At 43.5% G+C, this 72,089-nt stretch overlaps 2 protein-coding genes and 1 long non-coding RNA gene across 5 annotated transcripts; 2 read left to right on the forward strand and 1 right to left on the reverse strand.

The window, feature by feature from the left end:
• Nucleotides 1-3,969: 3,969 nt before the first annotated feature.
• Nucleotides 3,970-8,759, reverse strand: tbpl1 (TBP-like 1). Of its 2 annotated transcripts, none has more exons than XM_048986414.1 (7): nt 8,604-8,759; nt 7,039-7,225; nt 6,407-6,489; nt 6,234-6,297; nt 5,988-6,091; nt 5,513-5,607; nt 3,970-4,571 (listed from the first exon to the last, which is right to left on the reverse strand). In XM_048986414.1, exons 2-7 carry the CDS (start codon nt 7,171-7,173, stop codon nt 4,492-4,494), a joined length of 561 nt encoding a protein of 186 aa, XP_048842371.1. In that variant the 5' UTR covers nt 7,174-7,225; nt 8,604-8,759; the 3' UTR covers nt 3,970-4,491. The 2 variants fall into 2 exon arrangements, with proteins under 2 accessions (XP_048842371.1, XP_048842370.1); XM_048986413.1 differs by lacking the exon at nt 8,604-8,759 and adding an exon at nt 8,308-8,491.
• A 28,491-nt stretch (nt 8,760-37,250) lies between these two features.
• Nucleotides 37,251-39,093, forward strand: tcf21 (transcription factor 21). Its single transcript, XM_048985638.1, has 2 exons — nt 37,251-37,812; nt 38,635-39,093. The coding sequence occupies exons 1-2, from the start codon at nt 37,366-37,368 to the stop codon at nt 38,722-38,724; spliced, it is 537 nt and encodes a 178-aa protein (XP_048841595.1). The 5' UTR covers nt 37,251-37,365; the 3' UTR covers nt 38,725-39,093.
• Nucleotides 39,094-46,648: 7,555 nt separating this feature from the next.
• LOC125714820 (uncharacterized) lies at nt 46,649-49,190 on the forward strand. 2 transcript variants are annotated; one of them, XR_007383857.1, is made up of 3 exons: nt 46,649-47,121; nt 48,413-48,575; nt 49,119-49,190. It is a non-coding gene; the product is annotated as an uncharacterized LOC125714820 (long non-coding RNA). The 2 variants fall into 2 exon arrangements; XR_007383856.1 differs by having other exon boundaries at nt 49,090-49,184.
• Nucleotides 49,191-72,089: the final 22,899 nt, after the last annotated feature.

Genomic DNA, 72,089 nt, shown 5'->3' on the forward strand with positions numbered 1-72,089 from the left:
AAGCTATTAATGTATGTCAGGATGTTAAGTGTACTGCCTATGAATGCATTATGAAGGTGCACTGAATGTTCTATGAATGCATTATGAAGGTGCAGTCAAAGTGTTACCAGATATTTATGTTGATAATGCATGCTTTTTGTACCGGGGAATATTAATGATAAAAAAAATCCTAAATTTGGTCAAACATGTTAAATATAACATGCTAAATGTAAAAACTGTAAAACTGTTCCTCAGCTTCAGGCTTACTATCCCATGAGAACCCAAACAGTTCCATAACACGCCTGTAATCCCATGAGGACTCCAGCTGTTCCCTGGAACACAATACCTTCCCAAACAGTAACATCCACAATCAACAGTATCACACCTATTGTAGTGCTACATAGTCCATCCATGAAGAGTTCTATACTGCCTTCTGTAAGTGGCTCTGACATATTTTAATAAAGCATGCAGGTTTTGGAGATGGTCTTCAAGATGTGCACATTGTTAACTGGGTGGCTTTTCCCATGAACTCATCGGCCAAGAATTATTTTTTATTCTTTGTGACAGTTCAAATCCTGTAGTTAGCAGAGTGATGCCCCCATTGGGCCCTTGAGCGAGGCCCCTTAACCCTAGTTGCTCCAGAGACTGGTTGACCCTAATTTCTTCTCTGTACCAATTTTATCTCCTGGAATGCTGTTTCAGCTGCCCTGAAGGAGTTCCTGCATATATGCAGAGCACTCATTGGCCACTTTTCCTTCACTCTCTAGTCAAAGTCCTCAAAAACCATCTCTACTGTGTTTACATCAGGTAGCCAGGTCATATAATAATATTTTATTGATCCCCGTTGTCCTTATGCCTTCCTCAACTTGCTCGTTTTGTGTAAAGTAAGCTGTCCACAAAGGGCCATCCATAGCAGTGCCCAAAGAGCTGGGGGTTTGCTCAAGGGTCCGCAGATGTGCTGAGACTGGGTTTGAACCGGCGACCTTTTGATTGCAGGCACACAGCTTTAGCCCACCGAACCACACACTGCCCTCAATTATACAACACTACCACTCTCCTTTGTAGGCAGCTTGGTGTGTCCTGGTACGGTATCAATCCGATATTTGGGGCATTTAACTGCATTTTTATACATATTGTAACAAGAATCACAGACCGTTAGACAGAACCTTAGGTTAAGAATAAACCGTTTTAAACCACTCACTTCTAAGCTCAAATGTCCCATGACCCATTCACGGTACCCATTGGAGTCATGTGACCTGGTTTACATGAAGGCATGTAAAGTGAAGGGTGCAACATATGGGGACTCAAACGCAAACAGCAGTCCTGTTACAGCTGAGCTGGCAGAAATAGGTTCAGGATCAGCTCTCATTCTGCTCCTCTCCCAGGGCATCATGGGTAATGAGAATGAAGTGATCAGTGTTAACACACCACAGTACACAGTGTGCAACAACGAAATGTGCTCTCTGCATTTAACCCATAAGTGATTTTTTTCGTGACATAGCAGGGGGCAGCTAATTCAACACCTGGGGAGCAGTGCTTAGGGACGGTACCTTGCTCAGGGCACCTCAGCGGTGCCTTGATGGTCGGGGATTCAAACCAGAAATCTTTCAATTACAAGAGCGCTTCCCTACCCATCAAGCCACCACTGCCCAATAGTGCATATGTACACTGAAATCCTGCTGTCCCACTTTAAATCTTATCTGTTCTCTTATTTTTACCAACTGATGACACAAAAATTGCTATAACTAAGGATAATCAAACATATGGTCCACATACGCCATGTGTGGCACGGTCTCCGATAGCACCAGCAACCACCGGCACCAGATACTACCAGAGATCTTGGGTTGATTATGGGCACAGGGTTAGTTGAGGTGACAGACAACAGGAATGTAGACAACATGGCCTAACAAGTGAGACCGGCAGTCATGGACGCGACCCAAGATGTTGAATTTTTCATGCCTAGGTTTTGAAGCACAATGTGGATCAGGAGACGTTTAAAACTTAATCACTAAGCACAGGTTAGGAGGTCTAACCCCAGACTTAAAAACAACTCATTGTTTGCTACGCATGTGAATTTACTAGTTCTTTGGTTTGGGCCAACTGATTTTAATATTATTTTAAAGAGAAAATAAACAGTTCAGCCACAACATTAAAATTACTGGCAGGCATTTTCTTGATTCAATGGCACACCTGGAAAGGGTGTCATTGTATATTTGGCATTGGCGCCTACAATGGGTACATCAGCGTGAGAACTGACCCATTGACCAATGGAAGAAGGTGGCCTGATCTGATGAGTCACAATGCCTGTTATAGCATGTGGACGGCTGAAACCATGTGCATTGTTTCCCTGGGGAAACACCAGGATGCACTATGGGAAAAGGGCAAGCTGGCGGAGGCAGTGTGACGCTCTGGGCAACGTTCTTCTAGGAAACCTTGGGACCTGGCATTCATGTGGATGTAACTTTGACACATATGGTATGACCTACATAAACATTGCTGCAGACCAAATATACCCCTTCATGGCAATGGTTAGGGTCAAAGTTGGGGTCAAGCATCTGTGGATGTGCCGGACAAACAAGTCCAATCCATGGAGGCTCCACCTAACACCTTTCAGGATACCACAGGACACCTCCAGAGGTCTAGTGGAGTCCATGCCTCGATGGATCAGAGCTGTTTTGCAGACTTGAGCGCTACACAATATTAGGCAGGTGGCTTTAAAGCTGACTGGTGTACATTTGTTTCTCCTTTGATACCTTTTTAACTCTTGTGATATTTCTATAGCTGCCAATAGAATAAGAAATCATTATAGTAGAAGTGCCATGGGGGTCTTTCTTGCCATCAAAACCTCCCACTCTGACATGTTTTTCACACAACTCTAATGCACAAGAACAGTTTTTCAACAGGTGAAAATATTACACTTTACAGAGGAAGAAACACTCATATAACTACTAGTCAAAGAATCTGTGAAAAGTTACGTATGATGGAAGCGAGTTTCATTCCAGGGATTTAGAGCAGGTCACCACTACAGTGCATAAAATGGCTCAATGAAACGATTATCAGCACGGTTCTTACAGACACATCAACTTTTCAGAATGTAGTACCCACAATGAACAGAAGAGGCCACACTTTAACCAAGCAAATAAAGACAGGCTACTAACAGGAAACAATTTATATTACTGTGCATAGAATTGGATGGGGTAGAGGAGAGGGCAGCAGACAGTCAGAGCAAAAACCGACTGTTACAGACTCAACATCACTATTCAAAGAAGGAAAGAAGACTATAATGATAAAAAAAAGCTGTGGCATCTTTTGTATATATACACATTAAACCAAGACCATAATTTCTATTGTCACATGAAGTTTTAACCGTCTTTGAAATGCTAAATCATTATTCAGAAACTCAATCACAGAACTGAACAGAATGTAACAAATTCACAACAATGCACATCAATGCTAGCATGACTTCATAAATCCTTCATTGCACAGGCAACGCTTGATTATGTTACGATCCTACTTCACGTTAGTTCACTATTATCATGCCCTTCTGCACATTTCACACCTGTACTACTGCTTTCTTGCGCCTGATTCGGTGTGACCCGTGCCTGGAGGGACATTCAGTGGTCTTTTCTATGAGAAATGCATTTGACAGTTACCTTACACAAACAGTTTTAATGCAGTCATCGCAAAAACAGAACTTGCAATGTTACAAACGAGGAAACTCGTTTATCTACGGCCAGCTGTCAGCATGAAAAATGAATGCAGATAACATACTAACAGAGACATCAATCAGGCATTCAGGATAAAAAAAAAACATTTGATGCTTAAAAAGACAACTACACTCCTTCTGAGGCCTGGTGTTAATGCAATCTGAAAGGTTCCTATAACGTATAATACTGATCATACAACCAAAACTCAATCTGCCTTAGCCCAAAGGCATTGTACTTCAGAGTTATTCTAAACTACTGATGGGCTTAAGGAATATGACTATGCTTGTTTCAATGTTTTTTTTATTGTACAAAATACAAAAGTAAACATATTACATATACACCTGGAAAATCATTGCCTCCAATGTGAAACAGTCAAGTGGATTCTAGAACATCACTCACCAAACACACAAATCTCACTTGCAGGTTGTTCCAACTTCCACAGATACAGCATACTGGAGTAATTTTGACTGTCGTATGTGGTGTTTGCAAGTGTGTGGATTTTAAGTTATCTGAACAGATTATGCTTCGACCTGGTGAAATACTGTCTTACGGTCATCTTTGGTGTTCATGCATTAAAACATAGTGACATCACAAATCAAAATCCACATGCCTGCACTTAAAAGCACATCATACATGAACTAGCAGTGAGGACCGCAGAACGGTGACCTATCAGCTTCCACTCGGCACATCACCTGACCATCCACACATGTGCATTGCCTCTGTCACAACCTAACAATGTAAAAGCCTATAAAATATATATCCACTTGAAGGTCGCTGTCATGTTAAAAATGGCAGTGGCTCTCTTTTATCTCGGAGTCGATTTGCACTCGAACAACAGCGGGTAAATCTGTTCAACCGCCATGGCAACATGTCGGACGTTTGGACCTATTGGAGGGAAAAACAGCATTTTGAAAAATACTTACACAAAATAATATCATCATGATGCTCAATTAACTGCAAGACCAGTATTTTCTATAAGTCTATAGATTTCTTGGAAGAGTAAAATTTTAATATAAAAATACAGTACAAAGACACAGACATACCTATATATGCATACAATTATATTACATTGTGGTCATTTTTTTAGATTAAACCGTAAATTTCTTTTCCCCACAATACAGCTCTGGTCTCCTAATCGCAGTTCTAATCCCACCTCCTGAAAATGTCAATTTAGCCCTTTCCATATGCCTGAGATTAAGGACCCCTCGTTCCACTCTGACATCAATCATGGCCTTCTCAGGCATCCAGATTTAATAAAACATGTCTTAAGGATGGCATGAATATTTTTACATTAAATCATAAGGTGTCAGCAACACAGAAGAGAATATTTCCTACACATATAAAAAAATAATATAGAACTACTCTTAAATACTATGAACACTAAGAGTTTTACAACATAATAAAGGTTAATGTCATAGAATTTAGTGAATGTTCTAGAATGGAATGTACTGAAATGGAGTGGGATGACAGCCCAAACAATGCAGTGGAAATAAAAGCCACAAGAGACTGGTGGGTGAGTGGATTCTTATCCATACGTCTGGAAAGACTGGTGGCAGCTCTCCACGGTAACTGGCAGAAATGAGTGGGTGTGCAGAACAAATTACAAGCGTCAAATGAGCTCAAAACCCTTTTTTGAATTTAATTTTTTTTTTTACATAAAGCCCAGCTTTATCGAGGCAGTCACAGAACCACTGCTGGTATAGTTATCTGCAAAGGGAAGAGACTACAGAGGAAAAACTTGCAAACAGCTTGAATTGAAAGCACCGAAACAGGATCAACTTCCTGCTGATAAAGACACTACTAAACAGAGGTCACACATGCGTTACCTGTTACTGTGATGCTACCGGTAGAGAAGACTTGTACCGTAGCCTTCAGGTTTTTTATCCTGTAAGATGCAGCAGGGTGTAGCTCTGGCTCATAACTGAAAGGAAAAACACGCACACTAGGTAACCGAAACAGCTGTCACCAGTGAATGCTCCCGCAACCTGTGAATGCTCCCGCAACCTGTGAATGCTCCCGCAACCTGTGAATGCTCCCGCAACCTGTGAATGCTCCCGCAACCTGTGAATGCTCACGCAACCTGTGAATGCTCCCGCAACCTGTGAATGCTCCCGCAACCTGTGAATGCTCCCGCAACCTGTGAATGCTCCCGCAACCTGTGAATGCTCACGCAACCTGTGAATGCTCACGCAACCTGTGAATGCTCACGCAACCTGTGAATGCTCACGCAACCTGTGAATGCTCACGCGGCCAAATGGCTGTAGCTAAAGCGGAAAATCGGCTGCAGGGGCGGCAGGTCACCTGGCAATGGGTCTGTTGTTCTTGGTGAACTTGATCAGGTGGATCTGGAAGGGCATGGTGCACACAGCTAGCACGTTCACCACCTTGAAGGCTGTGAATTTCACCTATCAGGAGACGACAGACGTCAGCCCATTCACAAGCACGCATTTTCAACCACTGCAAATACTGAACCAGATTTTATTAAATAAGACAATATTACACCCTTAGTTATGATTAATTAGTTCAATAACCTATGGATATACAAACCTTAAATCCTAGTTTTTGCAGACAACGGGCTAATCGGCGGGCACCGAGTTTTGCTTCTTCTTCGCTGAACAAATGGGCATGATTAACACAATACTATCAGCAAGGGGTCTTAAAAATGATCCAGTGAGAGATATAAATCACAAAAAATCTCAAAGTCAAGCACAGTGTCTTACCTAGTAGCACCGGTACAGATTATTTTTCCCGAGGACCATATTGAAGCAGTAATTCTGGGCTTCCTTAGTTTCATCAGAACTTTCTGTGAGGGTAAGAATAATTGTGCAATAATTTGGCATCTCAGAAACATCCACTAACTGACTGCATTTATGTGTATGTCGACTAGTGAATACCATAACTACAATAACCACCAGTGGTCCTGCTTAGTATATAAACATCTATGAGTTAAACCGTATTAAGGCAATAAAGCATGCACCTAACACACTCCTTCATAATGAACTCGCACAGGCCTGGCAGCAACTCAATAGCTTGTTATAAAGAATTACTAATTACTGAGATCTCTTCAAGGGGTTAGACTACAGGGCTTTGGAAATTAACATGACACGTTATCCCTATGAGAGGCGGGTTTGCTCTAAGTACTCTGGTTTCAACCTCACTGTCAAAAAACATGCAGTTAGACAAACTGGCGTCTGAGTCTGGGAACTGGCATCCTATCCAGGGCGCTTATCTGCCTTGTGTTCAGTGTTGTCTGGGATATGCTCTAGGATTCCCACGACCCAGAGCAGAATATGAGGTTAGAAGATGGATGGATGGATATTACACTGGTACAAGAAAAGACGGATAAACTTACCCCGACTTCTGGTTTGTATATGACATTGGACCCTTCGAGTGCGATGGTACGGAGGTTTAGATGACACCTCGTCCTAAAAACCGAGACCACGTTGGTGATGATGATGTCCAGGGCGACGTCATTATTCGCTTCCATTACGGAATCGGGTCTTAAGGTCCTCACAGATGCATACCAAGAGGTGCACACACTACAAGGAAAACGCATATGGTGCATTACATTACACGTCCTTTATCTAGCAGACGCTTTTGTAAAAAGAAATGCACCAGTGAGTCACCTTCCTACTGGATGTGCGGCTAAACCCAGGAGCGCATGCGCTACTCATTTATGTATATGTTTCAGGCAAATTATATTAACGATCAACAGCAATTTTAGATTTTTCTAGACTGGGAGGGGGTATTCCTTTACTACGTTTGAGCGAAAGGCCCGTCCAAGCATCCGCAGTGATGTCTGGTTTAAGAGCTGAGCCACAGACGTTGGTCTCCGGCCCGGCTATGTTTTCCATAAACCTGGCTCGAAAGCCGCTGGACCATCGATGATGGTGAGCTTCACAGGCAACAGAAAACAGTTTTACGGACTCGGATCTTAGGTAGGGGGAGATGCTACCAGACAGGGGGTTCCCAGTACCTTCGGATTGGTGAAAAAAACACCAATATGTTTCACAAATCCCAACGCTTTAGTAAGAGTACTAAATACATAAGACCGTTTCCTGCATTGTATGTCTACATGTTCTGCGAATAACCCCCACATTGAGGTAGATGTTATACTCCTCGATTCGTAAAAATGCAAAAGAAATAAGATAAAACAACGATTAGCTAGACGCATAAGAAGCACGTACTCGCATAAGGTAGTGGATTAGCTAGCCACGTTTGGATAATGCGACGGGACACAACGTAACTTTCAGCGATTCTGATTCAAGTGCCTGCTTTGCACTTAATTATTACTCACATATATTATCAGTATTTAAGAAAAGAAACCGAGTAACTCTCTGATTATTAGTCTTTTTCACAGTTGCTTATACAGCTATGACTCTAAGGACAAATTGCGCGTGTTGCGAGTCCCCGAAAGATAGCTATACGATTATGTACACATCATAGAAATAAACTGGCAAGGAGCATCGCCAGTCATTTTTCATCCTTCATCCGATGCATTTATCAAACATAAGCTAGCCGGTCGTTGCCATTTTATTTGCACGGTAAACAGCAATGAATATATTTCTAGTAGAAATCACATTAGGAGCCCTTCGCAGCTAAACACCGGCGACACACGTACCGGACACTTTTTTAATTCTTTTTAAAACTCTTGAAGCGACTGACACATACGTTTATTGTGTTAAAACATCTCGCTCAAACAAAACAAAACAAAACAAAAAAAAACAAAAAGACATCCCCTAACACAACAATCAAGCCGGCTACCGAGCAACAGTCAACTTCCTGTTTTGGGTAAGATCATTCTGGGAAAATGGGCGAGATTGACGCGCCGGTGGACGGGATTCGCATTACTGCCTCCTATGGGCAAGGAGGACTCCCCATATAAAGAAACATCAAGTCCGTAAATTATTTTCAAACCTGTTTTGGGAAAAACACAATATATTGTAGGACTTGACATTAAAATGTCAAAATTAAACTTGGACATCCGAAGCAAAGTCAGTACTGTACAGGTGGCATGTATATATACAGAGAACGCCGTAGTCAGGGTATTAAATTCTCGTAGATGACTTTCCCTTTCTAAGCGCTAGATGGAAGCCGCGTCAAAATGACTAAATCGTAGATCCTATTTCCAAAAATATTAACCGTTAAAATCAAGACGAGTGTTTAATTGTAAAACCAAGAGCCCTTACGTCACGCTGATTTGTAACAGTTAAATTGGGTATGTGGCGTTTGCAAAGAAAATACCAGCTGTAATGCGGCTCATGCTAGATTTGCAGTTAAAGTCTCTTTCTGGCAGTATTGCAGGGGGGAAGGAGCTACAAGCGACCACCAGCTGTGGAGTCTTTGTGTATTGTAAGGACTGACTGCTCAAATTGACTGCCTAGAATTGTTTTTATATATTGGCAATTTCATACCTACTTGACAAAGTATTAGGTCACATTGCACATTTGCTAGATAGACTGCAATTCAACACAATTCCAAATGTATGTAGAGGTTTGTTCCATAAAACTCTTGTGAATACTTTAGCACATCTGGGGGATGTGTGTAACTTTCAGTTTGGAACTCTGGCCATGTTCAGTCATCAGTTTTAATCCCTTAACCCCAGTTCGTTCGGGGTGCTGGATACTGGCTAAACCCCAAATTTATTCTCACCTGTACATGTGAATGTGTGCCTCATAGACAGCAAGATGGGATGGTTTAAAACACAATTTCCCCACAGGGATGTGGGACGTATAACCTTTTTTATCTCCAGATGAAGCCATATCTCTTGAACACAATATGCTTTGCATGTATTTTATTATTTAATATAAGATTCTTCAATGAGGAAAATCGGTGATGTTCAGATTCAGGTTTTGAGATTTTATCAGCGCAGCCTGATATACCTAGACAGCACTGAGGAGACACAAGGTGTGGCGGAGGAAACGAATGAGGTAGAAAGCCAGGGAACCTGCCAAAATCCTCATGTGTCACGGCTGCTTTCCAACGTTCCTCTTAAAAGGATTTATCATTAAGACCATTTTCCAAAAGTCCGTCGGTGAAATGATACATCTCTGTGTACATTTTACAGTTTACATTAAGCTCAATTTGGATTTATGCTCCTTGCCATGATGACAGTTGTTCAGATTAACATCTTTGTTCTGTATTGACGCATCTGTTCTGAGTACATTGTTTGTGCTTTCTGGATAAGTAATGGTGCAATCCAAGAAATATGAGTTATGGTCTGGTCGTTGTCCAGGAGTGTTTACAGCAGCTCATAGTGCCAGTGAATTAGCTGAACTGTACAAAAAATTTGACACATTTTTTTAGAGGATATCATTGCAGCTTTTAGTTAAATTTCATATCTCCAGATAGATCAAGGCTTCTGATTACCTACCAGGTCTGCCTCTCTGTGTACTATGAGCTGGACCCTCAGGTCCATAGGGTCACAAAGCTGGGTCTGTGGCCAAAACTGGCTTTGTGATTCTGTGCTATTTATAAATGGAAGAGAGGATATGGAAACATCGGACCCCGAGTCTGATTGGCCAAACCAACAGTGGACAAGTATCACTGTACAAGTAGTCTTTCACTTTGGCTTGAGAAAGAGGCCCGTCTCTCTGCACAACAATAGTTTACTATAACTATAAACCTTACATGTCTGGGCTTAATGTGGAACGAAAGCTACAACAGATGTATTAAAGATTGAAAATCCAAACAAAAATTATTTTGCAGTAAGTAGCTGTGAAACATTGTGGCGCGGACTACAAGCCTGCCATTTCACGACATGTCTTGTACAAGTACAGACACAATGCATTGTGGGAGTGTTATGCAACTGTACCTCACTTTAAACCAATGCTTTGCTCCTAAATGACCTGCAGTTGATCCCTGTTTGTAGCTAAACCAGTTAGATACAGCTCCAACAGTCTGACTTGCGCAGCTGTTATGGGTCCATTCCAATACTTTTTTTTTTTCTATCGGAGGCTGCAGTTATTGTAAGCAGAGTTTTTGGAAGGGAAAACGGAAGAGAAATTTGTCTGTAACTGATGCCCCTCAAGTGCCTTTTGCCCCTGGGTTTCTCCTCGCGATGGCCTGCACTGTCTCATGGCTCAGTCCCCTCCTCACACTGGCCACTTCCCAAACAAAACAGCAACGTAACTTGATTATGAATCACTGTTGTTGTTTAGGCTTCCTTGGTTACAGGAATTGTCTTCTCAAGAGCTTATCACCGTGAAATATATTTCTGTAAATAAAATAAATTTACTACTGAGAACCCTTTGGAAATGTCCTTCGGTGTTTACTATAAAGGCTGAGTCTTAAAGTGGGTTACACAACGCCAGACGATCGCGTGGAGCTTGGATCTCGCTTGAGTGTCTCAAAGTTTAGTAAACGCATCTAAGAGCTGCAGGTGGGTGTGGATATCAGAGGTACAGTAATGTTTTTTTGTGAAATCCTTAAATAAATATTTTACCAACACATATTCCGCCATAAGATGTAGAAGTTAATGCCGTAAACATCATCAGATGTAAGTCGTATCGAGTTTGTAAAAATGAAGTCACAAGTTTGCATATGATTGATGTATATGACAGGACTGAGATACATCTCTTATGCTGTTTATCATTGAATAATAAGCTATTATGCTGAGCTAGATAGGAAAAAGTGCTGACTGGAATTTTTAAAAGCTTTTTTATGGTAGGTTGACTGTCGTGCATGATATTCCTGCTTCTTAAGCCAAAATGAAACAATCAAATGTCCAAGCAAGGAAGTGACTTTCAGCAACCCTGGCTTGTACTGACATGTTAAAAAGTTGATTGTGAAACAACTGCTTTTGAAAACGAAAACTCGGTGAGTTGGGGTCACCAAGGATTTTCAATAAAAATAACTGCTTGACTTTTACTTGACAGATGAAAAGGGTTCTAGACCTTCCTAGAACAGAAGGATACAGTTTAGGATACAGGATACAGAAGTCTCTATCTGTTATACTGAAGTGCAGGTTCAAGACGCTATTTTGCATCTGCCTGTTCCCCTGTGCTGGGTGCTCCACCACATTGGTCGCGCACCCCCCCCCCCCCATCCTCACTGGCCTAGTGACCCCTACTTCCCTTCTAAACTGGGCGGGCAAATCAGAACCTGGCTAGACTGTTTATCTTGGGCCTATATTATATGTCCCATTACTTAATTGTTAATGCAGTCAACGTTGATTTGCACTTTTGTTATTTGTGAGTCCTCAGTGACATGAACTTGTGAGGATGTTCCTTCTTAAACTGCATCTCTGCTCTCCACCCAAAGGACAGGGAGTGACCCTTTCGCCCGCCTCCTAGTTGTGGGCTGCATCTTCCCTGTTCTATAAATACGCATTTTATTTGACTGCCTTATTAAAACCAAATCCAGATATTTACTGGACCCCGTGCCATTTAAATGGTTTGTTGTCGGATCATCACACAATCCTCCAAAAGCACGAACCAAATCTCCAAGAGCATTGAACATAGGTTACGCCATACAAAACACAGTCACTTAAACTCTTCAACGGCATAATAAAACCCAAGGGGGAAAAGGGAGTTTCATGCAAATCACACTGGAACTTATCCGAAGCTGGATCTGAACCCACAACCCAAACAGAACTCATGTCACCCTGTTCTCTTCAGAGAAGATACTAAATCCTTTCACATGAAAAGATGTTGACTGCTCTGGTTCTGTCCTGCAAGATCATTGTCTATGTGCTTACAATGATATGAGGATCTCCGTGCAGATGCCGTGGAGGCCAAATTTGTAGGGCCTGTAACTGTTATAGCATCGCTACGAATAATAAATACAACAGGTTTTCAGCATCAATAAAATCAATAAAACAGCTGTAAAGTGCGTTACTGTGACCCTGAGCTGGATGTATGGTCATGGAAGATGGTTGGGTGGGTGTGGTGTCTAATTACCAAAGAACATAAGAAATTTACAAACAAGAGGAGTTCATTCAGCCCATCCAGCTCGCTTGGGGAGAATTAATCTAGTAGCTTAAAGTTCCTTACCTACCAGTAAACATCTTATCTAGCTCTGATTTAAAGCAATGCAAAATGCAAAGTTTTATCTTGCACTACACTAGCACACAAGACTTCTCCATACTCTAACTACACGCTATGTAGCTCATCCTTGGATTCAATCTTGTAGCCTTACGTTGAACCCTTTCTAAGCAAAAAGCAATGTAAGGTGTCTAAACCTGCACACAATATTCTAGGTGGGGTCTTGCCAAGGAATTGTATAATCTTAGCATCACGTCCCTTGACTTCAACTCCACACACCTAGAGATGCAACCCACCATCATATTGGCCTGTTTAATTGCTTCCCCATGCTGGCAGAAGTGGGACATGGAAGCATCAACATGCACACCAAAGATAGCCCTTTAGCATAGCTTTAAATTAGCTAGCCATTAGCACAGTGTTCCACTAGAGAATCATTAGCGTGGCTAGCAAGTTTCTAATTATTAGCACAGCTTCATAACACACGATCAATAAACACCTTTAAAATAGCTACCCCTTACCACAACTCCATGACCACTAACAGCTCCCAGAGCTTTGCGGTAACTTGCACATTTTAGCATCAGCCGGTCCATTCGGGATTCGGGGTAGCACATCTGCAGCCTCTTATTCAGTTTATACGGCAACAATGAATTAAAAGGACAAAGACGTATTGCTGGTGAGCAAGTATTTTGTGGAATCTGGAGATTTCAGGCCTCTGTATAAACAAAGATGTGGGAAACTCGGACTGTTTACTCCAGCCATTCTTAGCGGCCATGTCACACTGCACATTCGCAGTGACATCACCAGCTGGAACGGGTTTCCCGAAGCAGTTTAGTCTAAGTAAACTGCCCTTAATGCTTTTATTCCGGGTGTGGCTCAGCTCCTCACTGTCTCGTTCCTACCATTTGCAGGTGCTTAAAAAAATCTTTGTTTATGCCAGGAATGTTTTCACTGAAAGGAAGAGTGTCACCTTCATTGATCCTTTGATTTATCCATGCACTGCATAAATGCAGTGTGCAGTGAAGGTTGTGAAGGATGGATGACAGGGTCATGGCAAGATATGGTACCTACCCATAAGTCCCTGGGGTGATTGGTATGATTTGTTTTCTTTTTATTCATTGATAAAAAGGTTGAAAACAATGCATGGATTTTTTTCACGTTTCTGGAAATCAGATGCGTAATATGTCGTCCATTTCTCTTACCTGGATACATTTTGGGGGTGTGTTTTTCTGAAGCAAGCATGCATGTGACCACACGCAGGTTTATTGAATATAATCACATAAAGACCATCTTTCAATTCTCCTTTCAGAAAATAGGCCATTACTCCCACAGTGATTTATGTGTAATTTATTGCTAAATAAAAGGGTAGAGGATCCCAGGCTGACAATGGGAGTGCAAATGGATGGACTGGAGCAACAGCACCATGACGCGCTGCACTGCTCTTGGAAGCTTGTTGTTTTTTTCTTTCCCCAGACGAGTGGGAGGAGATGAGGGTGGACCCGAAGCCTTCTGATTTGCTGATCGGGAAGTACCTCAAATCTGACATCCAATTATACGGCTGGTTACCCTCTTAAGACCTTTGTAAATGGGTGTCGGGGTCAGGGTGTTACACTTGGAATGATGTGTCACTGTCAGTGATCATGAGGTATTTGACTGTAGGGGAGGGTTCATATTGTTACACGGTTTGGTATAAAAGCCCCTCTATAATTCAAGTGCAGCCTTATCCAGGACAAGCGGTTATCGTGTTTAAAAGGAAAATAAGAGTCTGATTTAGGTGACTCCTCTGTTATTTCTCTGTGCTATTGTGGTTCCTCCCCCTTCCTACGCAGCAATCCCTGTGGTCTTGTGTTGTTTTGATACCGTTTGCTCCAGAAAGTTGATACAGGGTCACATTACTACCCAAACTAATGTTTGGACTCTTTAGTTTACCTGCCAGGTAATGGGCAGTAAGGCCAGGGATATGGTCATTTTACATAACAGAAATCGGACATCTTCTTGTCTGGCTGATGCTATCAATCCATGCAACTTACACTGTTTATCAGCAGGGTATTTTTATTGGAGAAATGTAGGTTTCATTGTTCAAAAAACAGGTTCTTCTTGGGAAAACTTTATGTTATGAGCCTGGTTTTAGCTCCTGTGATGTTTGCTGGGAGTGCATATCCTGGCTGTCCTGTAAGTTTACGTCTAAATATATAGTGATTCAACATCCCCTCCAAATTGTGCCTTATGCCCTGTGCATCATGGGATAGACCCTAGGCTGATCAAAATTCTTCACAGAAAACAGATGGCTGGATATATTTATAACAATTCATGAGTAATTATGATTAATTTCCATAGCTCCATTAAGTTTTAGCTTTAGCTACACCATTAATATCTACCACGGCAACAGGCAATTTTTTTCACACCTTAGACACCATGTGTTGGTGCATTATCTGGTCGCCATCGGCAACAAGCTTGGCCAATCATTCTTTTCCTTTTTTTTATGCAGTTCTTCGGATAATTACCTTTGCAGCCTTCTGACACATTAGAGTAAATTTGGGAAAGAGTCGCTCACGTCCCTTAAAGGCCGCTTGTAAAGTTCTGGCAAAGACGTCGAGTGGTCGCGTGCGAGGCAGGGGCTGTGGGCCATTCTCGCTTTTTTAAAGGAGCAACTGAAGGTGGTTGTTTAATAGCAGATCCTTTGCAGGGGCCTGGATTGCGGAGGAGGAAAGGGACCTTCTCCCTCTCGCTGCTGAGAGATGTATGAATAAGATGCATTTGTGTTGCCCTTCATTTCAGATGAAACTGACGAACGGAACTCCCTGAGAGTGAGCTCTCAGCGCAGAACTGATCTGAGGGGCATCATTCATTCCTTCCTTCACTATCTGTTTCTTTAACAAGGGAGGGTAAACACTGCCACTTAATCTTTGAATTTTGTCCTCATATGCAGTTTCATTTGCATTTACTGGTGGAAATATGCTGTCCTCCAACTTGAGGATGGTATCCAACATGGCCATTTTTCTTTGGGTGTGTGCAGAGCAATTTTGCGAAGCTGGGGCACAACTTGTCAAGTCACATCTGTAAGATATATTGGTTTTCTTTTCTGCATGTTTAACCATATGGGGTTATAACAACACGTGGCCAGTTCTTCGGTCCTGAAACCTCTTAGGCCTCTAGTCTCAACCTTCTAGTCCCCACCTGTAGCCCTTACATCTGCTTTGAATCCTGCATCCCAGCTTATAAATTTAGCTCCAGTCGCTTAGATCCAACTTTCAACCCTCAGCCTATCACCTTAGTTTGTGCTCTCATTATGGTTGCTACCCTCTGCAATCAACACTTACGTGTGAGTCCCAAACATTCGTGCATGTTCCCAACCCTATCTCTCTATCTAGCCCCTAGCCTCAGCCTGTAGTTCCTTCTCTCTTCCACTGTCCTTGTACCCTAGTTCCCCCAAAGCCAGGGCACATGCAAAGACAATATCCTATTTAGACTGATGCTGCACCAGCCATGGAAAGTTCATAAGTGAGATGCTATATTTGTTTCCCTTTACTCTGTTCCCTCTGTATTTCGGGGGAGTTCACTGTGGAGGTTATTCGCTTCTTGAAGAACGATGTTCTGCTGACTTCTTAACATTTCGGACTGCATCTCTCAGTGGGATTGATAGTCCCCTTGGGAGTCAGCCAAAGGTCACAGGCCTTTAGCAAAATATTCTAGGAAACCAGTCTCATCACCAGAGCTTAAGGCTTCTCTCATTAGTATCCACAGATGGGGTGGACGCTTAACTAGAAAAGATTAACTCTTCAGAGAAGTTTGGTGCCAAAATGTAATATTGCAGGAAGTTATTAAACCTTTAACCCGTAAGCCGCTGTCAGCTCGGTGTTCGACCTAACCCTGACAGGGCCGTGATGAATCTCAAATTAAAGTGAAATCCCATTCGTCTTTATTAAAGTGCTCCTTTGTTTTTCAGTCTGGGTGCATTGTGGTCTTTTGGGGTTAATTATTTTTAACTTACAGTAAAATTACTGCTAAGGAAGTGCTAATTATGTACAATTTAAAAATTAAACATTTCTCACTGCTACTGAAAAAGGCAAGGATAGTACATTATTCAAAATAAATCTTTATTGTTTTAAACGAACCCACGTGATTAACGACTACAACACATGCAATCCCATAAATAATTCGATATTGAATGTTTCCCTTTTTTGTATTCCAATACTTAAACAGAAGTGAAATGTACACCATTCACATTAATAGAGTATATATTGGAACACTGTGCGTATGCTTGCTGTTTTGGAGTGGAAAAACACATAAAGTATATTTCGGTCAACAAGTGACATTCAGAATGACACTGACATTAACAATGAGGCCACCTTTGCTGTTCCAGCGCCACCCCGCCGTCAGGTTTGCGTCAGTGCACCGCGGCGGGTCCGACTTCACTGTTCACCGGATCCAGGACGGACATCGCTTCGTGAATCAACGTCCCGGAAACCCGGGAATAGCTTCCCTCAGATACTTAGCAAATGTCCTCGGTGCCACTGATCAAAGCCTTACTGCAGGGACGCCCGCCCAGGCGTGGGGAGCGATCAAGGAACTAAAAACCGGACGGACATGTTGTCTGCAGGTCCAAAAGGAGCAGGTCGCCACGCCGGCCGTATGGTGCCAGCACATACCTGCAAGAAAACCAAGTAAATCTGATAAATATACGGTTATTTCCTTCTTAAATTTCCTTTTCATTTGTATGTGTAAATGTAATTTAGATTCTTGGTGAATTTACAGGACGTATTTACCTTTTTTCTACTAGCCCAATACTAGATGACCATAACCGTAAATGTATGAAAAGCAGTCCAACGGATGCACCTGTATTTCGCTGTAAATGTCGATGCTATATGTATTTTTTCTTTGATACTTTACTGATTCCCCGGGGAAATTCTCTTTACACCACCCCACCTCGCTCTCTGTAGGTGAGAGTAAGCTGGCCACCTGTTACGGTACCCAGGGAGCTGGGGGTTAAGGGCATTGCTGAAGGACCTGCTGATATGCCGAGGGCGGGCTTGAACCCACTGAGCCACATGCACACCCTCCTTCAACAGCAATAATAATAATAATAATCATCATCCTAATCAGATGAAGAACATGGCTGGTTAGATCTATAGGCAGCCGTCCGGGGCGCCAAATTCTTAAATGGTGCGGACTTAATTGCCAGTCAATTTCGATTTGCCTCACACGTGGGGCACCAGCGGTGATGCTCGCCTAGGGCGCCACATCGGCTAGGATCAGTACTGTCGAAGAAGATCGCATGAAGATTTGCATGAATGATATAAAACAAAAAGTTAATGTAATTCTAAGTTTACTTGTACATTTGTATGTGGGATTAAAACCTTACACTAGGTCGCTAAAAGGTCAAGAAAGTTTATACGGAAGGGTTTAGGTCGTGATTTTTGCGCATTGTACAAGTAACAGTATAAAAAAAGGCTATTTTTTTCTCGCAGAAAGGTTGGGAATGCTTCGTCTGCTACTCCACTCGCCAAAATAGCCAACACGTGCAATAATGACTATAACGCATTATATTTATTAATATTAGACATAGTACTTCGATCGTGTGTTTTCGAACCCCCTACCTAGTTTACCACTAACCTGGGAAAATGCGAGATTCGGTTATATGAGAGCGTATATATGCCTATGCGCATAAGCCTGCCTTGATTGTTCATTTCCCCTGCAATGTGACGAACACACATTATCAACAGATCCCTTTCCTGCCCCCCGTACTCTTGGTCCGCCGGCATAAGGCAGCAGTGGGGACCAGCGCGATGCAGCCGTATCTGCAAGCAGCGAAGACGCTAATAAAATCAGCCTCCCGTAATGCCAGTTTTACGAGCGCGGGTTGCCCATTATCCTGTTTTCTATATAGCCTTTGTTATTGTGAAAGATAAATAATGTTCTGCAAATGGCAGCGCTCGTCCTAAATCCTAAAAAGAAATAGGGTCAATAGTTTATTTCATTTACCGCATAATGGGAATGTTTTATATTAAGACATCTGCCATGACGTAACTTACGTACAAAGCATTAACGCGGGACTTTATTATATAATAAAACCTTCACCGGCATTTGTATCACCTCATGAAGGAAACACTATGCCAATGCTCAGAGAAATATCAAATATCCCTAACAACAAAATACGCACGTGTACCAAAGAATCACTGAACAACCGGAACTGTGCCGTAGCCTAAAGGTGCTTCACTTGGAGTTAAGAGGGCTACAGCTATTATTGAAAATTTATTAAAAATTTAGTTTAACAATGTAAGATTTTAAAATGTATATTAATTTCAGTTTAATTTATCATATAGATTTAAAGAGTGTTACAGATTTATTTTGCATAGTAAAGCCAAGGACGATCCACGTAGCAGTTCCAGTAAACCGGGGTTTATTTAACTGAACAAGCATCAAGAAATAACCATAAAACAAAGAGACCGCCAGGGGCCAAAAAAAAACCCGGGAAAAATAGAAATTAAGGCAGGAAGCAACACCAGGTACCGCAATACTAAAGGTAAGGATGGGCACAGGATCAATAATTGACAGGGAATACAGTGATTAGAATCAACAAACATATGACTGCACTGGGAAACAGCCTCAGTGAACCAACATGGAACTAAAGAAGAACAGGCACTTAAATACACTGCTAATAAGTCTAGATAGGGGACAGGTGAGAACCATAACAAAGCAACTAATTATTAAGGGGAAGGGGCAACAAGAAACTGGTAGGTTAGTCAATGAAGAGGCACAGAGAGGTCAATTAACAGATAGGAAAAGGGGCCAAACACTAAAGAAAACCAAAACCGGGACAACAGAATGAATGGGAAACAAGGAGCAAAAATAATGAACTCTAACTGAATACCAATATAAATGTTAAACCAGGAGAACACAAAACCAACAAACATTAAATAACAAGTGGCTGAGATTGGCCTCTGGCCAGCCTTGAACCCACAACCGAAAAAGAGAAGCTAGAAACAGTGGCCAACCCCTTAGCCCATTAAGCCACGCAAGCAGTCCAGGCTGCTAGTAGATACTTTGGAGACTTTGGGCTGCAAGACAGAGAAGGGAACAGGATGACCAGCGATACCTGCTGGCCACATGGGGACAAAACACACCAGACAAGTACCAATCCTGACATTTCTGACCCATTCCTGTACCCCCCCCCCCCTTAAGATATTTAAACACAGATTAATACAAATGTTAGAACTGTAACATGCCTTTTCACTTTCAGGAGATGTTCAAGAGTAATATCATCTCATTGGCTGTTACATGTAACAGTCACTCAACAGCCACTCACAGAACAGCCTGTGACCAGGGCAAACGTTGGTAATTAAGCATGTATGCCGTCACTCAGCACAGCCTGGCAATGTTAGAGCCATCTAAATTACCTTTACACAGATGCATGGTTTAATGTGGATTTACCTTTTTCTAGCATTAGCTTATACATCATATAAACAATAATGGTGTGGTATTAAGAGGAACCAAAGTCTTTGAGATAAGGTTACTTTCAGATCACCAGGCACCTCTGACTAACCATATTTGTTTTGCTTGAGCTCCACGTCACTTAGCACAGAGAGGCACCACCGTTAAAAGATTCTCTTTTCGTTTCAGTGATAACTAGTTTTTGAGGTTTGCTGGGCAAAAGTGTGCCACGTTCTTCTGGAGAAGCTGGAGAGCTGACTGCTTGCCACACAGATGGTTCTAGAAAAGGGTATTTGCTACACAAAATGATTCGTAATGAGTAAGCGCTGCAGTCTGTAATTACTTAGTTTGGGCAGTAGGTGGTGTATTGGTTTTTTTAAGGGTAATGGTAAGTAGCCTGAAGGCTGCCAGTTTGCAGCTGAGGAAGACCCCCGTATTAATAAATCTGAACTGGACTAAAAAATTCAGCTGGATAAAATCATATGCTTACATAAAATCAGGCAACAGGTAAAGCTCAATGATTCAACATAAAACTTTGTATATCTATAATAGTGGTAGGGGTGGCATGCTATTGGGTGTGAGTTCGAATCCCCTCCACTTGCTCAGTACATGGAGTTTCCTTTGGGTATTATGGTGTCTTTCTGCAGTCCAGAGGCATACAGTTTAATGAACTAATGTCTTTGAATTGCTCGAAGTCGGTGTGCCCTGGGATAAATGATCATGCTGTACGGGGTCTGCCGATGCTGCCTTGTATCCCCCCCCCCATGACCCTGTACTGAATAAGTGGTTGGCTGATAAATGGATTAAAATTAAAACTGTTATGGACAATGCAGACACACATTCAGTCTAAACTGAATCTAAATTAGACTCTAAAATAATACCATGAAGATTTTCACATGACAACTTCTGGGCTGTATCTAACTGTATGTTTACTCACAGAGGTCTAATATGACAATAGCAAGCTGCATGAAAGATTACCCCCCCAAAAAAATCACACACTCCAACGCAGAAGACACAATAGAGACAAGAGATACACTGACTGTTTGACCTTGTTAAAATGTGAAAGATTTCAGCAGGAAGATGTGCAACTTAAACAAACAATGCAGCGGACACTGAGCCAGGCGCCCTGCCTCTCAGGCCAGGCCGAAAGCCTTGTTTATCAGACGTGGTACATTGGTTGCAAGTGTGCAGTGGGAGAAACAGCCACAAACACAACGTTACCCGGCTGTGTTGTTTGAACCGCGGCCACAGGGGCTTCTGGCATCATGAGCTTCGCCAAAACAACAACTGTTCAAGGTCACGTCTCAGATTTGTACGTATTCTACACTCAGATTATCTCGCTTCCTTATTTTTTACAAAATATATTCCATTTACAGAACTTGCGAGCACCCAGGTCTCACATCATAACCAAATGGTAATGGATGGACTGACAGTCAAGGTGGCTTCTTCACACTGATTGGCTCTGGGTCACTTGGTGCTCTTTATAAAGGGGAGGTACAGGAATGTCGCTGAACGTTTATGTTGTTGCGGCTGCTTGAAGTGTGGTGCCACGCTCAGCGGGCTAAGTCTCTATGCCCGTGATCATATGATTGTTGGTTCAAGCCCCGGATTGACAGAACAGTCACGGGTACGTGGGCCCTTGAGCAAAGCCCTTAACCCCCAGTTCCTGGGGGTGTCACATGTAGGTTGACCCTGCACTGTGACCCCCCCTCCCCCCAAACAATGGAGAGCAAGATGGGGTAGGTGAAAATAATCCAATGTAGGATTCATCATTTATTGGTGGTCTTGCAATTCTAGAACTCACTTTGCCACCATAAAATTATCAGTAGACTTGAAGCACTTTTTGACTGACAATTTGTATACAGTTCCACTAGTAACAAACCACTAATTGAAATCCAATGTGCACAAATAATATATGTACAGTATGTTAGGGTTAGATTTCTGAGGTTGTTTATGGGTTTTCATTTTCTTGCTGTTCATTTGTGGGGGTGGGAGGGATTTGCATGTATTTTATAGTCGACCTCCCTCCCCCCTACATGTTTTGAGTGCGGTTAAGCTTCTCTTCCACTCTGGGGGACGCCGAGTCTCTGATTTGATTTACGATCCAGAGCAGCTCTCTGTCCATGTTTCTTACCCATCAGTCCCATCTACACCTCCACACTGATGGCCAAAGGAAGAAAGTGGCCATTGCAAAGTGGGGGGGGGGGGCAGCATGGTGGAGGTGGGAGTTGCAGCTTTTCTCTAGAGAGTAATGTCATGATTACCTCAGATGATTCACATTTATTTAGCAGATATGTTTGTCCAAAGCGATGTACGAGCAAGGCAAATGGCACAGTGCACATATACATGCTGCCAATAAACCATCTCGCCGTGAGTCCGGCTATGCTGAGCTTGCAGAGGATGGCCCAGTAGATTACAGAGACTGCTGGTGGTCACTCTTCTTCAGAGGTTACTCTTGCTCGCCTCGTCGCAGAGTTTTGTGGCCTCGTTTTGGTTTTTACGCCACGCAAAATAAGACAGCCCTGTCCTTGTGTGTCGGAGGTTTTGTTTTGAAACAGATGGAAGTCCATAATGGGGCAGTGAGCCATTCTAGGGAAATAGGATGAAGCTTTAGACTCCATTTAAGCCCTGGGTTTTAGATAGCTATAATAGGATTTCTTCTGTTTCAGAGACTGAAACTTACTCATGTTGTTGACACAAAGTAATCATGGGAAATATGGGGAAGGTCTTTTAAGCTGGACCCAAGTAAGCAACAGGGCAAGAAGGACAATTGGGGCGTCACAGCGTAATGAAATATATGGAAAGTATATTTATTTGTAGAAAGATAGCACTAGCACCCTCCCTACCGCCACGACTTGTTTGTGCAGCCATTTCATGTGACTGAGATCAATAAGGCAGAGCGTAGTTCAAAACCACTTTATCTCAATATCAACACATAATAGGTTAAAGTTCGGCGGAGGAATTTCAGACAGGAAATAAAGACAGCATTAAAAAAAAAACTTCTGGGGAGGGGGCCATAGCTGCCAAAAGAGAGAGACGCATTCGGGGTTTCAACAATGGTGGCCATAAAGCAGGGCGATAAGAAACAGGGGAGCCAAAACAAATAGGAAAACAAAAGGGTCGCTTTGCTCTCATACGGTTCAGGATCAGCAGCAGTCGGCCATGTTTAATGTACTGTGTGGAGATGAAGACTCTGATGGTTTTAAGGCTCATCCTCTTCCTCATCCAGCTGCAATGCAGTACTGGGAATCTGCCCCCAATCTGCAATGTTTCCACGGCCTCCACTCTTATTGTGTTCGTTCTGTGTTCACGGTTCCTCGATGAAATATATCCTTTGTTTCTTCAAGTACAAGTTCTGTGTCTTATTGCAGGGAACAGAGAGATTCCCCGAATGAGTCCTTGCATGAGGGCGTGACCTTAGCTATCTAACGCGTGGATCCCGAGTATCATCGTGAGCCATAGGCCTGACTGTGCAGACCTGCCTTTGCTCATGGCTTCACTGACAGTGCATGAACTCTTACAAGACACTTATAAAGGCTGAAACTTCTGCAACTATAGCAGTGTATGGATTGTTTGGGCTGCTCTGTTTCCACACGCAAATAGTCTGTGCTGAGAAACTAAGAGAATATAGAGAAAAACACACACACACACACACACACACCAAGGCCATGCACCTCTATGCACCTTTATTTAATGGAGGAGGTGATCTTACATCAAGTCAACATTCTCCTTCCTGAGAGATAATCTGGGCTGAGACGTGCAGGGGTGGCCGTGTTAATTGCTATGTGGCTGTAAGGACCCGTTCTGGGAGGAGGGCACCCTCCAGGTCAGGGCCCCCCTGATCCCCGCTAAGTGGCCTCGCTCCGGGGCAGCGGTGCCGGCTTGTGTTACAGCACTTGTCCGCTTCCTGCCCCGGGGGCTGAGGCAGTGGTCCCCAAGGGGGGTGCCGGTGGCGGCACAGTCTGATGAATGGGGCTCACCGTCAGCGCTCGTGTCAACACCTTCCCGAGGATCCGCTTGCCGCTTCCTGGGCCTGCTTTTTCTGCGCCCTGACGGAGAACAGCATTATGGGAAAGTTTAGTCCCGTTACTCAGTTCTTTGTACAACCCACATCTCTGGAGTGCTGAACGGTTTGGTGGTCACCCCCCTCCTCCCGAGTTATTTTAACGCAGGGCTGAAATATACTCTATTAATATTAATTAATATTATTTTTCTCCCCGCGACCCAGTAGGATAAGCAGTTTAGAAAATGGATGGATGGATGGATTATTTTTCTAACTCTAACATAGTTAATTCTAGCGAAAGAAAGAAATGCATATATCAATGTATAAGATAAATTTGAAAAACAATATAGCTGTTAACAAGTCAAAGCAGCCTCTAAAATGTCAAGATTATATATAAATAATGACTAGTACATGCAAACTTCAAAGACACAACCTTATCTTCAAATAAAGAATCATTATAATGATCATCAATAATCAATTTTGCATTTGTTGATTTCAACTGCCACAAAAAACGAATACCACCACGTCTAGAGTAGAATTAAAACAACAGTTTCAAAGTGTTTCAACAGTTTCAACAGATTTCGATATAAAATCATATTACATGTGTGTGGAGTTTGCATGTTCTCCCCATGTCGTCGTGGGGTTTCCTCCGGGTACTCCGGTTTCCCCCCACAGTCCGAAAAACATGCTGAGGCTAATTGGAGTTGCTAAATTGCCCGTAGGTGTGCGTGTGTGAGTGAATGGTGTGTGAGTGTGCCCTGCGATGGCCTGGCCCCCCATCCTTGGTTGTTCCCTGCCTCGTGCCCGTTGCTTCTGGGATCGGCTCCGGACCCCCGCGACCCAGAAGGAAATGGATGGATGGATATAAACATAGTTTACCAAATTTATAAGAATGGGACTTTCAGCTTTCCTTCCTGCATCAACTCACAAACCCAAAATGTGGGACTGGAGTATCACCCTGGCGACAGCCCTGAGGTCAGTCGCACACACTGCCCACGCACCAATGAACTTGCCTGCTGCAGATGATGCATGTGCACCAATAAGCTCTAAGGTTTTTTTTTCCTTCCAGCATGCACGGCTGTGCGGTGACTTCTTGAACCCCCGATCTTTCACGTGTTTACGTTAGTACTCACGGGCTTGATTCTTCTCTCCCAACTAGCTTTGTAGCCACGTTTCTGAGAGGCGATGGCCGGGGGATGGGGGACACAGGTCCTTGTGCAAAGGGTTGGGAAGGGGGCAGTTTTCTGCGTCCCTGCCGATGTTCTCTGAGGACGAAGGGGAACTCTAGGGATAAGCTGTGCCCCACCGCGGTTCCTGGGGGCCCCCACCTGTGTAAACAAGCCGTCTGCCTGGCTTCTGTACTTCTAGGTGACGGGGGCAGCCAGTACCAGCCTGAGGTCTGCGTACTACCCCACCTCTTAGGCCGAGGCTAACGATTCTCATTAATGTCTTACGCTTCATGTTCGGTTACAGGACACCCTGCGCTTGGTTCCTGCGCCTCTCTGACTGAGGTGGGACAGACCTCTCAGTCAAGCTCTTAGTTTTATCTTCCTTCCCCCAGATTCTCGGTTGTGCTTTTTCGGCTCAAGTCTCTGTGACTCCTGGGGAAGTGATAAGCAACGTAAAAGTCGCTAAACTCAGGGCCATGGAACGGGATACGGGGAGAGAATTTGGCATTCCGGCCTAGTCACCTCTATCTGGGGCCCGGGGGGGAGGGAACCCCCCTGGGGGTGAGCGGGATGTTGGATTTAGTCTCAGTCTCCTCAATCTCTTCCCCAAACCTCCCGGAGAAGACTGTGGGCGACCGATACTAACAGTCCCCCCTCATAAGTGATACAACTCCCCAGCGGTGTGTGTCTGTGGGGGAGGGGGCTTGTAGGAAAGGGTGGGGTGACATGTTAAATGTCATCCTGCAGGAAGGGGGGATTTTTAGCATTAAACTCCGTCAACACGAGTCGGCTATCAGTCATGCCTGTGCGTTTATCTCATGCAACTTTGAGGTCATAACTGGAAAGACACCAGCACTGTGTCTGGTCGCCGCCACTTTCCGTAACACTTACGCCGGAGCGACGCTGTGATTCCTACTCCTCCGGGCTCCCTGCGGATTCTGTCATTTCCGTTCATCTTGCTCTGACATGCTTACGGCAAGGCGAAATGTCGGAGCGCTTGCGGAGGATATTTCCGATAAATGAATCAGTTGCTTACTGTGGAAGTCTGGAAGTTTCTTTGAGAAATGTGCGAGTCAGCAGACGCACTGAGCATGACCTTTCCGAGAGAATCATACGCGACTACGTGGATGGAAAGGTGGGGGGCAGGAGGGCAGGCGGAGAAGTTTTATACGATTTACAAGAGCAGCAGAGTGGTTAAAAAGTAAAGCTTTCTACATATAAAGAGAAAAGATGCATCCGAATTTCTATGAAAGATACATCAAGAGGCAGTATAAACATATTGCATATTTTTCATGTACAGGTTATAATATAGTACTTTGTTGGAGTGCTATGAAAAAAAAATAGCATAAGCAAGAGACTGAACAGAAAAACCTAATTTAATGAGTAATACTGAGCAATATTATAGAGTAGGTCTTATGAGCGCTGTGACTTCCTATCTACTTTCATGTGATGTAAGGTGATGTGACTCCTGCTGCCTCATTAGAAAAGCATAATGATTTTAAAATGGAAAAAGACAGAAGTTAGACAGTTTAGACATTTTACTTTGGGAGAGAATGGGTATTTGAAGGGATTGTTCTTTCATTTATTAACAAGTCTTCTTTTATTATTGAGATATGCTTGCCCTGGCATTTGTATGGGATAAGTAGTAAGGGAAGATGGATGGATGGATGGATGGATGAATGGACAGACGGATGGATGGATGGATATCACAATTTTGGAAACTAACTTTTGGGCATTAAATTATCCAACTTATATACCCCAAAACACCAGGAACTCTCCCTGTCACTGTTGCTATTTGCTGCATTCGAGGAAAACGATGGTATGTCCTGTGACTGTATATCTGTATCTGGATGGCATAACAATAGCCCACCTTACTTGACAATGCATTTGGCAGAGGGTTTGTAGTGAGGAGGCACCAGCTACATCGATGGTGTAGCATGGCAGCCCAACACATTAGCATATGCATGGATACATGTATCATCAACTAGATCACAACTGAAAGGCAGTTTCCCTTCATCGCTCCGTTTTATTACAGTCATGCTCTAACCCAAAGTGTCGCGTAGCTTTGACGCGCTCTGAGCAGTCCGCCGTATCGTCATGGCCACACTGCGTCCTGCCAGACCCTCAGCAGGACCCGACTCGGCCACTGGCCCAGTGGGCCTCCCAACAGCTGAGCGGCAGACCCAGACAGGAAGTTCAGGCTGCACAAAGGCGATCAAACTAAACACAGCAAGTGACAAGAGTTTGGATCCCGGTATCCAGCTTGCCGGTAAATACGGCGGCGCGCATGCATTCCCATAAATACGTCTGGCAGATCCTCCATAAATATGGTCCGCAAGGCCCCTCCAGCTGACCCTGCAGCTGCCGCTGCAGCTGATGCGCTCCATAAACTGCGCTGCCGCACCGCACTCCTCGCAGGACCAGACGCGGCGCTCCGGGACTCGATGCTCTTTCTCTTTTTTTATTTCATGTCCGCTAGAGTAAACACTGGGCTCTTACTTTTCAAACACCCTTCAGCAGATGGGGAGATAACACAAAGTCTAATCCACGTCTTCCAGGGGCAACTGATGTTGGGAGAAGCTCATCACCAGGCCAGCTCAGGCAGTCGCATGCCCCGCGGGGCTCCGACGGGTGCTGCTGTAATGGTTTAGAGCCTATCAGCTTGGCACATATAGTTTGTTTAGAAGTAATTGGTTACGGCACTGCCTGGTATCAGACCGTTACTAGTTTGAATCCTTAGGTCCACACAGTGATTTTAACTCTTGGACCCTTATCCCCCTTTCTCCAGGGATTATGTGACTCTGCTTTCTCAGCAAACAAAAAAAATGTATGTGGCTTTGGATGGATGCAGCTGGTGAGGTAAATAAAAGTACGACTCATGAACTCCAGTTGGAGCGTGCGAGTGCAGTGGTTAGACGTGGAGGTGATATCCACCTCCGGGATTTTGACAAAGTCCATTCTAAGCTGACAAGAGCTCAGAGGTGAGAACCGGAGGGTTAGGGGTGAGAAACGCAGCAGGACCGGGAAGGACACGTCTGGCGAGTGTCGGGGGTGGGGGGGGGGGGGGGTGCATGTCTGACACAGGTATCACCGAGGAGGCCCCAGGGAGCGATACTCCCACAGACCTGGCTGGAGCTCACAAAGAAGGGCGATAAGGGCAATAATTTTTAAAAAGCTTTCAGTACTGGATGTTGATTTAAAATTGAACTGAAGAACAACCGCATGTGCTTTTTACTTCCATGTTGTTGTCCTGTCTAATTTAAGGTTTTAGCATAACTTTATACATAATTATCACTGGCAAACCTTTCACACTGCAATGCTGAACTCTACCTGCTTCCTACGGTTAATTAATTCAACTCCAATAAATACTAAAACATAACTTTTTAAAAAATAGTTATCTGCACTCATTAGAATGTACGACACATAGATAAGACACATTCCTTAGACATACAAAGTAATACTATCACATTAACGAGGAGTTGGGTAGGGATATAAACAAACAAGTTCAGAGAAAAGTTCGATCTCAAGCAACTGCTTGCTCTGTGATAAATAAAAATGAAAAATAATAAAAAAAACAGTGACGAGACAGGAAGAACAGTACATCGATTTATGGATATTACTGCGCAGAAAGCCTGAGATACGTAAAGCAATTGGACTGATTTCTGTGAGACTGTTGTGTCATTTTGCATTTCAATCCATCCCCGCTCTAGCTGCCTGCTGTGGGGTTTGTTTCAAGTCATTCGATGAACGATACCGAAAGTGCACATCTGATACATAACAGCAGCTAAACGTAATAGTTCTGTTCCACTGGAGGTATTAAACGCAGAATCAGAAACATCTAACCGGCCAAGTATAATAAAAACACAAGACGTTTGTCCGCGTGGATGTGACCTGGTATTGCATATAACATGAAAGATGATTTTAAGACAATTTAAAAGTATGTGAGCCTTGCACATCAGATGTTGCGCAAACTTTTTACACTAGACTGCCCACCCCCCCCCCAGTCAGAAGCAGCATGGGAGGTAGTGAAGGGTGAACAGAATAAATAAACTGTCAAAACAAGTGAGGAGGGGCAATGCTGGGAAGCTGTACCTCACTGGTACTTCATTCAGTTATATCAGGCACAGAGGGTGCCCTGTAAAGGGGGGGGGGGGGGGTGGAGGGGGCGTATTGCTAGTAAGCGATGAGAATGCAGGATTACAGGGGGGTGATGGGAGACTAACTGCATGGGGCTGGGAGCTCATCATCTGAGGGTGATCCTCAAAGAGCAAAAATGCATGTTTATTCTTCAAAATGTGTCTGGAAAAAACTGATAGCGCATCCATCTGAAGAATTTTGGGATAAATACTGAATTCTGTAAAACACAAATGCGTTCAACCCAAAACATGTTGTGTTTATTTGCTGCGTGAGTTTTATTTGTTGAAACAAAGACAGAGTTGTGTGTGTGTTTTGTCACTTATCTCCCCTATATGCCAGCATATTCTAAATATCATTTATTATGGAACACAGATAAACTAAATTTCAGGCCGATGGAATTAAAACAAAGGCTTATGGCTAAACCATTTGCTTGATGCATCGTGGCTGTTTATTTCATAACAATGTCCGGCCAGCATCCCAGCCGTGGTGCTCCCGTTAGCGTCCCGGCCGTCCTAGACGAAATAGGAAGCCACTGCGTATCTGTTTTTCCTCAACTTGCTCGTGACGGATGTTTACAAACACAGGTCCGGAGAGCACAAGCTCCTTTTCGCCGTCCCACTCATCAAATCTGGGTGCTGGGTGCCAATAAAAAAGAGAAATGTCACAGGTTCAACAGTGGACTGGTCCCTGGGATAAACAGGCCCCCCAGGAAGTGATGTCACTGTCTGAAGCGCTACAACTTGGTGACTCGCTAAATGTGTCGCTGCATTTCATTTACCGCAATAAATTCTGAGCCTCTGCAAACATCCAGCTCCACCGACAGCTGGTGGCACGTGAAAACAGGCTCATTTTAATATATCATCAGAAAGAAAAGTTAATCTGCACAAACAGACACTATTCAAATGTTCCAGAGCAATAACATTTAACCTTAATAACACATTTAATAACAGGAACAAGTTACTTATGAAAACAGCTTTATTCCCGTTAACTTCTGTGCACAGTAGAGCAGATGTGGAGCCCTTATGCTTTGGGGGGGGCTTCTTGGCATTCTGCAGCATCCTCTCTGCAAATTCGGGCTCAGGGTTTGCATGCTCACCTGCACCATGGTGCTGCGGGTCACAGTACACTGTAGTTAAGACCAGTGCATATCTCTTACTGTCATATGTGGCCTCCCTCACAAAGACAGGCTGTCCCTTAGACCAGTGTTTCCCAACCTTTTTTGAATTGTGTACCCCCTGAGAGATTTTCTCATACCACAAGTACCCCCTTTGTCAAATGTGTTGATGATTCAATAAAAGTAGAACGTACAACTGATTATCAAATTTAAAACATTTTATTAAATCTCCATAACTTGAACATTTAATTCATTAAGCAACACATCCCAGATAGATTTTCTTTCTATACCAGGGCACAGCTAATGGAATGGCTGATAATATTTACCCATCATCAGGGAAATTAAATATAAAAATTTTTTCCACGTACCCCCTGTAATGTGCTCGCGTACCACTAGGGGTACGCGTACCCCCGGTTGGGAATCACTGCCTTAGACATTGCTGATATGTAGTACGCGCTCTGACATATGGCAACTTTTCTTTCAGGGGTCTATCCGTTAGTGTATCAGTTCCAACCTGCACGCAGAAGTGCGGAAGATTAATTAATTTGTTCATTTAATGTGGCAACACACTGGAGGAAAAGGTTACAAGGAAAAGGCCGATAAGTCAATGCAACGTAATTTCATTCTGATGTGCACTAACCGGTGTATGTTCTGATTGACAATAAAAGTAGCTATTCCGTTCTTATAAGTTTACTTTTTTTTTTTTAATGTTGGCTGGTTGGGATTTGAACCCACAACCACTAGGTTATTAACATCACAGTTAATTTTTGAGCTGCAGAGACAATCATGATGCTAACTGCTTTTTTTCATTGCTGTTCTAGTTGCTTTACATACTTTTCAGCATGACACTTTTTCTAAATTGCTTTAATAAATTCATATAAATACAGACGCTCCTCTACTTGCAAACGAGATACGGTCCGAATGGCCGTTCATAACTTGAAATGTTCATAAGTCGTCATTCAACATCATTTTATGGGTGTCTGCAAGTACAAAGAACTAGGATGCTGGGAGTATGCACGCTACGCTGCTGTGCGGTGGGAGTAGCAGCCAGAAGTCGTACTGGGTGGAACTGGTGCACAGAAAAAAAGAAAATTGATGTTGCGGACAGGAAACAGGAGCCCAATGAACACAATTTGGACTTACAGTCCTCTTTGTTCGTATGTCTGAAAGTTCGTAAGTTGAAAGCTCGTACGTAGAAGAGCGTCTGTATATATCTTATATAACAGCCAACTGACCAAAGCCAACATCTCAAATATATTTGGTAGTATTTATTGTAAAGGTTGAATTCAATATTGTCAGTAGGCACACACACACACACACACACACAAATTGTATTGGTAAGCGAGCCTATTTCTGGAACTTGCGTGTCAGCTACGTGTGACAGACGTGTGTTATGTAAACAGATAGCTGCAAGTTCCATATTAACGTGGGAGATCTCAGGTTTCCATGTCGTGCGTCCTGTTCACACTGCTGCGTGGGTAGAACCCAGTCACTGCCACACTACTGAACTTTACAGGACACCTTACCGCAGAGCATGAGGAGCAATGCCAGGGCCGGACTGCTCATTTACACCTCGTCCCGTTATCACTGACAAAGCGTCATTCTGTAAGATAAGACACAGCAGGTCCCGTGCACAGATAGAGACCCTGACGGAGCCCCTCGCCCTCCAAAACAATCCGCACCTTGGATTCACTCTTGCACACTGGGAGGCCTTTGTAACACTCAGTGATGAACTGCAGAACTTGCGGCCTCATCCACACATAAATGTGTCTTTTCACGGAAAAATACTTTGGTGATTATTTTTCGTTATTTGCGTGATTAGAGCTCATTGAGAATCAATATACAGTGACTCCTGTAGCACTGTAATGTTTTTGGGTATATATTGATATGGTGATAAATAAGTAGAACAGTATTAGCCAGGGGTTTTTTGGTTGGGGGGAGGGGAAAGCATTTGTTCCTGATGCGATGTGTAAATTTCCTTCTTCAGATGAAGTGGTACAAATATATATGCAACTTTACTGTTTCCATGGTGACTAGTTCCTGTGTTATCTATGACCCGTACAAGTAAAGGCAGTTAAAAGATGGATGGATGGATGAATGGATGGATGGATGGATTGTGGTAAGGGAGATTGCAAGGTTAATTCATCTAATTTAAAACTAAACTTACTTTATAATATTGTGCCATTTATCCTGCTTTATAGTTTTCCTATGACTTCATAGTTTTCCTATAACTTGCAAAGAAAATCCCAGCAAATACTTCTCCAAAATTTTATTCAATAGTTTGAACAAATTATGTAATAGCTATAGTTAATTTAGTTTTACATCGATCCTCCACACACAGCAGCACCCTCCTTCAGGTCGTTACAGAAACACCTTCAGTTTCACACCGGATGAAGTATGATGAATTCCCACGGTTCCCCTCAGCATTTTCATCAGTGATTATCCTGTGGCAGGAATCTATCTGTTACCTTCACCTTTGCCAGATAATTGGCATATGGATGGTTTTATCAGGGTTGCTGCACAGACTTTAACATCAAAATTAAGACTTTTTAAGACTTTTCTATGACCTCAAAAAGAAAAAAATAATGCCATTTTCCCGACCAACAAAAAAAAACCCATAACTCTTGCCATTTTAAATGTACTTCATATATACATGAACTGTACAACGATTTTAAAAGATTCGCTTTTGTTACCACCAAGTGACACTGTGCACATTGTGAGAATGGGAGTGTGGTTTTAGACTTAAAATTTAAACTTCAGTTTTAAACTTAAAATATAAATTTAAACCCTAAAGCTCAAATAAATTGTATTCCATGTAAAACAAAAATATGTTTCTAATGCCACACTTAGCAAACTTAAACTGCTTAAACTGTGATCCATAGTAGCGCAATTCCACAAATGTCCCAGACTTAATAGTGGTCCAGTGTTTCAGATGAAGGTCTACTTGTTTTGATTTAATTGATTTGTTTAAACTTTCGTCATAGTTACAAAGCTGTCGTCATTCACCGCTGACCTCAGCTCACGTTGGATGAACGGTGCAGGTCTTATCCCTCCCACATGTGAAGGACTTCACTATGTCTGAAACTCGGAACATTAATTGAAACACTGTGTGTGTTTCACTATTGGATTTGTATGAATGATGTTGGCTCACCGTGTATAGAGACCAAAGCACTTCGGCCTTAAGCATTGCTCTATTAAACCCAGAAAAAGATGTCGAACACGACACTTCCAAAGCTGGAACTTCAGTAGTGGTGTGGACTTCCAAAGTAGCATCTAGCAGACTAGGCCCACACTGAATGTAGTTCTAGATGGGTAGTGAAGGCTTCTTGGAGGACTCATAGTGTTTGTGTTTCCCTGACGCACGATGTGTCTCAACCGCTTGAATACCCATACGACCCAATATATAGGTCTTCTTGCACTACAAGCGTTTAAAACCATGTGGGTCTGTAGAGCATTGCAGCCAACTTGCATATTTGTCATTGTCTGACCAATTCTCATTAAATTTACATTCCCCATGTTGACAACGGATAGTACTGACGTGAACTACAATGCTAACATCAGCATTGTAGGAGGAGGTCATATGATTCCATAAACATTCATGATTTTATTAAATATGAAACCATATGTGATGGGGTTTAATTTAAGACTACATGCCAGAAAAAATACTTTTTAAGACATTTTATTACCTTAAATTCGGCAATTCTAAAATAAGACTTTTTAAGGATCCTTGGGAAACCCTGTTTTATGCACATCAAAACAAATCCATCAGCCAGGTGGCATTAAGGACGACACCCTGTCATGGTAATTTTTTGCTGATAGGACACGCAGAATCTTTTGCATGCTCAGTGTTTGTGGACAGCACTCGTTTACCAGCCCAGGAGGACATGCCAGTCCATGGCCTGTCATCCTGGAGATGGAGATAGAAAGAGGACCACTGGATAGTGTCACCTGACTCCTGAGGACAGAGCAAGCCATGGGAGGGCAGGGGGGAAATTCATTTGACTGGTTCCTTTTGTTCGGGAACTGCAGATTGTCCCTGGGGTTAATATAGGAGTATCTGAGGTCCAGTCAGTACCAAGAACTGCTGCTAACAGGTGAACACTGTTCAGCCATGATGTTCTCACTGTGGTCTGTATTTGCTCCCCCCCCCCTTACTCCTCCAGGTCATTCCCCTTCCCCCAACATACCAAGTAAGCTCACCAAGTTGCCACCCTCCAGCCATCCCCCCCAGGTCATGTGATCACTCTCCCATCTCCATGCTGCTGATGGTGACCTTGTGCTGACGCCCCCACGCCCCCCCACCCCCCCCCCCCAGACACACTCAAGGGGGGCACCATCTGGTCAGCTTCCTTAGGGTTATGTGGCATTTGGGTGCCTTTGACCCCAGCGAGCCAATTAGCACACACCCCCCCCCCCCCCCACGCACTGCACTGCCCAGAGCTCCCAGCAGAGCTGGACTCACATCTTTATGTTTCACCTGTTCACAAACATCGCATCTAAAGTGACTTTTTCCTCTGGGGTTCCTGCCGTGTTCCACTGAAGTGGCTTCGCACTGACATCATCCTGTGTTTCCATATTATTCTGATGACTCAATATGACACAAAAAGTCCTAAACATCAGTATTATACTGAAAGCTTTTAGTGGGCTTTCCTGTCAAGACTTATCATGTGTGGTACGTAAAACTGCAACTTGTTAAAGTCCCAGAAGCAGGAGGGCAGCCCTGTCATCCATTATTAATGTACACCACACGTAGCATGTTGACGCCGGGCTGCGTCACAGGTGGAAAGAACCCTGCACCAATGTCACCTCAAACCGAGACGCAAACCGACTCAGGTGGAACCTTCGCCGGCAGCCCTGTACCTCCCCTGCTTACGCCCCCTGTTTCACACACACCTCAGGTCAGCTGACGGGATTCCCGGCTCACCAAACGCCACACCTGCAGGAACGGATTTCGGAGAAAAAAAAAAACACCTCTGCTTTGGCTGGTTAGTGCGGACGTGCCGCTGTGGATGTGCATGAGTGTATTTGAGCGTGCAGTTGTGCCTTCGTGGGTAACTTTGAGCGTGTGTTCCTTATTTTTTATGAGCGCTCCAGCTGCTATACTCAGGATTATGTAGTTATGTGTGTGACTGTAAATTAGTGTGTTTGCATTGTGTATGAGGGTTTGAAGGTTTCTTAGGGAGAACATGTAAGAACTTCATGTCTGCTCATCTTCCACCTCAGTCCAGCAACATGCTGTCAAAATTATTACATATTACATGCATTAGACTGAATATAGCATATAATAAAATAAATAATAAAAATAACGATAATAATAATAATAATTGTTATTATTATTATTACTGTTATTATTATTATTATTATTACTGTTATTATTATTATTATTACTGTTATTATTATTATTACTGTTATTATTATTATTATTATTATTATTATTATTAGTCTATTATTTAACCCAAAAAATCTTGGAGGATGTATACGTAACTCCGGAGTTTGGAGGCTGTTCCACAGATGCTGTAATGCATGTTTTCTTAAACTCCGTAGTAAACAGCTCTATGATTAGTGGCGTTTGTCTTTCATTAATAACGCGTCCGGTTATCTTTAATAAATAATGGTAGTAGTTTCCTGGAGTACCGGACGGTACTTCTGAGCCGCCCGCTGTTCCTTCTCTTCTATGTCCTCCCTAAAGCTTCGTCTAGCTCAGTGGGGTCTGTATGATAGTTGACCCTTGTCATTTGTTAAACAGGGTCCCAAAAAGCACCTACTCCCAAAGATTCTACCCCCGTGTGAATCCTAGCAATCATCAGCTCGGTTTAAACTCGTCTTAAAATCCCTTTAACTATCCACTCAGGGCTGCCCATAATTCGTGTTGTTTTGGCTGTCCGCTGAGCTGGTTGGTGGAGAAGGAGTGCAGATTGATATTAAAAGCAAAACACGGCGGTGGGGTACACCGGGTATCCCTTACACACAAATTTCCGTAGGCGCCATGGGCCATTTGAAACCTTCGATATCCTATTAGTGAGGCAACTGTGCTGAAAGTCGGGAGCCCCCTGTCACTTCCAGGCAGACGCTGCCCATCTTTGCGGGGCTGCTAAATTACATTGTCACACGCCTTAGTGCCCCAGCGCGGAACATTTATATTCGTAAACAAACAGGTGATAGTACTTCCTACCTTTCCACATTGCTCAAATTTTACTAACGCAATAACTACAGTTTGCAACAGTTTTCAAGCATCAATAAATTATATTTACTTCAAAGCCAGGTGTAAATAAAGTACTGTATAAAAATCGTGCCAAGAGGGCTGCTCTTAATAGAACGAAAAAACATTATTTTGTGTATACAATATTATAAACCAAAAATTCACCTAAGTAAGCAAAAATTAAAAGGACCGTAAAATACGCAAATTAATTTATCAAATATTAATTTAATTAGAGCAAAATAATTTGAAAGGATTTGAATGGATTTAATTTTTTGTTAATTGATGTGGGCCTGTAATAAAGCCTGCCATGCTCCCAAACGTGGCTGGTGGATTCTGAAAATATATTCAAAATACATTATATTTTCTTGACATATTTAGGCACATTAATTCATTGTAATTGTTCAATGAGCTGAAATAAACCTTGTTTAGAAATGAGGGAAATTTGGGAGGACGGTTCCCTCCCCTCATCACTAGTCACGCCCCCCTTAAAAATGAGATAAATTGACATTCCCAAAAGGATAGCAGAACAACTCTGTCTAAAACACAGCAAGCACATGAATACCCGTCAAGTGGCTCCATTCTTTACTTCCAACCCATATCCACATGTTCTGATTCTTTTGCCACTTTCTATTCCTCCTCGCCAAAATGTCCACTGGATCGATCAGTGATGTGGACGACTTCCACGAAGCGGAACTTTTGGATGACATTTTAAAATTGGGGTCTGGCAAGGACTCCGCGACGTCCAACGAAAGCACAGAGGAGAGCTCCAACTGCGAGAGTGGGAGCAGGCGAAAGGAGAGGGGAGCATCGGAAAAAAAGAGAAAAACGTCCTCCAGAAAAAGCGCGTTGAACGGGGTCGCGCACGAGGGCAAGCAGGTACAAAGGAACGCGGCGAACGCCCGCGAGAGAGCGAGGATGCGCGTGCTGAGCAAAGCATTCTCGAGACTGAAGACCACTTTGCCCTGGGTGCCCCCGGATACCAAACTTTCAAAACTGGACACGTTGCGCCTGGCATCCAGTTATATCGCCCACTTAAGACAAATTCTGGCCAACGACAAGTACGAGAATGGGTACATCCACCCCGTTAATCTGGTAAGAAATCGAATGTATCCTTTATATTTTATTGACTATAACTTAATTGTTTAAATAATTATTTGCATTTGAAATGCCATCTTTAAAATTAGCTTTAGGCATTTTTAATTGCGGGGTCAATTTATTTTAGCTACGGAGTAAATTTTCATTTGAATAATATTCTAAGTGTTAAGCTATTAATTTTCCATTATCTAGAATCTTACAGCCACGTTTAATGCACCCCCCAGATGCCGTGCTAACCATAATTTTAATACAAGGAAAATACTCTTTTTTTACCAAATCGACTAAAGCTGAAAATAACAATGTTATGTATCTGTATAATATGAAATTCACCAAATTAACCGGAAGAAGCCTTTTATTATCTTGCATTTTAGGAAATTCTACGTTAAATATAATCTAGCAAGTAGGAATAGCCATTTTGCAATAGAAGACGCGCACATTCCGGAGAAAGATTCCATAACAAAAAGCAAAATCTTGTTTTTACGCAGACTTTCTATCAAACTGTAAATTGGTTTCTTCTCAAGACATCAGGAATTATTATAGCTTACATGGGGACGTAGTAATATATGGAGGCAATATAGAATATAAAATTAAAAACAGAGTGTAACATCCAGAAGACACGAATGAATTATTAGATTTGTTTGGAATAGATGCAACTTCTTGACGTGGAGCCTGTGTTCTGTTTTTAAATGGCGCCTAATTGTACTACTCATCTACACTGATACACGCCTTAAAGCACAAGTAATACTATGCAAGACTTAATAGTTTTTAAACATTATCTTGTTTGAATTGGTATCTATTTCCTTTCCTTTTCCCATATAGACCTGGCCTTTTATGGTGGCTGGCAAGCCGGATAACGAGCTGAAAGAGGTGCTGAACACGACACGATTGTGTGGGACTACAGCTTCCTGAGACTTACGGACACGTTACAGTAACCGGGAACATTGTACATTTAGTACGGAGAAACACGTCTTTCCCACGAGAGACACGAGAGAGGACAATCCGAGGGACCAAACCTTTTTAATAGTTCCTCAACCTGTCTATATTTAAAGTATTCACATTAAGCCTTGCAGGTTCAAGGGTTAATATTTTCTTCTTCCTTTCTTTTTTAATCTTTTTAACATTTTAAATGCTTTATAAACTGTGTGACCTTATGTAGCCGCAAGTTTTTTTAACAGGTGACGTTGACAGTCATCTTTGTAAACAGAAGCACACGCAAAATCTATTGTCCTATTTTATACAGAAATTATGTAAATAAAATGTACGTGTATTAATAATGTCTTTCTTTGCACGTTTTATTTTAATTTGTGTAAACTTATTTCAATTCCAGGTCTTAGTATCATTCCAGTTACTAATAATAATAAGTTCGTTTTTAACTTTCATTTTTTACCTCCAAAAAAAAACTGGAAACCAAACAAAAGATAAGAATATTTATTCTCTTAATTAGAAGAGCTAAGCATGGTGTAGGCCTACTATCTTCACGCGCCCGAACTAAGATAAACAAACAATGCAAAGTGTAGGCACGGATCCATAATCTAGTAGGCCTAATTAGATATAATTTGTTAATACAATTAATATAAAATTAAAAAATCTAGTGTCACGTTCAATTCCATTGGGAAAAATACTTCTAGAAAAGGCGCGTGTTTATTATTATAATCTGCACATTCTTAGGACCAATGAACTGAATAATGGCGGGTTAATTATAGAACTGTTTTCCTAGGAATGTTTTTTAAGGTCAGATATTTTGAAAATTGTAAATCTATACAGCTCTTAATCCTGCGCCAGACTCGTTGTTTAATTCCGAAAGGTTATGACCGCAGTGTTTATACTGAGCAGACAGTTATTTATGCGGTACTCCTCAAAACCCGGGATTACAAGGGAAAGCTGAAGTCACCCTTTTCAAAAGCAGAGCGTCGTGCAGATGGCGCGAGGCGTCGCTTCATCTTGGGCCGAAACATCATCAAATGTTCGCTATGGCAAAAGCGTCGCCGATCAGTACAAGAGCGCAGTCGTCGTCGCCCCCCGCCCCCTCATACGTATATTTATTTTTATTAATTTATTAATGACACTCTGGCCATAAATTTTACCAAAGCGTAAAAGCAAATTCACTGGTTTGAATTTTCATTAATTGGCAGAAAATCGCTGAAGCGTCAATAAATAAGGTTAAGTTTATATTTTAAAGAGGTGCACTGGATTTCGTAAATAAAAACATCTTTGAATTAAAAAATGTTTATTTATGCATAGTTTTTTCTTTCTAATTTTAGAATCATGCAGATGCGAGGCTAAAACGAACGTAGGCCTTATTTCTGTTTCACTATAATTAAATGAACATGTAGAGGACTAAATTTGATCATGGTTACTCCGTTTGTCCGTTCTAAACCTCGATATTTAAAAATATATATCTAAAATCTTTATCTTTGGACAATGGGTACAGGCATTAAAGAGATCCTTTTTCCTAAAACCAATGATTGCATCATTTGAAAAGCTAGATAAAACACAATATTTCAATGACTATGCTATGACAGCTCAGGAAATGTATTTAAGTAGATATCATCCTTTAAATGCGTGGGCTGGCAGGAGAAAACTGTAGATAATCGGAAAATTTTGTAATTTTGTAATTTTTTTTTGTAACTTTGAAGAAAATACTCATCGGCAACGTAGACGTTTCCGGACATGAGAGTGAGTAGCTTACTGTAAGGAATGCTTGATATGTCAGTCTAATTGGTAAATCCTGAAAGAGAATTCATATTTAGTAAACAGAAGGGTTTGTTGCCAATTGTCACACGAAACCTAGAATTAGCTACATAACACGAATGGTCTGAAAGTAAAGCCCAGCTTTTGGATTTCTTGATAAGGTTACAAAAACGGTGAAAGTTTCCCCAGCTCGAAGCAGATCGTCAACCTTTCGACTTCCTTTTAGAAGATCCCTTCTCTATACATCAAGCGGCGATGCGCCGACGCGCTACATCATCCTGGCCAGACCACCAGCGAGAAAATAAACTTGGATGTCTTGGCCCGGGCCAGCTGCAGCTGCTTGGGCCCTGTGGAGGGGTGTGCTGGAGGAGGCGGCCATTAATGAGAGAGGGGCTGACATTCCCATGGAGCGAAGAGATGCTTAATTGTTCCGCTGGACCGCAGCCAAAACGCTTTCAGATCCCGGACTTGGGAGAACACTTATGTGGGGTTGCTCTGAGAGAGATTTAACGTTGCCAGCTTGGTGTCTTTTCATTTTTGGGCTTTGGGATACCGTGGAAAATGTAAGCGCTGGAAAGCTAGCCGGTAAAAACAAGCTATCTGCACTGTGATTTACAGTGGACAGTGTACGAAAAGGCATATGAACATAAACAGGACGTATGTTACACGTCACATAATGGCTTCTATTTATGCATAACTAAACATAAAGTAAACACGCCTTCTTTTTATCACCAGAGATGTGTGATCCGTTCCACTATCAAGTAAGTTATTTGATTAATACAGCATATAAAACACATTTAACAAATGTTTATTTAAACATGCCAATCGGATAACGCGTTCTCATATCTACAAAGACTAGCATCAAATAACGTGGTATTTGATAATTCGAAGTTGATAATTCACATTTTTTCTATTTCTGGTAATTTTCTTTTATTCTAAACCCTATGTTGTAAGTTCTCGATCAGTCATCATTAACAGATTATTCATAACATCTCCCGCTCCGTTTATGACATCATTTCGGCTGTGACGCACGTTCACGCCTCACCAGATTATCAGCGATTCCCAACCCATGGGTCGCGACCCAAATTTGGGTCGCGGCAAGTTGTGAACGGGTCGCGAGGCACAGTTGAGGATGCAAGCAATTTAAAACCAGCAAGCCCCTATGCTGATCAAAGATAAGAATTCCCAACCCGGATCTTAAAATTGCCCTATATAGCCCTAGGCCTGCAAATGCTTTGCGACGAACTAGTGAAAACTCAAGCAATCCAAGAAGCCAAACCACATATGCTTAATTTAAAATTCACTGGTACATCCTGCAATCAGATTTGTGCGATAGGCATTGATTGGCGTAAATTGCTGAGTCCACTGTATGCTTGATCATAGCATTAATGTTAAGCTATGCTTGATATAGGCTCACGACTGAGCTGGTATGGTAAATATTGGTTCGCGGTGCAAAACGGTGAAGCGCTGATTTAGATCCAGTCAACATCTTTCGCATGTCGGTGACAGTCGGGAGAAGTCTGAGAGCACAGGTACAAAACGCCATTTTACACATTTCACAATAAATGAAGACTTTACTTATCCCTCACGAGAAAGACTGCAGGCGACGCTTGCATCAAAAGTAACTATTAAAAATAAAAATGAAAAACCTAGCACGCGGGAATCTTGAAGACATACAATTAGAGTAAAAACATTAATGATAACGGTGTTGTAATCGATGGCAAACTTGCTGACAAGTGGAAATGTAGCAATTATATTTCAGTGGTACCTATGTTCTGATAAGTGTTGTTTCACCCCATTCATGTTTTATTCCTGCCGTCATAGTTCATTGCGCTGCTGTAGCTCGACAAGTAGGACGTTGGGATAACAACGCAACAGTCGTGTGTTAATCTTGTACAAAATGCATGTAAATTGTAATGCTTTTTTGGATGAATGTGTCACGTAAATGTAAAAATGCCCCTGACATAAACACCAGTGTCAGTTCCAGGTGATCGTGATCTTGTTCGATGGCCCTCATTCTGCTTCGCTCTTAAAAAGTTCCAGCGGCATGTTGTTTTGGAGTGATGACTCAGTCAGTCCATCTTTTTACAGGCTGCCCTCTTTCTCTTTTGCTTTCAAATTTTCTAACCATCGTGGCCTTCTCCAGTGCACTGACAGACACTAACATTTGTTGCTATTGCCTCTAAGTCGTGACATTTGTATTACGTATTCATTTTCCACTATAAATGTTGTGACATCAGCATGTCAGAAGGTTGTCGATGTTTCTTCCACCAGTCAGTCGTCCTCCAGTTCAGCTTCTCTCATTGTATGTTCTGTCTCCAAGTTGAATAGGTATGGTAATAGTATACAGTATTCTCAAACTCCTTTACCAGTCAGGAACCAGTCAATTTCTCCGTATTCCAGTTTCCAGTGTAGAGATTCTTCATATGAACGGAGGTGCTAAGATCCTGCTTTCTTATTATGTACAATCTATTCATTACTATATTCTGTGTGTCTGCACTCCTATCATGTCATGTGCACTATGTGTTAATCTGCACTTTACCCATGAGGTGGAGTGGTGGCTCTCGGGCTAAGGATCTGTGCCAACAACTGGAAAGGTTGCTGGTTCGAATCCCATGAATGCCTGGAGTGATTCTACTCTGTTGGGCCCTTGAGCAAGACCCTTAACCTGTAATTGCTTCGTCCTGGGTATGACGTTAATCTACATCCAGCCCTATAAGCAGGTCCTCCAACTTACAGGGAATAATTTAGGGGTTGGGTGCAGCATTGCACTCCAGCCACCAGAAAAAACTCACACTGGTCCATTCAGAATAGTGTGGTGCAGAGGTGTCACATGACTGCATGCAGGTTCTCATGCCTGAGGTGTTTGTTGTGTGCAACACGCTGTACTCAGTGCAAACTCCTTACCTCTCCTCTTACCCAAGTAATGGTGTACATACAGTACCCCCCCCCCCCCATGTGTCTCATGTTGCACCCCAGTCCGGAGTTAACGATGTCTCGTTCCACTGTATACTTGTGTATGTCCAGTACGAAAATGAAGTCCCACTAAATCTGACTTGAGATACTGGCTCGATCATTTTCCTAGAAACATTCCAAAGTGTTACATGGTCAACACATCTTTGTTGTAATAAAGAAAGCAGACGAGACCCACATCATCATTATTATTATTATTATTATTATGTTTTTTGTTCCTCTCCTGAACTGGTTCTGTAAATCTGGCAGCAGCTGTCTCTCTATGTAGGGCCCTAGTCCGTGTTGAATTATCTTACATTAACGTACTGATGTGATATAGGGAAAACTGTACACGAATTACACCTGCCACGCTCAGTCTTGTGAGTGTGCATACTTCTTAAGAACACAGATATCACTCTTTGGTTGTGTGTCAGGCTCAGGAGTAAGTGAGGAAACTATGTCTGTGATCGGAAGGATTTATAAATATTTTATCGTCGTATTTCACTTCATTAAATAATTTAATTTATTTGGTCTTTAGGTCATCAGCTTAGCTGTAGCAATCAGTTTGCTACATAAGGAAGCAAATTTAATGCAAATAATGACCACGACGAACTAAAAAATCTAACATGCATTTAATGTTTGAATAAATATAAGACAACAACATTATATGATATCTACTGTATACAGTACAGTTTCTCTGCCCTCTCTTTTTTCCCCTTTCACCTGGAAGAACCTGGTGACCTTCAATGAAATTACAGGTCTCCATGTCGACGGATGTAATTAACACATCTTCCGGCAGGAATACACCTGTCACCACGCACCTACGCCCTCTAGTGGATAATGATAGATCATCATTTATAAAAGAGATAATCCGCGCAAAGTGAAACACGAACCACGCCGTGCTTCTAAAACCAGGCGGCATGTGTGTCAATCAGCCCCAATTCCGACATGGACCGATTAGACAATTAAAGATATTTACCATACTTCGAAACATGAAATGGCTGAGTTGTGTATCTCTAAAAGTATCTCCGAATAACATAGATTAATTTCTCTGTGGTCTAGGGACATAGTTAGGCACTGTTAATTAATTACTTGATTACAGTTTTTATTAGCATACCAAATAAAAGAAGGCCCACGATCACTCTAATTAGACTAGGAAAAGTTTTACATGTGAAACAGTTCACGTCAAATAAAGGCTTTTTCGTAATGCACATGCGATCTTCTAATATTACAGTTCGGTTAAAGTGACTTGACTATTTTAACAGTACTTCATGTACCGGCCTACTTTCTGTTTTTTTGTTTGGAATTTAATACGACGGGGGTTTTATATATAGAAGTTTAAAATTCCCACAGAAAATAATAATGTCGAAGACAGCCTATAACATTTGCAACCACAAGAGGGAGCAAACTGACCGCTTGTTAGAAACGGTAGCAGAATTATTTCTGACGTGATACAAATCGCAAAACACCGATATTTTTAAAATCAATTGGATTCAAGCAACAACAAAAGGCAGACGAATAGAATTGTGTCAGTGTTCGTGGCTCATGTTTATCAATAATTCAGCACCGGATTACATGTTATAGTTCATAGGTATATGTGAGGAGGATGTGCTTTTCTGTTACCACTTACCTCGCTTCATGCTGTCATCGTGTTATTTGGCCACTGTGTTTGCTACTTCGGTTATTAGCCCAGTAGTTATCGATCTTCTCCCTGGAGAACCCCCTACCAGAATGTTTTCATTCCAACCCATGCTGCCTTCAACCTGCCACATAAACGTCTGATTAAAGTGGGGGTGGAATGAAAACAGTCTGGGAGTGGGGGGGGGGCACCAGGAACAGGATTGACAATCACTGTATTAATCACAGTTTCCTTGAGGTGTGTGGTACAAGGGGGGCAGGAGAGCTGGGGCTTGGGGCAGCAGTGGTACAAGCAGTACTGAGATGAAAATAGCCCCCCTCCCTTCCCCCACAAAGGGCTAAAGGGAGCATGCCACCAGGGCACAGGTGGTTTCATCACAGCTGGTAGTGCTCCGCACTGCACTCGGCTTGGGAGGATGCCAGGAGTTTCTGGGGGCTGCCTGTTGCCTGTGCCCATGCTGCTGCCCCCCCCCATTTGGACCAGCTGCTGCAGCTGCACCTGCTCAGAGGTATGCAGACCCAGCCTGCAGCCTCATGGCTATTTCCCTGCAGAATCAGTCATTATCCCCTTTAATCACTAACTGGGCATCTTTTACAGCACTTCATATTTAGTGAACATACGTTTTTATTGGGGGGAGTCCCAAATTTAACACTATTGTTGTCCTTGCAGATGGAAGCAGCCGCAGTGCATATATATATGTAAAAATTATGGGTAGCATGAAGAACCCTTAGACTGACGATGAGGTTTTGGACAAGTACAAAACTGTCTGAATACAGCCTGATGCATCTGCTTGGGCAGTCAGACACTTGCCTGTGTGCCTGTGGCGCAGTACAATGTATGAACAGCAGGGGGCAATATACCTCCAACAACACTTGGAGCGCCCAGTTTAGGGCAGTTTCTGGGAAGAGAGTATCAGAGACATGTGTCAGCAGGTGTGAGGGAGCCCGCAGATCCTCAGAGTTTAATTTGAGTGTTTCGCAGGTACTACACTAAAATACCTTGCAGTTGTGTTCAGGTGCTTACAGTAAGACTTTCTGTCTTGTAAAATGAGAGCAGGTCAAATGTTCCTTGTTTTTTATGAGGTTGTAAAAGTAAGTACATTGGAAACAAGTGGCTTTGATGTGCAGCTGCAAAATAGAATCCATCTTAGCAGCTCATTGTATTAAACCACATCCTCCCTTCGCACTTTAAGCTGCCTTATAGTGCAAAGCTGATCCTACTCATGCATAAAAGAGAAAAGTCATGCCGAAGGTGAATTTATATGTTTTAATACGTCTGAGAGTATTAAGAACAGCACTCGTAAACAATGCATTAACTCATAAAAGCTTTTTAGTTTGCGATTAAATATAGAAAATAATTCCCAGCTACGTATTATACGTATTTATAAATGTACGTGTAACATTTCGTGTAGCATGTCGCGTTTTATATTTTTGTTTACTAAATAATGTCCTCTTTTTAATTATAAAAAATACGTACCTCATGGGTAAAATTAGGAGCCGCTCATTTTATATTAAATTACGGAAAACACATATGTCAGTTGACCAAGCAGGAAAACTGTAGTATCCCAGAGGATTTGGGTATCCGTAGCTTCACTATCACTGTTTCACACAGAGTCCCTGCTCGAGTTGAAGGCGTAAATATATTGTAGCAATTATAGGGCATTACTGGTTGTTACTGCCAATTAATTGCATGTGTAACAGTTTACGCTAGTTTAGAGTCTTGCCTCATTTGTGTATTTAGCTATCCAACAGCTGGATGCTGCTTCTCGGCGTTTGTCGCTGTTCCTGTGTGGCACATTGTTTAAACTGTGCTGGTTTGTAGTACAAATATGTAAATATAGCTGTCAGGGATTATGGGAGATCATCGTGCTTCTCATGGAAGAAAGCGTGGGGCTTTGATAATTAGGTATTTTATGGGGGTTTGCTTGGTTGCTAGGACCCAGGAGTGCAATGCGTTTCCGACAGTAGATTTGTGATTTGTTTATTAATTGCTGCCATTGTTAAACGATAACTGTGAAATGTTAGGTAAGTTAACGTATTTTTAATAAATACAGAATTTAGAGATACTCTCTGTTTAATGGACATACTCTGCGTGTGTGGTCAGTTTTCTTTTGCAATTAAATTTGAGTTCTGAAAAGATTTTATTCGATTCGTCCAGCAGGAAATGTATAATAGAGTGAGCTGTGATTGATTAAAGCTGCTCATTAAGTATTAGCGCAGTATTATAAATGACTTGTTTTAAGAGCTGGAATGTTTGGAGACCGTTGTAATTTCACGTTCAAGTGACTAAATGTTTCGGCTGATCACACAAACGTAAATGTTTGTGGAGGGAGAAACGAGGGTGATGCTGTTTGCCCAGGTGGATGTAATTAACCGAGGGGATGCGGAAGGACTGCAAAGTGCCCTCAAAATCCAACAGAATGAGACTATCCGGGTCTGTTTGGGTTCGGAAGATATGAATTAGGATCACTCTCGTTTCGCTTTTGATGACACTCAGCATTCCCTCGCTTCTCCAGATTTCTTGTTTCTCTTTACTTTGCATTTGCTGTTTATTGCCCACACATATAGTATACTCAGTCCTATCTGTATAAAAATGACATGAACGGCCGTTTAAATCATTGCAACAGAAAAAAAGTATATACTATTCTGTTTGAACGTAGTATATTCGATTCAGATACCCGTATGTGAATGGTTTATATTTTATTTCTTTTTCTTACTGCATGAATCCTATCGGTGCAGTACCTTTTATTCTTGAAACGGCGCTGCAACGTTCACCGAAATCCCATGGAAAAGGATTCCCCACCTGCCGCAATCATCTTCCAGAATCACAACGTACTGAAATTGCTCACAAATGACAGTGTTTATTTTATTACAATTAGGCTCCATTTTTTCCGTGCCGTTTGACGCGAGCGTTGCAAAAATCCAATAATGGACAGGGGCTTCGCCGCAAAGTGTGATGTCCCCCCTTGAATGATAATGGCTAGAAAAACATGATTCAACAGTTAAGTATACATTCATTTAACAATGTGTCGTTTCTATTTGCACTTAAAAATGAGCGACTCCCGCCTGCGAACACATGGACTCAATTAGGCAGAGGAATTTTTCATGTAAGGTCTGAAATAATGAAAAGACTCTAGGACCCCAATAGCCATGGGTTCGTCTCATTGCAGGGTGTGTTTTCGCATAACGGGGACATCAGCACATAATTTATAACATATTTGAATCATACCCAATATATTCTATTATTGATATTCAATTGTAGTTATTAATGAAAGTCAGTGTTTGATGATTTTGTTCTCCGATTTTTTTTTTAAAGCTAAATTGACAGATGGAATAGAGTTGTTTCTGCACGGGATGACGAACATGCGAGAGATAATAGGAGGAGCGCCGTACTCAGAGACGCCAAACAGGCAGAGACCAACACCGAAACTACCAGGAGATATTACCGGATAATCAGCGGAAACAGAAACTTGTGTCAAGTAAGCATAATACGATGAACTATAAATTCCCGCACAGGGTGTCCCCTGCTTTACGTCCTGTTCTTCTTGACATTGGCGCCAGTCTCAGCACAACTCTGTACTCGATAATCAGCTATGGAAGAGTGGTGGAATTGTCCAAGGAATTGTCCCACATGACCGCAGCACCGAATTGGAAAAACATAGTACATTTAAAATTAATGTAAAAAATTTGTTTTAAATAAATGGGTTACATATTAAATTAGCTGTTCGTTTTTTAATTGGAGTGTCCGCTTTATTTGTCTGGTTATCTTTACAGGAAAGAACTGGGAGGCTGGTTGTTTTCCTTTAACTGGGAAGTTTTGACCTTCCCATTATAGAATCATGATTTTTTCCAGAACTATGATTTTAAAGTGACTTAATCCAGATAATCCCAAATGCATGTAATAACTTTATTTATTATGCAAATTAATATTAAAACTGGAAGCTCACTCAGTCAAAGAAACCTAACTCATTAAAATTAAACGTGTTATGTCAGTGGCTTGTGTCCCATTCAAACGGCGACAGATGGCACATGGAGGAAGGGGAGGAAGATGAGGTTGGGGAAAAGGGAAGACGTTTCAAAGAGCCCCCCCCCCCCCCCACCACCTGCTGGATAGGTGCCATGCACCCAAACCCTGCCCCAGGTGGGATTTGTCCACCCTTCCAGTTCACAGTTCTTGATTCACGCTGACAACTGATCTTCTTTCTGTGAAAAATAAATGAGTTTAATAACTGTGAGAACTGTCATTACTTAATATCCTCACTGTGATTAAAACAGGTGACATGCTGGTCGGGTATCTATAAAGGAGGAACGACGTCCACATGAAGCGACTGGTAGGTTTTGCCGGGAGAGATTTTCTGTAAGAGTTATGCAAATGTACATGAATAAAATGTTGTAAAAGAACTTGAAGCAGACTGACATACAACGAATATGTGTGCCGCATAAAAAGGTATCAAATAGAGAGTGACACGGGCAGGACCACGGCGATGATCCCGGCCTAGAGCCCTCCTGGAACACATGGTTCACGGGGCGGTCCGAAGGCTCTCTCTGGAGAGACCGCCAGTCGGCTGTCCGACCACGTGACCCAGGTGCCCTTCCGGATTGCTTTTCACCCAACACCACAGAAACGGCTCCAGCGACTATCAATATTTAATCAGGCCGCCCTAAGACGGCACAAAGGATTTTATTTTTGCCCGGCATGAGCGGAGTCAGGTTGCTGTCAGCAGGGTCCTTCCAGAGAGGTGGGCGGAGCTGCTCCACCCAGCTGCCCGTCACCGGGGACCGTCCGGTGACACAGCTGCCTATGGATGTGTACCCTGCGAAATTCCGGTAATCCGCCACTCGCGCACTTCTCACATTAACCTCAGCGCTGACAGGGGGAACAGACGTGCAAGGACCTCATTAATTCTGGATTAGTTGGAATTCATTGTCTCCTCACCACCAATAAATACAGCATTAACGACCGTTTCAATTTGCTGGTGAACTCCTTTGCATCAGCTAACTCTACGTAATTCTCCCATCCATCCAATCTCATTATGTCCTGTTATGGATGAGGCGCTCTACAGCAATATTAAAAGAAAAGGTATTAAATAACCAATTTACAGCCTTTCCACTTTTTCACTCAATCTAATTGCAAAACCAAAGAGAGATTGTTCATGGTTCAGATAGTGGTTTAATTGAATTCACTTCTTCTTGAATTGCTTGAAGATGCAAGGTGGTCTTGTTTGAGAAGGCAATGACTCAAATTCCATTTCTGACACTTAGGAAGTTTCATAATTTATTGCGACGTCCCTGACTGGAGCTCAGCTCACCGTCACCTGGGATAAATACGTTAAATGCTGTGGTCCAGTGATGCTGGCTGGAGACCAGATGGACCTTCTGATTCTCCCCCAATAGTTTTTTTACACGTAATTATTATGTTTGTATCAAAATGGCAAAGGAAGACATGCTGATGCGAGAAAGACCCGCAGTCTGAAAGCAGCGATGTGTGTGAAACATTGGGTGTGTGCGCATAGCAAGAGTGTGTGATTCTGGGGTTAGGTTGGGGGTTGTATTGCGTGAAACACCGAAATTTACAGCCTCCAATCAACTTCAGAGGCTCTTTACTGGGAACATGGAGAAAAACCAGAGCTCCCACTGAAACCAGAGCGCACAGAAAGCTGCACACACCCAGCACAAGCATGCAAACGCACACACACTAATGCGCCATCAACTTGCAAACATGCACACACTAATGCACCATCAGCATGCAGACATGCACACAAACAGACGCACCACACATGCATGGAGCTGCACGCACGCTAACCACATTCAAGCGAATGCAAACACAAATGCACATGAATGACACTCACAAACTTGACCGCAAACATGTGCACTTGCACAGGAGCCTGATGCAGGAGCTGGAGGGAGGCTGGACACACCATGAATTCCAGTACCACGGGAGGTCTCCTTCCCATAATGCAACAGGCTTGTGGAAAGAGCCAGGGGCACCAGTCAGCAGCTGGGCTGCAGGATCCCCTTTGGCAGAGGAACCTTGCTGCATGGCAGACATGGAGAGCCACCATAGTTCCATAGAAGCATTTATTTACTTTAGCAGACCCTTTTATTTATAGCGACATACATTTTTTATTTATTTTTTAAAAAGCAAGGTCAAACAATCACGATGACATTACTCTGCCAAGCTTGAGATTATTTGATCCAGTAACCATCTGATCATAAGCAGTGTCTTAACCCACTGCAATCAGACGCCCCCCCCAGCCCTCAATGCGGCACCATGCGCAGCTAAAGATCTAAGACAACTATCCCTTACCACGTGTAGCTTAGCTTTCACTGAATGTGCCATGCTGTCCATGTAATTCCATTTATTCATGTTATCAATAAATATTTTAATAGCACTTATGTTATTTAATGCGTAATTAGCGGCTTCTCATCGGCACGTGATTGTGAGCTGCTTGTGGCATACTTTCCCTGGGCAGTCTGAGGCACAGCTTAACGGTTATCCTCCCCAGGGAGTCCAGATCAGAGCTTAAACTGTTTCGTTGGTATCACAATGGGCCACCAGTCCATCTGTAACTCCCAGCTAAGCGGTTAGACATTGAATAGCCTCTAAAAAAGCCATGTTGCCTCTTTCATTTACAAAGTTGACTTCTAGAGCTTATTTCTATCCATGCGCCTCTCAGCAGCTTAACCTGAACAGGGTCGCAGATATCTGGGTCCTATCCCAGACAACACAGGGCTCAAGGCAGGGGGACGTCCTGGAAAGATTGCCAGCCTATCACAGGAGACCTAATTTTATTCTAAATAAAGCCTGGGTTTGTATATTTATGACTGGATACTTACACAATTAAACCACATAGTACCCCTTTTGAATAAACCCGTTACTTTGTAGGACCGATGGAAAAAAGAGATAAAATACTTCCCAACTCCCCAATAAAAACCACAATTCTGTCCTGTCAACAGCCCACAGATTCCCCTCCAGTAGATTAGGGTGGTCTGCGATGTAGGGCATGATCCCTTTAAATCTGAAACAAATTGCAGTGGTTCTAATCCCTGGCCAGGTATGGGGAGCCTGCCGGAACGCTCACCTCAGAGCCATCCGCATGTCAGCACGTTTTATTAGCTGTTTGCAGCAAAGCATGTTGGGTCTTTGCCAGGCGCGATGTACTAATAAACGTGCAGATGAACACGGATAAGCACCGCCGGACTAGTGAGTCACGGAATGGGACTGTGCAAAGCAACTTAATCGTTTATTAATTTTACGGTGTTTAAGCCAGTGCATTTACCCGAAGAAACTTCCAGAGCTTCTTTATTGCAATACCAAATTCTTCAACATAGCCTACGTACAATAGCAGTTCTCATACTAAGATCTATAATTGCAAATGCAGATACTTAACCACTAACCGCTGGGCGATGTGTGCGGGTCCTCGTTAATATCTGTATTTTTCGGAAGTGGAAAGGGGATGCAAATTAAAATAGTGTTTTGGATGGCCTGTGGTATCGTAGTTCCTTTACGACATTTTGATTTACATCTCTCTCGATGTTGCCTAATCCCACAATAGCGCGCGCTAATTGCATTTTCATTTATTTTAAAACTGGCAGGCAGCAAAGACAGTTTTACAACTCATCGTATGCAGACTTGCTAAAAGTTGGTTAATGCCGGTGGTTTCTGTGTATTTCAGCAATCCCGACTTTAATATATTATCAGAGGCGCACAATTCCCGTGGCAAAGTGAATAGAACGTGTCATATGTCTGGTGTAATCTGTAAGCATATTCCTCTGCCTGGGATCGACCCAAAACTAACATGGCGTAAAACAACGAATAGATGAAAATGACATTAGAGCTCATTAACTGAAAGTTGTATTATTATGTAAATGTGACTTTGATTGTGTTTGTATAACGCGCTTAATTGTTTCGTTTTTTCTTTGATCTAGGAGGGATGCTAGTAAAATGGGGTTTCTTCTTCTTTATTTCCAGACTGTCTTCTGGGGGTGGGGAATTGTAGCATAAAGCCGGCTTTGTTCCTGACCGACTCCAGGTGTTTATCACTCAGACACGTTAATGGCTCCGACTAAAAAGAAAAGAAAAAAAAACGATCTGAAAACTTCAGCAAAACTAAGGAAGCCAGCGTACCGAAAATATTCCCAGTTTTCTAAACCACAAAACGTGCGAGCTCTCTCCAACTGAAGAAAATAAATTATTTTCCCCTTTGCTTTCTGTTGACACTCGTTTCTCGACATATTTCAAATTAAAATAGGCCTACATATTAGCAAAGTACTGTCGATTATGTTTTTTGCTGGGACGTGGTACAATTTAAACGTTATGTTTAATATCTCCGTACTCAAAGAAGAACTAATGAAACCGCACTCGCAGGGCAATTTAGTGAGTCGGGGATCTGAGGTTAATTGGAGGGGTGTATTTGTGTTTGCTTAACGGGGAGATGTTTGCTTAAGCGTGGCCGGGGCGTGTGGCTGTGTGCGCAACTCGCACGGCCGGTGACACACTGCTCGCCATTGAATACCACCGCCAAGGACGGATGGCTGGATGGATAGAGAGATGGATGTATGGAGGACTTACCTCTACATCCAAGTTGGAATCGCGCTCTGCAATCCGCTCCAACTGCAACAGCACGCTTCGTTTTAAGGAAGTGTTAAATTGCTGTAAATAAATCACTCTTCCACATTTCGTCGATTGTGGGGATAGGGGCACTGTAATGGGGCGGGGGGAGGCGAAATGTTTCGTTTCTGAAGCAATCAGGCGAGTTGGCAGTTGATGGTAAATAAACCTCGTATTTTTTAATTTGCTCTCTGCGGGCATATGGAAAAGCGGGCGCCCTAAATCAAGCGGCAGAACGCGGTAATGCAAAATAGCGGTTATTTAACTGTTCCGAAGGCACTTCTACATACCCATGTCTGTCATGCTTCAGTAATAACTGGGAATGCACAAATTACGCGAAGAGCCTTGAAGTTAGAAGAAGGCACGCTTTAAGAGGTTTTAACAGTTACAAAATCCGAAAGTAAAAATGAACCCTTTATACCAATGTTTTACTTTTCCTGTGTCCATTTAGGCCTACAGCATGCATGGCTGTTTGAATGTTTTTCATTAACTGACGTTAATTAAGTTAATAAACAGTTGCTGCAGCAGACAGCGTGCTAGATTTTCAAGTTAAGGAGGCTGACATTGGGATTGAGCCGCAGTGATGAGCATCGCCCATGCTGGGTCGCAGAACGCTGACATTTTTCAGCAGCGTGGCAAGCAGGAACCCAAATGACTTTTCACAGGAAACAGGTCGCTTATTGCTGTTTATCCCCTGTCATTCAGTGTGTGTCGAACCGGAGCGAAACATGGAATAAATTCAATTCAGTTCATAAAGTAGCCGACGAGTACTCCGTGTTTTTTTTATCTCGTAATTACGGTTTTGCACATTAATGTTTTTGTTTATACATATGTTATATTTCATTTGTCATTGTTATGCTGAAAATGACTCAGTGTAACAAAAGCAAAATACTTTTTTGTTTCGCTGTGCTATGTCTAGTGGAACATGAATCCAAAAAAGTTTATCTGCAGCCCCTAATAGCCTACGTGGCCTATATACGGCTTTTATTTTAAACTGTAAAGCCTAATTCATATATATTTGACTTTCCCGCGTGTGCTTTCCAGCGCTTAATGCTATGATGCAGAGGTGCGCACCTACGCACCAGATAAGCGGGCGTGTATATAATACACCTGAGCACCCTGAGAGAGATAGCCTTACATGCAGTAAACGATGGAGTCTGTTTGTACAAGGAGAGCCTACTCGTAGCTCTGGATAAACATGTTTCTTTATATGGCTGGTGAAAAATGAATCCGCTAATCAACCAGCACCGTTGTTTGTTGACAGTATTCGTCAGGCGAGGGCGGGATGTGTCTATAGTACTTTTCTGTTGGCTAATTTTTCTGTTGGCTAATGGATTTCTTTGGACTAAACGTGATCTTATTTGCTATTTTTTCATACAAGGAACTTAATCGTTCTGCATACAATATCTGTAGGTTGTACCCGCATATTTTCTGTTTTCTGTTGCCCTACACTCTTTATTTTGTGGCCACTACTTCTCGTTCCCTTGAAAGTGATACAAAATCTTTAAGAATAGAACATATCTGAGTGCAAAATATATGATTTCAACGTTATCTTGGCTACAGTGTTTCTTAAAGGTGAATTAAATATCCTGATTATGTATACATGCACTGAATCACAGCGAAGAGCGTTCAGTTATGTTAACGTTTTGTCCTCCGTATATATAAAAGGGCAGATAAGAGACTGAACTTAATTCTATACATATAAAATATGTCCATTATATATACCAGCATGTAGTTAAATAATCATTAAGTGTAATTTGAATTGTCTCTCCGTGCGCAGTTTGCACGTTGTAAGACAGCTTGGCAAAATGTAGGCTGCGTGTGATTTTTGATTTTGGGTATCTCGGTGACAAGCAACTTTGCAGTGGACCTGCTTTATATATTTATCTCGGTCGCTAAATAAAGCTTTAGAAAAAAAAAGCGGGGTATGTTTATTTATTGTTTAAACTACTAGCTCAGTGCCATGATCGCTCTTGCACTGGCATGTAGACAGGTAGTAAAAGTACGGGTTTGAACCCCCTGTGTTCAAAATAAACCGAGTTGACTCCCCCCCCCCCATTCCCATGTCGGAGACCCATCGATAGGGTTGCCGGACACCCCATGCAGTTCATTTCCGGCTTCGGGTCTGCTCCTGCCTTAAAGTGATCCCCCGCTGCCAGGCTGGCCGTCAATCGCCTGACCCCTGCGGTAAGCTGAAGCGTACTGATTCAGACCCAGACTGACACGCATGTTCATGCAGTGGGTACGGCAACTGCAATCAATAACACAGCTGTAAGTCAATCTGCAGTCTGAGAGATGACATCACTCCCGTCTCTCATATTCTAATTGGGCTACGCGGATGCAATAGGAACCGTCCTTCGTTAAGGATTCTAATTACAAACAGGCATCAATATCTGCAGAGGACAAACAGTCATCATATAGATTATTTAACCATGTTCACATTTAGGAACGTAGCCCTTTGATTTAATGGGAGTTAATGGGAACCATTAGCGAACCTGAACTCGCTGTCCTGCTTTGCTTACGCCTCTGCTTAGTGCTGTTGTAATTGCAATATAACAGCATGTATGGAGTTAACAGATCACTCCACCCATTAGCAACTGAGGGTTAGTGATAACGACACCTGGGGGGGTGCAAGGAGCCCAGCGGCCAATAGCATTGAGCGCCCTCGCTGTTAGCCTCTCTGCTTGAGCCAGCCACTGGAGGCTCAGTCAGCACCTCCTTGGGCACGTCTCTGATGAGATGTCGGCATAAAAATAGTCACACAGAAATAGCATCTTCGTCGTCATGTAGAACACGAAAGCAGGCTCGGGGAGGGCGCTTTGTGCCACCCGACCTGTGCCAGGCTCTTGGTGTCAAGGGGCTACGCCCGGCGTTTCAGCGCAGTTGGCTTCGCCCTTTTCTGGTAGGCCCCCAGAAAGGCACTCTTTAGTCAGGACTCATAGCCGCTGGCGATTATGGGCCCCTTTGTAATACGGCAGTTGGGGAGGGAGTAGCCCCCCCCAGGGACTGCCATCGAGCTGGGCACTGTCTGCTAGTTCCCAGGAGGCCACCTGAAAATGGGAAGAAAACGTAGGGGGAGGGGGGCAGCTGTCAGGGGTATAGCACCTCATACCAAAGGTTCCCAGCCCAATCTATCACCCACCTGAGTGACATCCTCCACCCTATGGCTGCCCCCAGCCCCAAACCGGACTCGTTGTCCCCCCACCAGCTGCCATCCCCATACATCCCAGGTGTCCCTGGGAGTGGATTCCCCCAACCGGATAAGTAAAAAAAAAAACACAACTCCTCAGTCTGGCATTGTCTGACAGCCTTTTATACCTGCAGTGCTCATGCTGAATAGATTGGAACATGTTTAAAAGACTGAAAATCTATTCAGAATCCCTGCCACCCCAAGGCTGATTTTTGAAAAGCTCTAGAAAAGGTAGGAGTTTGGGGGGGGGGGGGGGGGTAGGGTTGGACCATCAATGTGTCTGAGTGTTCCGTTTTTTTTTTTTTTATGTGACTTCTGAACCACCAGATCTGGACTGGTCCATTGAAGAGAACTGAGTGACTAAATGAGCCCAGCATCCTCAGGGACCAGCAGGATCAGGTTCCCCCAAAAATGTCCTGCTCTCACAAAAGAGCGGAGCCACATGGTTAGGGGGGGTTGTGTTGGGGGGGGGAGGCTGGGGGATGAGGGGGCTTCGCTGGCAGGGAGAGCGGTAACCAAAGAGGACTTGAAAGGGAGCATTCAGAGAAGGAATGGGGGGGGGGGCTTCACAATACACTGAAAAAGGCTACTTGGGCAAAAGTGCTATTTCTGATACAGAAACCGAAGCTTTTTGTGACAGACCAGCGGCACGACTAATGCGGCTCCTACCACAGGCACCGTCAAAGGGAAAGCAGTGATATTACCACTGCGAAATCCAGTATTATACAGATACAGTAGCCATTACGTTCCAGCTTGTGTGTGTGCTGTGAACAAATATCACTAATCCCGAACAAATGTCAGATAAACTAAACCTAAGCCTCATAAGTTGATTTATAGAGATGTACAATATTCAACTTATGCAAAAGTACTTGTGTAATGCTGGTTTATCCTGATTTTGGTATAATAATATTCTTTCGGTTGTTATTATTATTATTATTATTATTATTAACAGTCATAATCTCACTCCAAATGACGTATATGTGTTAATTGTCAGTCAGTGGTATTATACCAGCTATTCATAAACAAAATATTATGACGCATCGTTTCTCCGCACGAAGCCGGGCAGCAGCTTGGCGATGGTGGTGCTGAGGTCGTGTTCTTCCTAGTGCCTTTGCTCCCTAGACTTTTTTTCAGGGTAGGGAGGGCGGAGTTATGCATGAGGTGAACCCCGAAATATCCTCACCAGGAAGCGGCCTTTGAGTGCCAGCCTTCCCCAGTCATCTGGCCCAGGCCTGGCCAGTGCTGAGGCAGCCATATTTAATCAGCCACCAGTAACCCGGCCACGCTTGCCAGCAATGATTGGAGCCCTGTTGTATATTACCGGCAGTCCTTCTTCAGACAGCAGTATTGATTAATGTCAGTATCGCCCATGCCACACACTCTGTTTCTGTGAAACCCGATGCCGTGGGGCAGTGGGCACACAGATGCATCCTGTTTCCGTGTCCACTGGAAGCTGCTGGCTCCTGTGTCTTTGTGAATCTCTCTAGACCACTGTGACTCTCCTTTGTCTTTATTAATCTCCGTCGATCACCGTGAATCTCGTGTCTTTGAGAATCTTTCGAGCCTCTGAAAATCCGGTTGTCGTTCTTTCTCATAAGTGTGTCTGTGAATCTCCCTGACTCTGTATATCTCCTTCGCCCATGTGAATTTCCAGTGTCATTGTGACTCTTAAGTTTAATTGTGACTCCTCCTTGACTCTGCATATCTCCTTTGCCTATGCAGATCTCTAGCGTCATTGTGACTCTTAAGTGTAATTGTGACTCCTCCTTGACTCTGCATATCTCCTTTGCCTATGCAGATCTCCAGTGTCATTGTGACTCTTAAGTGTAATTGTGACTCCTCCTTGACTCTGCATATCTCCTTTGCCTATGCAGATCTCCAGTGTCATTGTGACTCTTAAGTGTAATTGTGACTCCTCCTTGACTCTGCATATCTCCTTCGCCTATGCAGATCTCCAGCGTCATTGTGACTCTTAAGTGTAATTGTGACTCCTCCTTGACTCTGCATATCTCCTTAGCCTATGCAGATCTCCAGCGTCATTGTGACTCTTAAGTGTAATTGTGACTCCTCCTTGACTCTGCATATCTCCTTCGCCTATGCAGATCTCCAGCGTCATTGTGACTCTTAAGTGTAATTGTGACTCCTCCTTGACTCTGCATATCTCCTTCGCCTATGCAGATCTCCAGCGTCATTGTGACTCTTAAGTGTAATTGTGACTCCTCCTTGACTCTGCATATCTCCTTCGCCTATGCAGATCTCCAGCGTCATTGTGACTCTTAAGTGTAATTGTGACTCCTCCTTGACTCTGCATATCTCCTTCGCCTATGCAGATCTCCAGTGTCATTGTGACTCTTAAGTGTAATTGTGACTCCTCCTTGACTCTGCATATCTCCTTCGCCTATCCAGATCTCCAGCATCATTGTGACTCTTAAGTGTCTTTGTGCCTCTTTGTGGATCTCTATTAATCTCCTGGACATCAGTGAATCTCCTGTGTTCTAATGAATATAATTCGCCTCTGATTTTTGTTGCTTTTAATTGGTTGTTTAGCTGATGAATGTCACACAGACAGCTTCATGGGAAAGGTAAAGGAATATGCCGCAAAATAAGAAGAAAAATTAAGCAAGCTTACAGCTTTCCATTGATGTATACGCAGTCCTGCAGCTGAATGAAATACTGCTTTTTTTCTGTGAGAAAATAACAGAAAACTGCTTGGTTTGGAACTCAAAATGGGTCAGGTTCAAGCCTCCGGGACAGCCCTTAACCTGATTGCTTTTATAGTATACTTAAATATCCTACTGCTTGAGCTTGACAAATTTATGTCATGTTTGGGGAAAGGAGTCTGGTAATTGCTAGGTTACCAGTGTACCTTAGGTTGAGGTGTAGTTTAACTTCAAAACATCACCTGCCTGTCTTGGGCCCCCACCTGAAGACGCCGTTCCGAATACGGAAGGCGGGGGCTACCTTTTGGTCACAAACACATTCCACTGTCGCCACGGGAACACCGTCAGTAGTAACCGCACTTCCTGAAGCCTGTGTGATGAATCCGATCTGAGGTCACATCCACAGGGGCTGGGGGTGGTGTGGGGTGCGGCGAGGGCAGCGGGGGGAGGGTGGGGAGTACTTCCTGTCTGGATGGCTGTAGCACCTCAACGCCAGGGGACACTCAACATAATAGCATATTCTCTCGCTGTGAATATAAATCTTCCCCCATTGTCTGCTAATCCTCATATATAAAGTCATGCCTCATTTTGTAGACTGTTTTTGCCCTTCGAACAAAAACTACACACCCTTGAGTCGTCTCCAGTGGTATGTAAACCGAGATCTATAACAGCCAGTGTATGCCCTACAAAAGCTGCTTCTCTTTGTTCCCAAGGAGGTTTTCTTGATGCAATAATACACACTTCATTCAGTAGGACTTTCCATCACGGTGCACAACAGCTGGTCTCCACCATACCTCCCATTCCAACATCATTGCCTGTTTCCAATATGCTGACAGGCAGACCGTCTGCCGGACTCATCCTCACCTGAGCACAGGTAGCCAGGGTCCAGCAGATGGCCTCTCGCCGTTCATCTGGAACAACTTGTGAGGCTGCACATGGTGTGCAGAAATACACAGAGAGGGCCCGGTTTCACGGACCAGAGGCTTGGGTTCACACAAACATCTCTTATATACTCTTTGGTCACAATCCGGAGGGTTACATCTTCCATAACCACGAAAGGCTGGACAAGCATCAACATTTCACAGCTGCTCTTTGCCATCCAACTGTAGAATTAACTTTATTTCACATTTCGCGCCGTAGAGAATTAATTTTTTCAGATTACTGGGCCTCGGCACAGAACGTCACGCCGGCACGCACACACCGGCGACAGGCGATTGAGATTATTCCACTTTTCACATTTTGTTTTTTTTAGAAAAGACTGGCGTTGACCTCAGCAGATCCTGCTCGTTTCCCTAACAAGACACCTTTGAATCTTTCAGCAGAAGAGTGTAACGCTTTAATTAGCCTGCGGTCTGCAATTCTTCGTCTCCCTTGGTGGTCAGCCGTGCGTTAGGGGTAAGGGTGGGGGTGGGGGGGGGGGGGAGTAGCTGGAGGGGCGGGGGGGGGGCCACAAAGACCATCCTTTCTAGAACTCGCCTCCAGCTCATGTGAACAGGTGGGTCCCCAGGGAGCAGCTTCCCACATTACCTGTGACCTTTCCCATGAGCCCTTGCAGGGGCCTCCGTCGCAGGAGGAAAGAGAGGTGAGCTCTCTACTCTTCCAGAGGGTGGATCCCAGGAATGCTGCCCAGCAGGGCCCCGGAATAAACCCTCTCATTCAGAAGGGGAGCTACAGCCTGAAAGGCACTGGCCGCACCCAGCGTGGAAATCAGATCAGGAAATAGAGACGCTTTCCCGTCTGCCGAGCCTGGCCCTCGGGGAGCAAGGAGCGCAGGCAGACGGCCAACAGCGACCCCGGGGCCGTGCTGCACCGCGGCGGAAAATCACCGTGGCGACTGCGTGTTACATTAGCGTGTTAGCCACCGTGAACGCTAAGCTGCCCGCTACTCTCTCTCTGACCATCACTGGCTTGGCCTTCGCACAAACTGAAGACGTCAGAGTCTGTGGACTCTGATTAGATTAGTTCTTTTTTTTTTGTACAGGGACAGGTGACAAGGTCACCACCGTGACCCTCCCAAGCCAGTGGTAAGGTATTCAATTAATGTTAATGGAAAGTGGCAGTGATTGAAAGTTGCAAACCGGTCTATGCGAGAGGGCACGCTTCCACAAGAGACCATGGCTCGATGCGTAATTGCAGGAGGGACCTGACCTTCATATAACCCGGCTTGCCAGTCAACTGGCCCGTGCCAAGCTGAAAAGAAGCGTTTTTGGGAGGTAACGTTAGATTGACTATCCTGGCAACAAGGTCATCATTCTTGTGCCTTTTAGCACACAGTCGTGGTGCCGTGTGTCTGAAATGCAATTTATATTGCTTCCCTTGTGCATAAATTTTATTTAATGACATGAGATGAGTGCTGAGACCCTCTCCCCCCCCCCCCCCCAGGGCACCCCAAGGTTATCAAACCTGGTGTTCCTAGGACTCGACTGTGGCTAGAGTTACAAATGAGATCGACTCGGAGGGAAACTCACACTGTGCTTAGATTGCTGAGCCTGTCCAAAATCAACCAGAGGTCCCACATATTCAGACCCCAGAAATCAGCCCTGCCTTTCAATATCTCTTTCAGTCATCCTGAGATTTATTCATTATATGGAATTACAGTTTGCTGTAATTGTTTTTATTTAATTTAATTTTTTTTTTTTTACTTTTTTCCAAGAAGAACTCTGTGTGATGATATTTCCCACAGTTCATCCTTCAATGGATGATATGTTAGTAAGAAACAGCACAACAGGCATGAATACGACTATTTGGAAATCTTAAGATATCTTAGGGGAGAAGATTAATGAAGAAAAATGAATAAAAGATGACTGTTGGGATAAGGACCTGAGAACTACATTACTGACAGAGAAATGATGGCAAACCTCCAGAGCTTCAGTGCGAGGTTGTGCTTCAGAAAGATTTCTCAAATACCTGCTGAACCTTTTAATAAATACTAACATTTCAGCTGCCGATTCAGTTTGGACCTTTTATATTCTTACAGATTTGACTGATGAAGGTCTGTGCTAAGGTAAGCCGGCTGAAGGGAAAGACATTGTAAGATGTTTGGGTGGGGCAAAGTCAGGTGACCAGTTCTAGTCAGGTGACCGATCCTAGTCAGGTGACCAGTCCAGGTCAGGTGACCAACCCTCTTGCCCTGTACACATTATTCCTCATATTTTTTACAACATAACATTTTCTTTGTTCCCCCACTAACCATGTCAGACTGATTCCAAGTCCTCAAATGGTACCCAGTCCTCACTTGTAGTTCTTCCTTATCCCCAAATCCTTTTATTGTTGTTCCCCTACCCCATTCTTATTTTGTGTTTACCCCTCCCTGTGGTGTTTGTCATCTCCACAGCCCTCCTCCGACAATGCCCCTCCCCCTCCACATCCTCCCAGCTCAATGTAACACAAATTCCCAGAGCAACTTTACACATGCATATTCGTACGTTGGCCTAACACATTGTTTAAAATGCAAAATTTGTTTTGCTTAACATGAAGTTATACGTTTCCATGCATTTTCCATCCCCTCTTGTCCTGTTCAGGGTCACCGGGGTCTGGAGCTTATCCCAGAAGCTACAGACACAAGGCAGGGAAGAACACAGGATGGGGCACCAACCTATCGCACGATATTCACACCATTCACATGTACATTCACACTTATGGACAGTTTGGCAAATTCGCTTCTACTTCAGGAAAAATGAGCGCATACAATATCTCTCCAGCTAGCATTTCCCTATTCACTCTCACTGCCAGATTGGCTTAATGAGCACCTTGTAAGTTCAGGTCTGTTGTCCTCTCGAGAGTTCGGTGGTAATTGATTAAAAGGGTAATAGCGGTAGGTTACCCCCCCCCCCCCCCATAAGAAGGCAGCAGCGAATGGTTCCGCACCATCTCCAGTGACAAAGAAGGGGCCGGCGCACACGCATCTGACGACCTTGAGGAATATTCAAAGTGACATTGCTGTGAACTCGACAAGGCCCAAAATCCATGAATTACAGGCCAGTTAATACAGAGGAGTCCTTCAGGGGGGTGGCGATGATGTGGGGGTTGTGGCCAGGGGGTGGGGGGATGAGGGGGTGGGGGGGGGGGGGGGCGGTCGGAGATCAGATTTCGCTCCACAGATCCATTACCTGCAAAGAGCTTCACACAGGAGACGTCTGCTAAAAAAAAAAAAAAAAAAAAAAAAAAAGGAACCAATAAGGTGGGGGGGGGGGGGGGGGGGGGGAGAGAGAGAGAGAGAGAGAGAGAGAGAGAAAAAGCGACGTCAAGTTCCTTTCAGTCTCTAGTGGCATCACCTTGGTTTCAATACGTTAAATGACAAAGGTCCCGGCCATATATTAATGACCGCAACGTCTAGGCCTCCAGGACCCTAGTTTCCCTTTAAATACTGTATGTGGCAATCACAGAGCCACTGACAACGCTCACACGCCGCACAAAGGAAACCCAACGCCGCGTCGCCTCGTTAAAAAAACATCACCCCTTCCCAGTACTGACCTCCAGCCACTGACAGGATACAGATTGGGCCTGTCAATCATGTTTAGCCAACACACTCTGACACCCCATCATGGCAAATGGACGGCGGGTGAAACGGGTGCCTGTTCCTCGGCTCTCAAAAACTAATTAAAGAAATGAAGGCATTACCCGTAACCAGACACCCGCATTGATTACCTTAGTGGGGTTAAAATAGTCAAGAGTTGTATTGGATTTTAATTTATTAGATAATCTTCGGGGCCGTTGAACTTGTCGCTGTTCAATAATTGATCGATGTGAGTGCCGGGGTTCCTCTTAAATGCAAATATAATGTCATTAAGAAGAGAGGCACCGAGCATCTCGGCTTTGTCTTGACTATTAATCGCTGACGTAGCAGAAGATGGTTTTCCGCACCCCGGCTGGCGCCGCCCTGCTGGAGAAGCAGAGCCCCCAACTCTCATACTGCCTCTTCGCGCCACAATCCGTCCGTTCTCCGCCAAGACAAGCAAACAATTAAAAGTCTGAAATGTAAGCGCAAATGAGGCGTGATTAGCTTCACGGGAAGAAAGTCTCTCACAGAAGACGGCACAGGAGCATGTTTGCCATCCACGAGTGACGTTTTTCCTCACGAGTTTAGAAGGTCACATGAGTTGCTTGAATAAGCCCAAGACATTATTCTGTCAACAAGAATGCCGTGGAACATCCTGCATATTTATACTACATTAATCAAATAATTATAATTTATTACTGATATTGTGTCCTTGGGGAGAGGTGCTTGTCATCCATGTTGATGTGATCTTTGAAGAATCACATCAAATTAGATAGATAAAACTTTATTAATCCCTCGGGTGGATTCCTCTGGGAAATTCGGTAATTTAATTTTAAAAATTATACAAAAAGTACCAAAATCCTACATCTTAATGCAGATTTTACTTCATAATAACATAAGAAATTTACAGACGAGAGGCCATTGTGTCACGCTGCGCCGGGTTCGCTGGGGGAGCGGAGGATCGCTCAGGCAGGGCGATCGGGAATGGAGCAAGCAGACAGGCGGAGTATGGGGTAAACGGGGATTTATTGAATAGACGGGGACTAGGGAACATCTCACAAAGACTAACATCAGGTAACATCAATGACAGACAAAGGACTCAGGTAAGACACGGACTGAAATACACAGGACTGATTGAAAATAATCCGACACAGCTGGGTACGATCGGGAAAGAACACGTGGGTAAGCAGGGGGCGTGGCACACAGGAGGAGCCGACGAGCAGGGCATGACACATTCGGCCCATCAAGCTCGTTTGGGGAGAATTTAACAAATAGCTCAGAGTTGTTAAAATCCTGTCTAGCTCTGATTTAAAGGAACCCAGGGTTTTAGCTTGCACTACACTAACAGGCCTATTAGCATCAAGCCTACGCCATGATCTATGAAAGTGGCCAATGCCGTTGCGATAATTTATATTTGTGTGATGGTGTGTCTGTGTAGCCCAGCAATTACGCCATCAAAACGCAAGCTGATACATATTTTTAGAGGTTGCATTTATTGTCTTCCCACCCTGCGATTGGTGAATCACGCAATTGAAACAGAAAAAAACAAACATTTAACACCCATTTAGCATCAAACATTTAGTATCCATTTATGTTTTGGTTATATTTGTGCTGCTCCAAACATCCTGTTGGCAAAAATTCCCAACTTCTACAAAGTTACTTTTTATGCATTTTCCCTTCTGGAGTTCAGAGTTTGCACGACTTATTTGTTACTTTTTTAGTTTCGTAAAGTACAAATAAACTTAACGAGGTTTGAATGAAATTGGCGCCGTAATCCAGAGTGTTAATGATATAAGTACACCTGGGATGAACACTTGCTTCGCTCCCATAAAAAAACGAGCACTACCAAGCAGACCAATCACAGTTCTTGCGGTCTGTGTAGTTACATTTCTGGCTAGGTGCATGTCAGGCAACAGCGTAGGGCCACCACTGCAGCGTTCTTTCGGCGTCAATTTAACGCAGAAGTATAAATTAGCCTTCAGCTGCGAATGCTGTAGATACAAATAAAAATCTAACACCTGTTGAGCCTAAAATCTAAAGAAAAACAGTGTGATGAAACGTCAGGATATCGTATGTAATTACAGCCCCTCGGCCTTAACCCAAACTGTAGGCTGTAAATATCTAAAAGTGTTATGCTATAAAATTAAATGCAGAAAATGGAATAAATAAATAAATGGGAATATACTGGATATTTGGCTGTGCTTCATTTTGAATGGCCGCCCTGATTACAGGGAGGGCTGTAACTGTTCCCACGCTATTTGGATACTGGGTTTTAGGGTTGGGGAGTTGGGGGTGTAGGCAGGCGAGTGATGGGTGGATGTGATTGCACACTTCGGGGGGCAGAGGGTGCTGATCAAGACCTGGCTTCCAACGAGTGTGACGTCCTGGGCTAGACTCCTTTGGCCCGATCGTACAGACTCTTGGCCAGGAATCCCGACCAGAACGAGCGAGGTCACACGAGATCAGAACATGCTGGACCCACCAGTGGCCGGAGACATATGGACCAGAAGAACCATAACTGGGAATCTGATCTCTAACAGCATTTGAACCATCTCTTCAAGCGAGCCTTCAGACAATGCGGCAACTATTTTACCAGCACGGGGGCTCGGACCCCAGGCCCCAAGAGCGGCGACTCAGTTAAAGAGTGTTCTAGCATTCGTGCGGGTGCGAGAGGTTCACACCCAGGTCAGCTCCAGCGAGGAACCTCAGCGTTAAGGGGCAAATAGATCAGTGACAAATTAAAGCTCTCTCCTGAATTAAACATTATATGAATGTAAAAAAAACCTTTGATAAATTTAACTGGCACTCATTCACTTATTTTTAGCCGTGTTTAGTATTAGTAGCTGATTACGCTCAGTTTTACACTCGCACTCAATCACACACACCAGTGATTTCTGAACAGCAGAATGTTTTGATGTTAAGATGCTGTAATGAATGACGATGAGGAGGGGGGGGGTCTAGCACCCCCAGACCTATCGAATACCTCTGGAGGACATTCTGCTCCCCCCCCCCCCAAAACACAAGTGGTTGGGGGTGAGACTATTTCTTCTCCAGAAGAAGGGTAGCAGCATCATCAATATGACAGCATGTCGATGGCACACAGGTTCACGGCTCCTGGGGGAGAGGGAGGGGTCACCGTGCGTCCCCCCGTCAGCAGCCTGGAAAAAGTCAGGGGGGCAAATTTAGCAGCTGCTGAGCAGTGCTTTCCCACACACTGACACCACCAGCATTTAATTAGCCTGTGCTGTGTGTGTGGGTAGCACCACGGCCTCTCGGCTATCAGTCATACCCCCCCACCCCATTCTTTGCATGCAGCTCGCGTGTTCCTCTAGTGTTTTCCTGGGTTTCCTCTGGCACTCTGGTTTCCCCCCACAGTCCAAAAACATGTGGTTAAGCACAGTGATGTCTTGAAAACACCCTTAGTCTATTGAGTCTGTGATATTGTGTGTCTGTGTGCCCTGTGGTGGACTGGCATCCTGCCCAGGGTGTCCTCTTCTGTGTGCCCCGAGCATCCTTGGATAAGGTCATCTTCTCACTGGATGAGAAGTCATCAAAGATGGACACCTGCTATTATTACGACACGTCTACAATTTTACAATTGAAATATTTTCACAAGTTGTAAATTTACCAGCAGGACTCGGGTGGAGTGCTCGCTAAATAGATTTCTGATATCGGCTGTAACCTTTCGGCCTACAGCTGACCCCCTTAACTGCTACGCCACCTGGTGTTCCGCAGCGATATGCGAGCGTGGTTACGACCTTTTGCTGCCCCTCCCCCACCGCGAGGGCCACGTCAGCTCCTTTCTCTCCCTGCTCCGGACACTCCTGTGCGGTGGAGCGTTCTCCCGACTCAGTTTTCCTGGACGGGCCGCTTCTCCCCCCCCCTTGGCCCCAAGTGCAAGCTTTCGAAGGCCCAGGGCAGCTTTTGTGAAACGGATCTGTTTATTTTGATGTTCGGAGGACCAGGGAAAATGAAAATCAAAATGTTTGCGTGTCTTTAAACATTTCTAAGATGTGTGTTGCTTTTGCACCCCGCCAAGCGCTGCGATTGGAAAAGACAAAAATCCAAATAAATGAGAGAGGGCCGAGGAAGCCCAGTGACGGGGTTCAAGAGTTTGGGGCGAGCAGATAGGAGTCGCAAGAGACGGATTAACTGATTCAACACACGCGCCATCGTGCCCGCCCTCTCGGTGCATTCAGGATGCGTGTTTATTCTACACTAATGACCACGAGTCTGTTTGAAAGCTTTAATAACGCAATAAATAAATTCAAAATTCAAGCCCATAAAATGTTAAAATTATATGCATCTTGAGTCCTCTTTGATATGGTTATCTAGGGCCCTCTGGGTTGATTATTAAGGACATTTTGCCCCAAATCCCTAAATAATAGGAAACAATACAATTTGTTGATTGCCAGAGAATGTAACTGGGGCAATCACTCGTGCCAGTTTTGATTAAAATGTTGTACTTGGAGAGCAGAACGGGATATACAAAATTTAGCCTGTAGCTTTGAAGAAGTCCAGACCGCAAGTCGGAAAATGAATGCAGAGAGGGGGATGCTAACAGAGAGCAGATGGGCCATCCCGGGACGAGGCTCCAGAGGCCGTCGCCATGTGCAATCAGGAGCTGCGCGATCGTCCCCGACTCAGGGTGGGCGCCATGACGTAGCCCTCCCGCCAAGAGCCCTGAGAGGTTTTCCACAGAGCAGCCCCCGGGAGATCAGTGAATTTTGTTGCAGAAAGGTCGAGCCAGGCAGATGTTTACGGTAAGCCTGTTCTCCTCCTGCAACGGCAGGGAGAATGTTGACCGTCCATCAAAGTTTGCTTGCATTTTTTGTTTTACCACCAGTGGTGGTTGTCAAAATAGATGGACCATGGGATAAGGGGTCTAGGGAGGTATGTTTCTCCGGACCTCCTCTGGAGTTCACCACATCGGCACGCTAGCAGCACATTGTGGTGTGAGGCTCAGTGGGTCGGGATCCTGCGTGCGTGATCAGAAGGTCGCTGGTTCGAATCTCTGGATCAGCTAAGTGATTTAGTGCTTGAGGCCCCTGAGCAAGGCCCTAATTGTCTGACCCAGCGTTCTCAGAAACTCGTGTCACTTTTTTTGGATAACTAGCAAATAAATTAAACGCATGTTGTATTTCTCTATTCACTGTGGGTCGTTCTATAAGTAAATTACAGGAAAGGACATCGGCGTCTCCCTCCAGTGTTGCTCCATTTCTGTGTCTCCCGTCACGAATGGAACGCGAGCCCGTGAATGACAATTCAATAAGCAGACTGTCTTCGATTGTGCAAACATGCCATTGTTTTGGAGAGCTCTGCAGTAGGGGAGCAAACGGGATCACCACTTGCGTAAAAAACTGTTTTGTCTTGAAATATACATAGCAAGCTAATCAGTCCATGCTGAAACATACATAATTAAATGATTTTATTCTTTCCTTCTTGACACTTTGGCCAAAGTAAACGGAGGATGGAGCGGCTGTAATTAATGGTCACAGCTTCTCTATGAAAGTGATGTCTAATGGTTTAAAGCGAGGCCCTTCTCCAGAAGACTTCCACTGGAAAAGAGTCTTTAATTCTCTGTGGCCTCTTATATGACGCGTCCACTAGCAGTCAGCAAAAGGAAACATTTTATTCCAGAGGAGGACATTGTGTTTCGTTGGTCCAGTAGTGTAATATCCTGGATAATTCAAGCGTTCTCATGTGATCCATAAAAGGGCGCACATACTTGTTGTCCTGTTGAATTCCAGAGACAATCTACATTTGGGGACAGAGCAGGAAAAATGTCCCATAGTTTCCATCTGCACAAACAATAGGATCGTGTTAAGGCCGTCACTCAGAATCTCAAGCTAGCTTCTTCACTTTGCAGTACAGACGCTCCTCTACTTACGAACTTTCAATTTACGAACGAAGAGGACTGCAAGTCCAAATTGTGTTCACTGGGCTCCCGTTTCCTGTCCACAACATAATTTATTTTGTCTGCTCGCTAATTCCACCCAGTACGACTTCTGGCCGCTACTCCCGCCGCCCCAGCAGCGTAGCGTGCGTCATCCTAGTTCTTTATACTTGCGGATACCCTTAAACTGATGTTGAATAACGACTTACGAACATTTCACAGTTAGGAACAGCCATTCGGAACGTATCTCGTTCGCAAGTACAGGAGTGTCTGTACTTTCTTCAAATATTTCGCTGGATTGTGGAACAGCGCCCACCTATTGGGTATTCCTCACCCTCTGTGCCTCTCCTGGATGTGGGGGGGGGGGGAGGGACCCAGATTTGCTAACCTCCTGTGTCTCGTTTCCTGTCTCTTCATCACTGCTCACTGCCTTGGCCCAAGTTCAGAACGACCTCGTAATACAAGGCACCCAGGACTGGCTCCCCCCTTTGTGTCTCGCTGCGGTGATTAATGGTCCCCTGAGGAAGGTGAACCAGTTGGCAGGAAGGTGTCAACGGCACGGCTGTCCATTTCCCCAAACTCCTAATCGCAGCAGTGCCTAGAATATCCTAGCTCACCTGGAGCCGTTGGCCTAACGCGCTGACCGCACCTCCTCCCCCGGCAGAGCGGGGGAGCATCTCATTTTCCACACGACATGCACTCAAACCCCAACTCTGCTCTCTCTGACATTGGGTCATTCCTGTATTGATGAGTTTGCCATTCAAACTAAATATAAAATGAAGAAAATGTAACAATGCAACAAGCGCGTGCCTCGGTTCACCGCAAATCATTTTCCGCTGAGCAAGGTTTTTTTTTGCTTTTTTCCCGTGCGTGGAATGCACCGCGGTCCTGTCCTGGATGCCAGGAAATAAATTCCTGCTTCAGCCCTCTCCTGATTTAAGGGAGTGGGCCATTCCCACGTGCTCGCCCCGCATGTGGAAAAAGAGCTGCCCGTGATGATTGATTCTCATGATAATTTCCTTGGCACCGTCATTTCCAGTGCATTGTGCAAACAGGGCTAAATGCTTTTAAACCAAAGCTTCCCAGCATGATTAATGTGTATATTTCATTGTTGAAAAAAAAAACGAAAATAATAACTGATGTAATTATACTCAATTTCCCCGGTGGTGCGGGAATATAATCAATCTTCCGTTTGTTCATGATACAATTCTTATAAATGTTTTATTTTCTTAACTCTGAAATGAGCCAGAGCAGATATTTATATAAAAATAAGAAAAGTGTACTCTAGATTCCAAGCAATAGATTGAAAGTACCATATATATGACCAAACCTTTAATTTTCTAAATGTCTGAAATGTATTTCGGTTACAGTGACTTAGCTGAACCCTGGCTGTGAAAATCTGCCAGTCTGTTATGGTCCAAGCAGCTATTGTTAACCTCTGGCTACAGTTTTCCACCGATATGACATGATGATTCCGGCCCCAGCTTCACCCGTCAATCAACAGGAAGTACTTCATGTTAACATGGGCATAAAAGCGTGCTTTCTGAATTACTTAGACTTCTGCCTTTGATTTATTAGTGGTAATAAACAGAGAGCGATTGGAAAATTCACAGTCCATTTCATAACTGTGTTTAGAAAGGCCTCTTATTTAATGGTTTGTTTATTTTAGGTCTGCTGTTTTCTGTCCGCTTTGAGATGAAATGGTGCCGCAATCCTATTGCGAGGCCTAAGAGGATTTCAGCCAGAACGTAACAGCGGTTTATGCGTTTGTGAGATTTTGCTTATTTGAAATTCGCACTTCAAAGACATAAATCAAACAGTGACAGAAATGAACTTTAACAAATGAAGCAGTGTGTGTGTGTGTGTGTGTGTTTTATATTGCTTGCAGAAACTTGGTTCGCTGCAAAGTTAACGGTTAGTTGAAGCTGCAGAAGAAAAATGTTATTAATCTGTAAAGACAATCAGGAAAGCCCTTAATCTGTGTACCGCCCACTGAGCTAACAGGACCAGAGGTGGATGACCGCAAATATCAGTGGCAATGATGCCCACCACGGTGCAGCAATAACCAGTATAAGATTTGTAAATATTTTAGTTATGTCCATCCATCCTCCAACCACTTACCCATTACGGGGACCTGG

The sequence above is a fragment of the Brienomyrus brachyistius genome, chromosome 19 (genome assembly GCF_023856365.1).
Source record: "Brienomyrus brachyistius isolate T26 chromosome 19, BBRACH_0.4, whole genome shotgun sequence".
NCBI classification, from domain to species: domain Eukaryota; kingdom Metazoa; phylum Chordata; class Actinopteri; order Osteoglossiformes; family Mormyridae; genus Brienomyrus; species Brienomyrus brachyistius.

Excerpts from the sequence above, each read along its gene's own strand:
- tbpl1 (XM_048986414.1), bottom strand. The coding sequence starts at position 7,173 with ATGGAAGCGAATAATGACGTCGCCCTGGACATCATCATCACCAACGTG. Across the intron at positions 6,490-7,038 it reads TATACAAACCAGAAGTCGGG|AAAGTTCTGATGAAACTAAG; the intron begins GTAAGTTTATCC and ends TTACCCTCACAG. Across the intron at positions 5,608-5,987 it reads AACAACAGACCCATTGCCAG|TTATGAGCCAGAGCTACACC; the intron begins GTGACCTGCCGC and ends TTTTCCTTTCAG.
- tcf21 (XM_048985638.1), top strand. The coding sequence starts at position 37,366 with ATGTCCACTGGATCGATCAGTGATGTGGACGACTTCCACGAAGCGGAA. Across the intron at positions 37,813-38,634 it reads ACATCCACCCCGTTAATCTG|ACCTGGCCTTTTATGGTGGC; the intron begins GTAAGAAATCGA and ends TTTCCCATATAG.